General features: G+C 47.9%; 2 protein-coding genes and 2 long non-coding RNA genes across 6 annotated transcripts in view; 3 read left to right on the forward strand and 1 right to left on the reverse strand.

Annotated features, from left to right (window-relative positions):
- The window catches only part of LOC125133036 (uncharacterized), a 6,187-nt gene extending 2,012 nt beyond the window's left edge, over window positions 1-4,175 (forward strand). Inside the window, exons 2-4 of one of the 2 annotated variants that reach the window (XR_007136397.1) lie at window positions 482-638; window positions 2,706-2,840; window positions 3,273-4,175. This is a non-coding gene — a long non-coding RNA (uncharacterized LOC125133036). Of the gene's footprint in view, window positions 639-2,705; window positions 2,841-3,272 lie in introns of both variants that reach the window. The other variant, XR_007136396.1, reaches the window with a different exon arrangement.
- A 24,819-nt stretch (window positions 4,176-28,994) lies between these two features.
- USP29 (ubiquitin specific peptidase 29) lies at window positions 28,995-36,733 on the forward strand. Its single transcript, XM_047791407.1, has 3 exons — window positions 28,995-30,222; window positions 30,808-30,992; window positions 36,653-36,733. The coding sequence occupies exons 1-3, from the start codon at window positions 28,995-28,997 to the stop codon at window positions 36,731-36,733; spliced, it is 1,494 nt and encodes a 497-aa protein (XP_047647363.1).
- Window positions 36,734-51,250: 14,517 nt separating this feature from the next.
- Window positions 51,251-56,303, reverse strand: LOC125134548 (uncharacterized). Its single transcript, XR_007136682.1, has 4 exons — window positions 56,249-56,303; window positions 52,803-52,957; window positions 51,813-51,915; window positions 51,251-51,396 (listed from the first exon to the last, which is right to left on the reverse strand). It is a non-coding gene; the product is annotated as an uncharacterized LOC125134548 (long non-coding RNA).
- Window positions 56,304-66,589: 10,286 nt separating this feature from the next.
- Window positions 66,590-70,727, forward strand: part of LOC125132899 (zinc finger protein 264-like) — a 10,299-nt gene continuing 6,161 nt past the window's right edge. For both annotated transcript variants that reach the window (XM_047790738.1, XM_047790739.1), the window contains exons 1-2: window positions 66,590-66,965; window positions 68,817-68,943. In XM_047790738.1, coding sequence (XP_047646694.1) covers window positions 66,939-66,965; window positions 68,817-68,943 — 154 coding nt within the window. In that variant the 5' untranslated portion in view covers window positions 66,590-66,938. The remainder of the gene's footprint in view (window positions 66,966-68,816; window positions 68,944-70,727) is intronic.

A 70,727-nucleotide genomic window follows, 5' to 3' on the forward strand; every position in this document is an offset into this window, starting at 1 on the left:
GTGGCCCAGAAGGAAAAAAGAAGGGTTGTGGGACAAGGGGGGATATTGGTTCAAAGGTGGAAGCTTGTTTTACAGGAAGCGCAAGTGCTGGAGGTCCACGGTGCAGCGTGGCAGCCATGGTTAGTGCTACTCTGTAAATACACAAACTGTACACTTGACTTGCTAAGCGAGTGGGTTTGAAAGGTTCTCACACACACGGTGGTATCTGAGGTAAGGGATGTGTTAATAATTTGACTGGTACTCATTGCCCTAAGTATACACGTATCTAAACATCGCATTATGTAATACCTCTGTAAAGCTGGGGGAAAGAAGGTAATTTCAGGGGCTGGGACGACATGCATAAAAGAAAGCAGGATAGTGGGTGGAAGGTGAGGGTGGGAAACAGGAGAGACAAGTTCTTTTGCCTGCCTTGGTCTGGAGGGCAATCCAGGACTCTGCACTTTTAATGATTTCTCTCCCCCCTTTCCCCTTTCTGATGCAGGTGCATTCTGGAACATGGCTTTTAAAAATCCTGGCTACACCATGGCAGGCACAGTGCCAGGTGATCTACAAGAAGCATCTATCATAATCCACATCACACTCCAAGGATCCAGAGAGAATGTTTCCCCACTTTTAGAAGAGAACTCTGTCTCAGAAAGGTGAAATTACTTTCCCGTGATCCTATATTTTTATTCAACCCATCTCTCCCCAAAAATATCTAATGAGAACCAATTAGTATGGCAGCCTGGGATTGTAACCCACACACAGTCTGGAAAGTTCCATCCTCTGAGTGTCTCTCAGCCTCCTCCCCATCACCTCACCAGCTGCAGTTTCCATGGCAACAGAGCCTGCCTGAATCACTGAGACCCGGTGAATGAGATTAAGGACCAGGGCAGAGTAATGGATCCCAGAACTGTCGAGCTGGAAAAGGGTGAGGTCTGGGGGAGGGCACAGGCTTTCTGAACCCGGGAGTGGGATTTGGGTGTATGTTTAGATAACACCCCAAGTTTAAATGGGCCCACTTTAAAAGATGTCTTTGCCGAAGGGGTGGAGGAAGCTGCAGGCACAAGTCGAGATCACAAACGTCTGTTTCTCAGCAGCCACCAGCACCAATGACGTAAACAGCCTTTGTTTTAGCCAATAATCTGTTCTTTGTCTGACTCGTTCATTCAGCAAAATGTCTTTACAGAGTGATTACTGTTCAGCAGACGCTGTTTTAAGCATCTAAGACAGTTATGCTCTTGGAATTCCCTGGTGGCACAGCGGATTAAGTATCCAGCATTGTCGCTGCAGTGCACTGGGTCACTGCTGTGACTCAGGTTTGATCCCTGGCCTAGAAACTTCTGTGTACCACCAGCATGGCCCCCCCAAAAAAATCATAAAATAGATGTAGTCTTAATTCTCACGGGAGTTGGCATCCTATTTGAAATATAGTAAATGCAAATATATATTTAAATACAAGTACATATTTATTTATGTATAAGTAATAAACAATATATGTGAATATATAATAAAGAAGTACATATATATGACACACACATGTGTGTATATATGTTAAAATCTATGATAGGGACTTCCTGTTGTGGCACAGAGGAAAAGAATCTGACTAGTATCCGTAAGGATGTGGGTTCGATGCCTGGCCTGGCTCAGTGGGTTGGGGATCTGGTGTTGCCGTGAGCTGTGGTGTAGGTCACAGACACAGCTTGGATCTGGTGTTGCTGTGGCTGTGGTGTAGACCGACAGCTGTACCTCCAGTTTGACCCCTAGCCTGGGAACTTCCATATGCCGCAGGTGAGGCCCTAAAAAGCGAGAAAAAAAAATTTTAAAAACCCACAAAAAACAAACCTCGGATAGTATTACCTTCTCTGGAGAATAGACTCTTGGCATAAGGCCCAGAGAGTGAAGGGTCAGGGGCTACTTTGGGGGGGGGGGGTGCAGTGCATCAGGGGATTTACAAGGAGAGGTAGACCAGGTGTCTCCATTGGTGGATTGGTGGATTCTGTGCATGCATCTTCCTCCAAACCCCAAATCTGAACTATTCTCCTGTTATAATAATTTTAGACTCTAACCCTCTTGACATTAAAAAAAAAAAAAAAATCCCTAGTCTCTCCAGTACCTGAAGTTAAATCAAATGAGCTTCCGGTTTAGCTGAAGAGGACAGAACCCATGAAAGATGGAAGGAAAGGCTTCTTGTGCTGGAGGACAACACCCTCAGCTGATCCATGGCAGAGAGGATTTCCTCTGTGGCTTTTTGACTTTCCAGGATCTGCCCTCTTCCCAAATATCTACTTGCTATTTCAAGCAGCCACTAAAAAAAAATACATATGTATATATTTAAATTATACACACACACACACACACACTAGGGGCCAGAAATTTGCGTTTAATCCAGGGTAAACATGGTAGATAAAGTCTCTACTTTCATTGACGATTCACTGTCATGCAGAGATGCAGAAAGCAAATGACTAACAAATAAATGATCGAGGTTATTACAGACTCTCAAACTACAATGGAAATCTAATGCAAGACACAAACGCAGGCCACATGTGTCCTTTTAAATGTCCTGGCGGTAGCCACATTTACGAAGATAAAGAGACACAGGTAGAATTAATCTTAACAGTAGGTTTTATTGAACCCAACCCATGCAAATTGTTCCCATCCGAACCAATGCCACCAACGTGAAAAACACAATTCAGTGAAACACATCTCCATGGTTTTCTTTCTAGGGTTTTGGAATCTGCTGTGTAGTTACAGCATTTCTCAGTGGGGACTAGCCACTTTCCGGGCGCTCTGCCACAAATGCTCGCAGCTACCATATTGGAAACACAGGCCTAAAACCCGCTGCGAGGAAGCTGATCAGGGTAAGAGAGGGAAACGTCGACGGCTGGGAAGGTGACGAGACACTGCGCTTCAGGAGGTCTAGAGAGGAGCCCAGCGGCTTGCCTTTCACCAAGCCTCCGCCTGCCCAGGTGCTCACCTGCCTGGGTAGCCAGGCTGGGTGGACCCAGAGTCAGGCGCCCCCCCCCCCAACCCGGCCCCTCCATCCCGTGGGGGGATGACGATGCTCATCGGGAAAAGCAAAGTGAGGTTCCAGAGAGAGGAGACCTCCCCTCACCAAAGACCCCGTATTTCCACTCAAATGCAAAGAGCGCTTGCAGCTGTGTGCTGGCCTGCGGCTCTGCGCCCAGACCAGGGTTTTGCATCTGCACGTTGCGGGACATGCGGGCCTGGAAAATTCCGGCCTCCGAGCCTCCCGCTGTACTCTCCTCGCCCCTGCCTGTCTCCCACTCCAGCTGCGGTTTCCATGGCAACAGTCTCGTTACTGGCAGTCGAGTACCCTCGAGGGGACAGAGCAGCAGTCAGAAGAACCTGGACCGGGGGTGGCGTGACTGGGCCGAGAGTGGGGGCTGCAAGCCCCCCCCCCCCACAGAACCGGTCCCTCCAGCCTCGAGTGCTCATGAGAAGGTCTCCTCGAGTGTGGTCTCTGCAGACGGGGAGTGCTTTTATGTTTATAAAGAGAGAACCCTGCAGGCTGCCGCCGACTGAGAGAAAGGACAGCTGCTGCAGGTGCTGGGACACCCATCCTCTCCTCTGCCCACTCAGTCACGTCCCGTTCTTCCTTGGGCACAAGAGGACTGGGTGCCTGGGACATGGTGGGCACCTGAATAGAGCTGGGAGGCACCCCTTCCCACAAGGGCTGGGCCTCAAAAGCTTCAAGCGTCTCCCCCACCACCCCCGAAACCTCGAGTGCGAGAGTCCACTCAGCCTCGTTTGGAAGGACAGTGGTCACCTGTCCTCTGGTTCCCATTATCACCCAACTGTCCCACGGAGCTAACAATAGATGAAAGAATCAGCCGCCCCTCGGGACCCAAGTGGCAGGTCTTAGGAGATGGAGGGAGGCGGGGAAGCGGGTGCGCAAAGGAAAGCGTCTGTCCGGCGGTGCCTTCAGAACGGATGGCTGTTGGTTCTGAAACGCTGCGCTGATGCATCTCAGTTCAGACTCTCAGGACAGGTGCTCCCGGCGGCACCTTTGATGGCTGGGCAAAGTCTCAGGAAGTCGTGCCTCGGGAGGGGAAGCAGAGGGCCTGGGGACAGAGGGTAAACATCCACTTGAGCAAAGGTTTTGTTGGTTGGGTTTTTTTCCCCCCTGAAACTGTATAAACCATCCATGTTTTCTTCCAATGACAGTGGGCCTTTCTGCAGATTTTTTTTTTTTTTTTCAAAAGCATGGCCATGCTGGAGTTCCTGTCGTGGCTCAGTGGTTAACGAATCTGACTAGGAACTATGAGATTGAGGGTTCGATCCCTGGCCTTGCTCAGTGGGTTAGGGATCTGGCTTTGTCAGATGTAGTTGGTGTAGCTTGCACACGCGGCTCAGATCCCGCGTTGCTGAGGCTGTGACGTAGGCCGGTGGCTACAGCTCCGATTGGACCCCTAGCCTAGGAACCTCCATATGCCACAGGAGCAGCCCTAGAAATGGCGAAAAGACAAAAAATAGATAAAAAATAAATAAAAAAAAAAGCATGGCCATTCTGGCTCCAAAATATGGCCCTAAATAGATGATGGGCATTTAGAGAGCAGAGTTTGTGTAGAGGCTTCAGTGGGGAATCAATTTGACCTGCCGGCCCCGACAGAATTTATTTCACAATCCTAAGCAGAACGGACGACCAGTAAAGAATGCAGTTATCGTGACAAACATCCATGCAGGTAGATATTTTGAAATACCCGGTGCGTGGGCGAGTCATAGGGAGCCCGGGTCATTGAACCCCATGACTTCTGCCTGCTGGCGTCCCTCTGCTCGGTCAGACAAAAGCTGACATCTTTACCAAGTCCAGTTTTATCGTACCTTGTACCAAAGCTCTCAGAACAAACACAGAGTTCCCGTTGTGGCTCAGCGGGGTCAGGACCTTGTCTCTGTGAGGATGTGGGTTTGATCCCTGGCCTCACTCAGTGGGTTAAGGATCTGGCCTTGCCATGAGCTGCCGTGTAGTTTGCAGATGCAGCTTGTATCTGGTGTGGCTGTGGCTGTGGTGTAGGCCAGAGGCTACAGCTTCAATGTGCCCCTAGCCTGGGAACCTCCATACGCCGTGGGTTCGGCCCTAAAAAGCAGGCAAACAAGCAAATAGCAACCGCAACAAAAAACTCAATAGTCTTCAAGAGGGGACTGGCTAAATCCATCCTGCTGCATGCCTTCGATGGAGTTCTATGCCGCCACGCACAGTTCTGAGGAAATACTTTAGAAACTGAAAATACAAACCTCAGTGGCATGAAAGCAAGGTGTGTAAATGAATAGTGTCAGAGGTTGCGACCCTTGTGTAAAAAAGAGAAAGGGGAACACATTATATCTTTATGTTGTATGTTATATACAATATAAATATTATTTATAAATTTTACATCGCATACATAAAATAGAAAGGTATATGTGCAATATGAACATATGTAAATGGTATGTCTCTGCCCCACCGACTCTCCCTGTCATTCACGGGCGTGCTGGGTGGACAGGGGTGATGTCTTAGGCTGATGCTCTACACTGAGCATTTGTCGTCGTCCCCCAACCGGCCCCCCAAACTCCTGTGTTAAGACCTGACCCTTGTGTGATACTGTCAGGAGGCGGGGCCTCTGGGAGGCGAGGAGGTTGTGTACTTATAATGAAGGCCCCACACAGCTCTCTCGCTTCTGCCCTGCGAGGGTGTAGCAAGCAGGTAGACAGCAAGGAACCGGGCAGGGGCCCTCCCCAGACCCCAACACCGAGCTTTCCTTTTGCCCACAGTTACCAGTTCAGTGGGGGTTTTTGTTTTTGGCCCCACCCGCAGCATGTGGAAGTTCCCGGGCCAGAAATAGAACCTGCACCACAGCAGTGACAATGCTAAGTCCTTAACCCACTGGGCCACCAGGGAACTCCCTTGATTCAGTGTTGATTTATGGATTCTTTTTTTTTTTTTTTTCTTTTTTGGCCACCCCACGGCATATGGGGTTCCCAGGCCAGGGATCAGATCGGAGCTGCAGTTGTGACCTACCCAGCAGCTGTGGCAATGCTGGGCCAGGGATCAAACCTGCATCTCAGGGCTCCAGAAATGCCACTGATCTCGTTGCTCCATAGCAGGACTCCTGATTTATGGATTCTAACTTTATATGTTATCATTTGTTTCTATTAGAATTTATTTTTCCCTGAAACTGTTCCTGTTTTGATAGTGAGAATCCTCTCTAGCTGGCATCTGTGTGGTTGTGACAATTTTTTAAAGCTTTCCCTTACTTTCAGACACCAGATATTCCAGGCTCATTGTGTGTTTTTCTTTCGGCTCTGGAATCAGTCATTTCTCCAAGGAGCCCTGGCTCCCTTGGGTGGAGCGTGGTGTTCAGAAGCCAGGATGTGAGTGTTAGGTTTGCCTTCTTATACTTCATGTCTCAGAAGGGAGGTTTTATCCTGAGGGTGATATGGTCAGATTTATGTTCTAGAAAGGCCACGTCAGCCCTGAGGATGGAGAACAGGCTGCTAAGCACGGTGTTGCTTTGCTCTTGAAAGCCCTTCGGGGAGTTCCCTTCATGGCTCAGAGGATAACTAACCTGACTAGGAACGATGAGGATGCGGGTTCAATCCCTGGCCTCGCTCAGGGGGTTAAAGATCCCGAGTTACTGTGGCTATGGTGTAGGCCAGCAGCTGCAGCTCCTACTCAACTCCTAGCCCGGGAACTTCCATGTGCTGCGGGTGTGGCCCTAAAAAAAAATTCTTCAGCTGATTGGCTGAGGTCCAGCCACACTCTAGAGGGTAACTGGCTTTACCTTAAGCCAATTGATTTAAATATTAATCCCATCTACCATACAAAATATGTTTACAATATATAGAAATATATTATCTATAACATATCACATGGAACTATATATTTATTATATATTTTTTTTCCTTTTTATACCCACACCCACAGCACATGCAAGTCCCCAGGCTAGGAGTTGAATCAGAACACAGGAACTGAGCTGCATCTGTGACCCGTGCTGCGGCTTGTGGCGGTGCCATAGCCTTAACCTACGAGCGAAGCCAGGGATCGAACCCACATCCTCACAGACACTATGTTGAGTTCTCCACCCACTGAGCCACAATGGGAACTCCTATATTATATTATTATAACATAAATTATTACACTGATAAGTGTATACATTATTACAGTTGTATATAAGCATGTAAGTTATATTAAGTATATATAAGCATATATTTACATTATTACATATAAATATATAAGTACAAATTTACATTATAAGTATATAAGTATAAATTTACATCATTATACATATATATAAGTAAAAATTTACATTACTAAAATATACATTTCTCTTTTCTATTGCTTCTGTCTCTCTGGAGAATCCAGACTAATATGCGGGCCTCAGTTTACGGTCTAGAGGGAGAAATATGTCCAGAATATTTTTGAGAAGTCGGTGGACGGGGAGAAGATGAGGTCGATTCAGAGGGACTTGCGGATGGGTTGGATGCAGGGGTTCCAGGGAAGGAGAGAGAGAAGGAATTACCTCTGGGTTTTCACCGTGAGTGAACCTGGATCAGACAGGACGCACCAGTGTGGGCCGCCTCGGCACCCAAGGGGGCGAGGCGGAGGCGGTTCACTGGTTACCCAGGAGCATGTGTAGGTGGTGAGGCCAAGCCGGGGGCCGTGGAAATGGGGAAAGAATTGAAGGGATGTTGCTGAGAGACAGCGTGAAGAGAGTAAAAGCGTGGCTGTTCCCATCATGGCTCAGTGGTTAACAAACCCGACGAGGATCCCTGAGGACGCAGGTTCGGTCCCCGGCCCTGCTCAGTAGGTTAAGGATCTGTGGTGGCTGTGGCTGTGGCTGTGGCGGCAGCTGAAGCTCTGATTGGACCCCTCGCCTGGGAACCTCCACATGCTGCGGATGCAGCCCTATGCCAAAAGACAAAAAAAGAGAGTAAAAGCTTGGAGAGCCTGAGCTCAGGGCGAAAAAGCAGCCGGGCTGTTTACTGTCTCGCCAACGGCCAGAGGAGCCCTCAGCCTGCAAATCACCAGCGGAATTTTCCACTGAGCTAACGGCCAGGCCAAATTCCAAAAATGATACACATCCCCGAGTAATTAAGAACGGGGAAGGTTTCCGTTAAACGCGAGACAATGCGGGCAGTCTTTTGGAGACATCTGTTTAAAATCAGACGCGTGTTTGAATCCCCACCTGTTTCGCAAAGTATCCCTGGATTCAGCCCGCCAGCCGTTTTCCTCCAAATTTCGGAAACTGACGGCATTGGATTGTAGACTCGGCAGGCGTTATTTATTTGGAAGCGTTGATCGTGGTGTCTGGCACACAATACACACACAATACAATGCTTCTGGAATCAATTTCCCCAGTGTAGACAAAGGAATGAAACATTTCACATCGTCTAATTTGTACTCTCTTTTTGAAACTATAAACACCTATCTCATGTTTACCTAAATACACATCTATGTGTGCAGAGGCAGAGGCATATTCGTAAATAAATAGGGCTGAGGAGTTCCTTTCGTGGCCCACCAGTAACAACCCGACTATGATCCATGAGAACGCAGGTTTGATCCCTGGCCTCACTCGGTGGGTTAAGGAGCCAGCGTGGCTGTGAGCTGTGGTGTAGGTTGCAAACCCGGCTTGGATCCCATGTTGCCGTGGCTGTGGTGTAGGCCAGCAGCTGTAGTTCCGATTCCTAGCCTGGGAACTTCCACATGCTGCGGGCACGGTCCTGAAAAGACAATAAATAAGTAAGGTTGATAAACTTGAGTAAACGTTAACTTTCAGAGTTCCCTCCGTGGCTCAGCAGTTAACAAATCCGACTAGGATCTGTGAGGATGCTCGTTCGATCCCTGGCCTTGCTCCGTGGGTTAAGGATCCAGTGTTGCCATGAGCTGTGGTGTAGGTCCAAGACGTGGCCTGGATCCCGAGTTGCTGGGGCTGTGGTATAGGCCGGCAGTTGCAGCTCGGATTTGACCCCTAGCCTGGGAACCTCCGCATGCGGCCGGTATGGCCCTTAAAAAAAAAAAAAAAAAAAAAAAAAAACATTACCGTGAACGCACTGCTCGGGTTCTGCGTGCTAAATGCTCTATCGAGGTCCTCTTCTCTTCTCTTCTCCCAAAAAGCCCCCAAGGCAGGCCCGATTCTGGATTCCATTTTGCAGATAAGGAAACCAAGGCCTAGAGAGGCTAAGTCCTGAGCACCCTTAAACGCTCTGCTCAGACAGCTCACACCCCTCTTGTTGTGTCTCCACCTCCTGGCATTTCTTTTTCAATTTTTTAACAATGTACTTTATTGAAGTACAGTCGACATACACTGTTGTACCTGTTTCTGCTATACAGCCCAGTGACCCATTTTTTTTCTCATACTCTCTTCCATCCTGTTCCATCCCAGGAGACTGGATACAGTTCCCTGTGCTGTGCAGCAGGACCCCATTGCTTATCCACTCTAAATGCAATAGTTTGCATCTCCCAACCCCAAACTCCCCGTCCATCCACTGCCTCCCCCTCCCCCTTGGCAACCACAAGTCTGTTCTCCACGTCTGTGAGGCTGTCTCTGTTCTGTAGATAAGTTCGTTTGTGCCATATTTTAGGTTCCACACATAAGTGATATCATAGGGTGTTTGTCTTTCTCTCTCTGACTCACTTCACTTAGTATGAGAGTCTCTAGTTCCATCCTTGCTGCAGCAAATGGCATGGTTTCATTTTTACGGCTGAGTAATATTCCATTGTATATATACACACCACCTCTTCCCCGTTTTTGGTCACAGCAGTCAGCAGCTTGATGTGGGATCTCAGTTCCCAGATCAGGGGTTGAACCAGGTGCCACAGTGTTGACCGTGCCAAGTCCTGACCACCAGACCAGCAGGGAGCTCCCAGGAGTACTTACTGTTGTTTGATCACCTGGATGAGACAGTCTTTGTCAGATTTCTCTATGATATAAAGTTATTCTTTTTTCTCCCTTTCCATGTTTTACTCTTTGGAAGGAGATCACCAGGTGGCTCTAAAAAAGTAAAAGAGTTACAGGAGTTCCCTCCATGGCTCAGCGGGTTAAGAACCCAACTAGTATCCATGAGGATTCGGGTTTGATCCCTGGCCTCACTCAGGGGGTTAAGGAGTGGCTGTGAGCTGTGGTGTAGGTCGCAGATGCGGCTCAGACTCTGCATTGCTGTGGCTGTGGCCTAGGCCGGCAGCTGCAGCTCCGATTGGACCCCTAGTCTGGGAACCTCCATATGCCACAGGTGCAGCCCTAAGAAGACCAAAAAAACAAAAAACCAAAAACCAACGTCAGCCTCGACAGCACTCTCCCAGAGTATCACCCTGGGAAAAGGCCACTCAGTCACTGCGATGGAGCGAGACGGAGGGGCAGCCACTCTGTAATCACGTCTGAACACAGACAAGATGTGCCGGGCATAGTCTCAGCCACGAAAACGACCACACCGTCCTCTGCCCTGGCCGATGCTGCTTCTCACCCCATTACAACTTTAGCCTTGCTCTGTCGCCCCTCCAGCACCGAGAAACTGCCATGGAGTTACCCTCGCTTCCTGACACTATCCAGTCCAGAACACACCCAGCTTCCTTGAGCTCTCTTCAGTAGCCCTACCTCAGAGTTCCCATCATGGCTCAGCGGAAGTGAACCTGACTAGTATCCATGCAGATGAGGGTTTGATCCCTGGCCTCCCTCAGGGGGCCAGGGATCCAGTGTTGCCCTGAGCTGTGGTGTAGGTCACAGACACAGTTCAGATCTGGCCTTGCTGTGGCTGTGGTGTCGGCTGGTGGCTACAGCTCAGATTCAGCCCCTAGCCTGGGAACGTCCGTATGCCGTGACTGGGGCCCTAAAAAAGGAAAAAAGAAACAAAATCCCTTAACTCACATCCAGATCCTATAAGAGGTTTTTTTCCTAGCACCACCTTACACTGTCCTAGTGTGTCTTCTCCCTCGTTTTATCAATAAACCGGCGTGTTCACCTCTAGGGGTCTTCCCGGTGGCCTTGGCTTGGGGCTTTGAGCTTCCTCAACATTCAGCTCTAACAGCCCACAGGCTTCATCTGACCGTGTTTACTGCCCGCCTCCTCATTAGAACACAAGCTCCCTGAGGACAGTGACTGGCGGAGTAAGGGCTCCACACATCTTTTTTTTTTTTTTTGCAATCCTAACTTTATTTTTTAATTAATTTTAAAAATTAAAGTATCGTTGATTTACGACGTTGTGCCAATCCCCACTGCAGAGCAACGTCACTCAGGAATATATTTACACACACACACACCCACTCTTTTTCTCATGTCATCCCCCATTCTGTTCTGTCCCGAGAGCCTGGACAGAGGTCCCTGCGCGGCCAGCGGGACCTCATTGCTTATCCATCCTAAACGGCAGAGTTTGCATCGACCAACCCCCAACTCCCCGCCCACCCCGCTCCCTCCCTCCCTCCTCGAGAACTTTTTGAAGAAAGTTATCAGTGAAGACACTGAATGTCAGAGGCAGTGTCGTGCGGTGTTAAACCCACCCTTGGGAAGGGCCGTGTGGGTTCCACGTCCCACGGGCCCTGGGTGGAATTCGCTCCCCTGCCTCCCTTCTCTAAGGTCCTGTGCTTCCCCTCTGGAGACAGAGTTCCCTCTTTGAAAAAGAAAGGGCGAGGAGTTCCCGTTGTGGCTCAGTGGTTAACAAATCCGACGAGGAACCAGGAGGTTGTGGGTTCGATCCCTGGCCTTGCCTACTGGGTTAAGGATCCGGCGTTGCCGTGAACTGTGGTGTAGGTTGCAGACGCGGCTCGGATCCCGCGTTGCTGTGGCTCTGGCGTAGGCCGTGTGGCTACAGCTCCGATTCGACCCCTAGCCTGGGAACGTCCATATGCTTGCGGGAGCTGTCCCAAGAAATGTGCAAAAAGAACAAAAAAAAAAATAAAAAGAAAAAGAAAGAAAGAAAAGAAAGAAAAAAGAAAGAAAGAAAAAGAAAGAAAGAAAGAAGAAAGAACGAAGAAGAAGAGACATAATGACAAGAAAGAACGAACAATACAGAAGCAAGTCAAAGAAAAGAAAGAGAACGAAGAAAGAAATACAATAAAGACCTAACATGTCAAAGAATAAAGAAAGAAAGAAAGAAAGAAAGAAAAGGAAAGAAAAAAGAAGAAAGAAAAGAAAAAGAAAGGGAGAATTGAAATAAATCTGGAGCCACACTCTCCTCGGTTTGCAAGATCAGCCCCGAAGGTCTTTTCCCAGCGGAGGGAGCGCAGACGGTACCAGCAGCGCCCTCTATTGACGGTTGGCCTCAATCGCTGGAGAACGTTTGGCGCCAACTGGCATCGCCTTCACCGGAAGCGACTGCACCCAGGGGCTGAGAGGCGGGAGTTTTGCTCTTGCTTTGCCGGGTCCAGGCCGGTCCCTCGTCCCACCTCCGGTTCTTCGGGCCGGTGCAGGGTGGGATGGAGGCCCCCTTTCTCCCTCCGGGCCGTGACCGCCTGGCTCCCGTGCGGTGCGCCAGCCCCTCTGCCCCCTCTCTCACCGCCTTGGGCGGGGGCTCTCCCCGACGGCTCAGGATCCCAGCCATCTGCCCTCTTTCAAAATACGTTCTTGGCATTTCCATCCCTTCCAAGGATACGCGGAAGATTTGGACACCTGTGTTCACGTCGCCATTTATTCACAAAGCCGAACCACAGAAGTGGCCCAAGTGCCCATCGACTAAGGAATGAGTGAACAAAATGTGGTGTTTCCACACAATGGGGTATTATTCAGTCTTTATTCTTTTCGTTTGTTTGTTTGTTTTGGGGGTGGGCAGTTAGCTGAGCTCAGGGCACATGGAAGTTCCCGGGGCCAGGGAGCGAACCAGCAGCGCCACAGCAGGGACAGCTGCTAGATCCTTAACCCACTGAGCCATCAGAGAACTCCTATCCCATCTTTGAAGGGAAGGAAATTCTGGCATGTACAACATGTTCGCTAAGTGGAATAAACCTGCCACAAAAGGACAAATGCTACATGCTTCCGCTTATATGGGGTTTGGCGAGTAGTCAGATGCACACCCAAGACATTCAGCCCGGGCTTGACCGGTGCAGTCATAGTCAGACTCTGCCCCTTCAGCATCACCTGCACTGAGAATTCCTCCCATATTAACTGCTGGAAGCACATCTGCCTCTGCTAGTCTCTGTTTGAAGGATCAACACACATGTTCTATAAAGGGCCTGGAGGTTGTAAATTTTTTAGGCTTTGTGGCCCATAATTTGCCTCCTATTGTAACAGGAAAGCAGCCATAGACATTAATCGGTGTGGCTGCGTTCCAATAAAACTTTATTTATGAACATGGGGAAAAAAAAGAATACATTGCAGATTAGCTAAGCTCTCACACCTCTGGGGAGGCGGGTCAGCCAGGGGAGGGGAGAAGGGGACACGACAGGCTGTGTGCTGCCCAGTGGGAGCTCACACCAAAAGGGCAGGAAGACAGGTCATTAGCAGGTGAACCAATTTTCAAATCTCCTTTTGGGTGTGGACACGTGCTCTGAAGAAAGGGAAGCTGGGTGACACTTTAAAGAGTTAATATGAAAGAGTTCCCATCACGGCTTAGTGGCAGTGAACCCAACAAGGATCCATGAGGACACTGGGTTTGATCCCTGGCCTCACTCAGTGGGTTAAGGATTGGGTGTTGCTGTGAGCTGTGGGTAGGCCGGCAGCTGTAGCTTCTTTTGGAGGGGGGGGTGGTTAGGGCCACACTGGCAGCATATGGAAGTTCCCAGGCTAGGGGTCTAATCGGAGCTATTGCTGCTGGCCTACACCACAGCCACAGCAACACCAGATCCAAGCTGCGTCTGCAACCTACACCACAGCTCACGGCAACGCTGGATCCTTAACCCAATGAGCAAGGCCAGGGATCGAACCCACAACCTCATGGTTCCTTGTCAGATTTGTTTCCGCTGCACCACGATGGGGACTCCCTTTTTTTTTTTTTTTTTTTGGAGCTCGGATTCAACCCCTAGCCTGGGAACGTCCATATGCCATGGATACAGCCCTAAAACAGCAAAAAAAAAAAAAGTGCACATGAGGAGGGAGCTTTTTCTCCCTTTGCTTTCGGGGCCCCAGGAGTCTCTGTTTTGAACGACGGCAGCCTCCAGCCAAGTGCCCTGAGGTACGAGGTCTCTGGGCTCCACTTGGAGAAACACAGGCTAAAAGGAGTCAGATCTGGTGCCGAGCCGTTTATACGATGATTTGCTTTGTCCTCACGCCAACCTCATGATCAAGAACTGCTTATAAACTGTGTTCTTGAAGAGGAACCTGGGGCTTGAAGAAGCCAAGCCGCTGGCCCGTGTCTGTGTTCATCTGTTTGCAAGCCTTGTGTGGTTAGGCTGCGGTCTGGATCCCACGCAGGGTGCAAAATTCGGGAACTGTCCATCTCTGGGGCTCCTTGGGGCCCTTTCCCAACCCCGCCTTCGGGGAGGCCAGCCTTGGTTTCCACGGCATCAGCCTCTCGCCCCACACCAGGTAGGAGGGAGTATCAGTACCATGTGGAGGGTAGAGGGGTGGTCGGAGGCCCTCTGGGCTGTTGTAGCGAAATACCCACAGATCAGGCGGGTGATGAGTAACAGGCGTTTATTTCCTACAGTTCCAGAGGCTGGAAGCCCAAGATCAGGGCGCCGGCAGATTCAGCGTCTGGTGAGGCATCTGCTTCCCGGTTCATGAGTGGCTGTCTTCTCCCAGTGTCCTCACAGGAGGCAGGAGGGAGGGAGCTCTTCGGGGCCTCTTTTCCTTATGTATTTATTTATTTATTTAATTGATTGATTTTTAGGGCCACACCTGCGGCACATGGAGGCTAGAGGTCAAATCGGAGCTGCAGTCGCTGGCCTACACCACAGCCACAGCAACTCGGGATCCAAGCCACATCTGCAACCTACATCTCAGCTCATGGCAACGCTGGATCCTTAACCCACTGAGCAAAGCCAGGGATCGAACCCGCAACCTCATGGTTCCTAGTCAGATTCGTTAACCACTGAGCCACGACGGGAACTCCAGCCTTGCTCACTTTGTTTCTTGTGTGGTAGACACATCACCTGTGTCCAGCTGTGGAAACAGCATCTTCTCCAGTCCCGTGAAGGCTCGATGCTGAGTGTGCACAGATGGAGATGTTATCACTGTCGATGGAAATCATCCATAAGCCGTCTATGACACAAAGAATAACTAAAAAAAAACAGTCTATAACAGGAAGAGAAAAGAGTCTTAAGAGTCCTATTCGAGCCAACTGAGGACAAAGGCCAGAAAGACACAGATTCCAGGAGCGCCGGACTGCAGAAATGGGAAATAAAGGCAAAAACTGCAACATTCCCTAAGCTGTTTGTCAAGAATCATAACTGGAGCTGTCAAGAAGAACGCTGCTTGTGAAGCGTGGATTGGCTGGGGGGGTCTGAAAGGGTTGCATGGTTACAAGGGGAGCTCTGAGACCATAAGGCTGCAGCTGGCAGCTGCTTGCAGTTCTTGTTTGGAGACTGGCTGGTCTGAGTTAATCATGGATGAGCCAGAAGCCCTTCCCCAGACCGCTGTATCCGCACACTCCTCCCGCCCAGTACTGGCTTCCTCTCCGTCCTTAACTGTGTCCCCCGAAACTGTGCTTACGCTGCGCCCTGGTTTTTCGTCTTTTTAGTGCCTCACCCACGGCCTATGGAGGTTCCTAGGCTAGGGCTGGAATCAGAGCTGTAGCTGCCAGCCTATGTCACAGCCACAGCAACGCGGCATCTGAGCCACATCTGCGACCTACACCACAGCTCACAGCAAAGCCAGATCCTTAACCCACTGAGCGAGGCCAAGGATCAAACCCGCATCCTCATGGATATTTGGCAGGTTTGTTATCGCTAAGCCACAATGGGAACTCCCCCAATTTTGTTTTTAATTATAAATCTGAGACATGCTTAAAGATTAAGCAAAGGTTAAAAAGGTGAATGCCCACTGGCAGAGCTGATGAGCAGCCGCTGCGCCGCACAGGGCAGCTGTTATGGTCAGGGCCCCATTTGGAGGGGTTAATGCCCCACCGGGGGTTACATATGTTGAATATCTTCCTTGCCTACCAGGATCTGGCCCAAGTATGCACATCACAAGGATGAGGAAGGCAGGAGGGGGTGAGAGTAGGGGGGGGCTGTCCAGGAAAGTCTACTGTAGATGGGGTTTCTCAACCTGGGCACTGTTGACATTCGGGGATGGATGGTTCTTTCTGCTAAGACCATGTCCTGGTTCCCGCCTCCACCCCCCAACTCACACCTCTTGTGACAACCAGAATGTCTCCAGACATCCCCCAATGTCCATGAGGAGGCAGAATCGCCCCGGGTTGAGAACCACTGCTCTAAACCTGTGGACTCCTTGGAGTGGGGGTGGGGGTGAGGACGCTGTAAACAGAACGCTGAGCCCGGGGGCTAGAGATTCTGGTTCAGGAGGTCTAGGAATCTTCCCTTGAGAAGTCTCTGCTGCAGACAGTCAAGATTTCTTTCTTTTTCTTTTTTTTTTAATAAATATTTCTTGGGAGTTCCCATTGTGACTCAGCGGTTAACAAACCCGACTTGCATCCATGAGGACATAGGTTCGATCCCTGGCCTTGCTGGGTGCGTTAAGGATCTGGTGTTGCCATGAGCTGTGGTGTAGGTCAGAGACGTGGCTCGGATCCCAAGTTGCTGTGGCTGAGGTGTAGGCTGGAGGCTACAGCTCTGATTGGACCCCTAGCCAGGGAACCTCCATATGCTGCAGGTGCAGCCCCACAAAGTCAAAAAGACCAAAAAAAAGAAAGAAAAAAAGATGTATTGCATTGCACAGGGAAGTATTTAAATCATCAACGTATGGGGGCTGGTTAGGAACCCAGTGGGACGTTTGCATTTTGCCAAGTCTTTAATGTGTGTGCAGTTTGTGTAAGAAAAATAACTGAATTTCTGAGCACACAAACACCTGCGATTACTTCTTCTGAACTGGCCGCACCTGCGGCATGTGGACGTTCCTTGGCCGGAGCCCCCGGCTGCAGGGACAACGCCCTGTGGTTACGCTGTGGGGCCACGGGGGACTGTGTCTGAGGACCTGAGACCGTGAATTTCTGTGGCAGTTGCTATCTGTGAACACTAGGTGGCGGTAGAGGGCAAGTAATAAAGTGATCTTTTCCGTGTCTCCAGCAGAAAATTTCCCCTCTCCTTTGGGATTGCCTTTCGTTCTTTCTCTTTTTCTCTCTTGCTCTCTTTCTTCCTTCCTTCCTTTCTCTCTTTCTTTTCCTTTATCTTCCTTCCTTTCTTCTTTTCTTTTTTTTATGGCCGCACCCGCGGTAGATGGAGGTTCCCAGGCTAGGGGTCCAATCGGAGTTACAGCTGCTGGCTACACCACAGCCACAGCAACGTGGGATCCGAGCCAGATCTGCGACCTACACCACAGCTCCGGGCAACGTCTGATCATTAATCCACTGAGCGAGGCCACAGATGCAACCCACATCCCATGGATGTCAGTCGGGTTTTGCCCACGGTTAAACCAAGAAGCCCCACAAGTCAGACACTCTAGCACCACAATCACAGTTTCCACAATATACGACTCTGCCTAACAGTTTTCTTTTAAATACATGCACTCAGAAAAAAAAGAGGAAAAAAAAGTACATCAGAATATTTTTTTTGAAAAAGGAAACTAAGGGAGTTCCCATTGTGGCGCAGCAGAAACGAATCTGACGAGGAAGCATGAGGTTGCGGGTTCGATCCCTGGCCTCGCTCAGTGGGTTAAGGATCTGGCGTTGCCATGAGCTGTGGTGTAGGTCGAAGATCTGGCTCGGATCCCTAGTTGCTGTGGCTGTGGCGTAGGCCAGCGGCTACAGCTCTGATTCGACCCCCTAGCCTGGGAACCTCCATATGCCAAGGGTGTGGCCCTAGAAAAGGCAAAAAGACAAAAGAAAAAAAACAAGCTAGTAGTGAAACCAGAAGAAAAGCATTCTCAGAACTTAGTAAGGTGTGGGCTCTTCTGTCTTGGTGCAGAAAGAATTCAGCAAGAAAGAAAAGAATTTATTGGTATAGGATGTTTGTGAGTGGGAAAGGGGGTGCTGTGCTCCAAGAACTTAGTGGGCTACGGTTTTATCATCCGAGGAAGAATGGGGTGGGGAAGAAGAGCGCCTTCATCCTGCTTCTCAAGTAGGCATCCCGCCTCCACCATCAGCTCCTCCTCCACGTCGGCCAGGGGAGGTTTCCGTCTCTACGTCATCAGGCCAGGACTGTCGTGGGGCAACGGAAAGGTGCAGAAATGAGGTAAAATACACCAAAATACGGTGAATCATCTCAGGTTTCTGTATAAGGGCACCTTTCCCTATAGTTTTGTTTTCAGTGTGTACAGAAAAGCGGGTTCTAGGATTCACGAACTGACTAACCTCACTGGGCAGGATGTGGGCCTCATTCCACCATCGTTGTATTGTTTGGAGGCACGTCTCATGCTTCTCCTTCATGTTTTGTTATTGTTGGGTTTTTGTTGTTGTTGGCTTGCTTGCTTTTTAGGGCCGCACCCTCGGCATATGGGCCCATGGAAATTCCCAGGCTAGGGGTCCAATCAGAGCTGTAGCTGCCAACACCACAGCCACAGCAACATGAGATCCAAGCCACGCCTGCGACCTACACCATAGTTCATGGCAACACCAGGTCCTTAACCCACTGAGCAAGGCCAAGGATCGAACCTGCATCCTCATGGATACTAGTCGGAGTCATTTCCACTGTGCCACAATGGGAACACCAGTTCCATGGTTTTGCTGCTAAGCAAGCCAAATTTTGTTGTCAAGAAACTCTTCTTTCTTCCTTTCTTTGTTTCTTGGCTCTGTCCTCCGGCCTGTGGAACTTCCTGGGCCAGGGATCAAACCTGAGCCATAGCAATGACCCAAGCCACTGCAGGGACAACACTGGGTCCTCAACCCACCACACCACAGAAGAACTCCTTGATTAATCATTAAAGCACAGGGGTCTCTGATAGTTTTTTCCTACTTAAAATCCCCTAGTGGGATTAAGTATTTAACCACTTAGTCTCTTTATTCTGTCCCTCTCAATAGCAAAAGAGGGAGAAACTAAGAGCAGAGATAGAGAGACAGAGAAAGGGAGGGGCAAAGGGAGGGCCTCTGGTGTCTCTTTTAAGGACACAAATCCCATCAGATTAGCACCTCACCCTTATAATATCATTTAACCTTAATTACCTCCATAAAGGCCCCATCTTCAAAGGGCAGTCTCCCTGGGGCCTGGCGTTTCTTGTGTTTAACTTCAAGCAAAATCATGCCAGAACCCTTACACAGTGAATTACGTGTTCTTTTTATTGTAAAAGACTTTGCTTTTATATTTCCCTTATATTATAGTCAGAACATTATGTTGATGTTTTAATATTATGCCTTGAGAAAGGCAGTATTAACTAGGAGTTTCATCTCAGTGTGGTACATGCAGAGGTATAAAATATCTGCTACAAAAAGGCATAAAGGGGAGTTCCCAAGTTGGCTCAGTGGAAACAAATCTAACTGGTATCCATGAGGATGCAGGTTCCATCCCTGGCCTCTGACAGTGGGTTAAGGATCCAGCAATGCCATGAGCTGTGGTGTAGGTCACAGACTCGGCTCAGATCCAGCGTGGATGTGGCTGTGGCTGTGGCTGTGGCCAGCATCTACAGCTCCGATTAGACCCCTAGCCTGGGAACCTCCATATGCCACAGGTGTGGCCCTAAAAAGAAAAAATAATAATAATAACAATAATAAATTAATTAAAACGGTGACTTCCAAATGAACATTTTGGTGAATACAGGGAGATAGGAGACAGAAGTCAATGGTTAAGAAGAGAAAAGAAGGGAGTTCCTATTGTGGCTCGGTGGGTTAAGGACCCAACATATTCTCTGTGAGGATTCGAGTTCAATCCCCAGCCTCCCTCAGCGGATTGAGGATCCAGAATTGCTGAAAGCTGTGGTATAGGTCACAGATGTGGCTCAGATCTGGCATTGCTGGACTGTGGCATAAGCCAGCATCTGCAGCTCCAGTATGACCCCTAGCCTGGGAACTTACATATGCCACAGGTGCAGCCCTAAAAAGAAAAAAGAAAAAAAAGTATATATATATATATATATATATATATATATATATATATATATGTATATATATATAAAATAAAATGCTGTTCATTGGATTCCCAGTTCTTCCACTTGAACAACTTTGAGCATTTTCCCCCCCGACTCTTAAAAAAAAAAGTGAAAAACCAACAGGTAGTGCAGATTTCAGGAAAAGCCTTGTGAAATAGGCCAGAAACAGTGACTACCAATTAAAAGTATCTCAAAGGAAAAGGAGCCTAGTTAGAATGAAGGGCTGAAAATCTGGGGCTAGACCACTATGAGTTTGAATTTTGACTCTTCCTAGTTTTATGACTTTGGGCAAGTTCCTTTACCTCTCTGTGCCTCAGACTGCTGCCTGTAAATATTTGCACTTATCATATAGGTCTTACAAAAAATGATGGGCAACAGTAAATGATCTAAAAGCAAACTCATGAATTTCTGCCCCATCCCACCCTTGGACAGCAACGTCCTCCTGCGCCATCCCCAAAGAACAATCCTGCCCGCAGGCACTTTGATCACTCAGCAGTCTGTAGGGACAGCTTCCAGCCCAGGTGGCCAAGTAGGCCCGGCGCAGTACCACGCATGCGCAGTGTGGGGAGCGCCGCACAAATGTTTTCCCGGCAGGCTCTGCGGTAGCAGCCCCGGAAGGGGCGGGGGTTTGGGCTGTGTTTCCGGTGGTTCACAGGAAGTGGAGGTCGGGCTTTGAGGTGTGTCTTTGTTCCTTCCTGTGCAGAAAGAGAGTGTTGTCTCTGTCGGGAGGGGTCCGTCTGGAAAGATTTGGAATTAAAAATGGAGTGCAGTAGTGTACCGTGGTCGAACACAGCAACTGCAAGAACTGTAAAATGTTCTTTTTGAACCTATTCACATTCATTACACACGTTACATATACTGAGAAAATAGGACCTGTATCTCTATGCGTGTGTATGTAGACACACACAGCGCATTTGAACATGGAGTTTGTGTGTGTAAGCGTGACGATGTTCATCCATTCATCAATTTTTTTTTTTTTTTGGTCTTTTGAGGGTCGTACCTGTGGCATATGGAAGTTCCCAGGCTGGGGTCAAATCAGAACTGTAGCTGCTGGCATGCACCACAGCCACAGCAATGCAGGCTCTGAGCCACACCTGGGACCTACATCACAGCTCACGGCAATGCTGGATCCTTAACCCACTGAGGAAGGCCAGGAATCAAACCCATGTCCTCTTGGATACTAGTCGGATTCACTACTGCTGAGATACAAACAAATCTTTATTGACTGTCTACTCGGGTGAACAAGACAAGCTCTTAAATGGAGCACATACGCCAGTAGAAGAAAACAGACCATAAACACAGAAACAACTTTAAAATGTGTGTGTACTGTGCGCGTAAAAGGCAGATACTATGAAAGAATGCAAATCCAATTTTCCCGGCATAGCAAGTATGATTATTTAAAAATAAAAATTCATAGGAGTTTCTGCTGTAGTGCAGTGGGTTAATGATCTGGCCGTCTCTGTGCAGGCGCAGGTTCAATCCCTGGCCCAGCCCAGCACAGTGGGTTAAGGATCCGTTGTTCGTTACTACAGCTGTGACATGTGTCGCAGCTCCAACAGATTCAATCCCTGGTGCAGGAACTTCCATATGTGGTGGGGGCAGCTGAATAGGAGAAAAAAAAGTGTAAACTTACAGAAATCTGAAAGGGAAAGATATCATTACAAAGCAGGTTTCTACAGGAGTTCTCCTGTGGCACAGCAGGTTAAGGACCGGGTCTTGTCATTGCAATGGCGTGGGTCAATGTGGTGTGGGTTTGATCTCTGGCTTAGGAACTTCCACGTGCCATGGGTGTTTCTAAAAATAAAATAACAAGTTTCCATAAAAAAATGCACAGGTAGTAAACATTAATTAGAGAGAAAGTGGACAAAACATTAAAACCAGAAGAAAATGTTAATATCTACATTACTCTATTTGGTGATTGTTGCCATTATCATTAGATTCCTACATTTTACTTTCTAAAATATATATGTAAATGATTTTCTTACACAACATTTTATAAGATTTATCACTCAAAAATATATCTTCTGGAGTTCCCAGTGAGGCTCAGCAGGTTAAGAATCTGACTAGTATCCATGAAGATGCAAGTTCCATCCCTGGCCTTGCTCAGTGCATTAAGGATCTGGAGTTGCTGCAGAGTAGGTTGCCAATGTGGCTCAAGAATGTGGTGTTGCCGTGGCTGTTTTGTAGGCTCCAGGTGCAGCTCCAATTTGACACCCAGCTGGGAACCTTCCATATGCCGCAGGTGCGGCCCTAAGGAGAAAAAAATATATTTTTTTTAATATATATACACCACACACACACACACATATATCTTCTCTATCAGTACCTTTCTTATAATCTGAGGCACATGGAAGTTCCCAGGCCAAGGGTATAATCAGAGCCCTGTCTACAACCCACACTGAAGCTTGCAGTCACATTGGAGTCACAATTGTTCACCCGCATAGCCCAGGAGATCCGTATGGGGATGTATATGCCACAGAAAAGACATACACTAATACAGTCGAGTGTATTGTTAAATGATTAAAAATCCTACTGGGGGGAAGGTTTAATGAACAATTGGTATATTTACATAGTCATAAAGTATCTCCCCACAAATTATATATTAATTACCAAAGAAAAATAATAATTGTAGGGAGTTCCCATTGTGGCTCAGAGGTAATGAACCAGACTAGTAACCAAGAGGACATGGGTTCAATCCCTGGCCTTGATCAGTGGGCTAAGTATCCAGCATCCATGAGCTGTCGTATAGGTCCAGACATGGCTCAGATCCTGTGTCGCTGTGGCTGTGGCATAGGCCAGCAGCTGCAGCCACTGTTTAACCCCTAGCTGGGAACTGCCATATGCTGCAGGTGCAGCCCTAAAAAAAAAAAAAAAAAGGCAATAATAACAATAACTGTACAATAGAAATAACAGACACTACCTTGGGGGGATTTTTGTTTTTGTTTTGTTTTTTAAGGCTGCACCCACAGTATATGAAAGTTCTTGGGCCGGGGTTGCATCCAAGACACAGCTGTGACCTACACCACAGCTGCTGCCAGGCCAGATCCTTTAACCCACGGGGCTGGGCTGGGGATCAAACACACTTCGTCCACAACAACCCAAGCCATCGCAGTTGGATTCTTTTTGTTTGGTTGGTTGGTTCGTTGTTTTTTTTGCAGTTGGATTCTTAACCCACTTTGCCGCAGCGGGAACTCCCTAACAGACAATATCTTAAACTAGGTGATCACAAGGTCCCTAATGTCAATGAAAAATTAATCAGTAGTTGATCTAAAGGAGAAATAGAAAATTTTATTCACACCAACCTGAGCATTTTAGCCCAGGGGATAGTGTTTCAGAAAACTCTGCAGACTATTCTGCTCCTTAGGTCAAATGCACAATTATATACATTTCCATGACAAAGGCTCACATGGCAAAATGACGCACTGATCTTTTACATGAAGTGCATCAAAGATACATAGTGTAGGATTTCCCATAGTGGCTCAGTGGTTAACGAATCCAACTAGGAACCATGAGGGTGCGGGTTTGACCCCTGGCCTTGCTCAGTGGGTTAAGGATCCGGCATTGCTGTGAGCTGTGGTGTAGGTTGCAGACACAGCCCAGATCCCATATTGCTGTGGCTCTGGTGTAGGCCGGTGGCTACAGCTCTGATGAGACCTCTAGCCTTGGAACCTCCATATGCCTTGGGAAGCAGCCCTAGAAAAGGCAAAAAAGAAAAAAACACCAAAAAAAAAAGAAAAGAAAAGATGCATGTGTAGATAAGTACTACCAAGCAAGCAGCAGGTCACAACGACCCCTTACAGGAGTTATATTGTTGGCTCCAGAAAAAGGTACCATTGATCTTTATGGTCCTGTCTTGAGGGAGACTAGGTAATGTACAAGGCAGATGCACATTACACATTAGGGAGGGACCAGTTTAGCTAGGAAGTATGTTACTTTCTTGTCCTGCCTCAAAACAAAAAAGTGAATTCTGTCACTAATAAGGAATAGAATCTTCTACTTGAAAAATTCACTAATAAGGAATAGAATCTTCTACTTGAAAAACTTACTCTAAAGGATATTATTGAGAGAGTTCCCTTTGTGGCTCAGTGGTTAACAAACCTGACTAGGAACCATGAGAATGTGAGTTTGATCCCTAGCCTTGCTCAGTGGATTAAGGATCCGTCATTGCTGTGAGCTGTGGTGTATGTCACAGACCTGGCTCAGATCCCACGTTGCTGTGGCTGTGGCGTGGGCCAGCAGCTGTAGCTTCAATTCGGCCCCTAGCCTGGGAACTTCCACATTACAAGGGTACAGCCCTAAAAAATAATAATAATAAGGGGGGATATATTGGGACAGCCAGAAAAACTGGAATATGGAGAGTGGTAGAAATCGTATGAATGCTACATTTTTTGTATTTGGTAACTCTGCTGTGGTATGTAAGAGAATGTCCACATAATTAGGAAAATATACCCTGAAGAATTAACCATCAAGGAACATGGTGTCTGCAATTTGCGCTTAAGTGGTTCAAGATATATGTGAAGAGTTAGGAGTTCCTATCGTGGCTCAGAAGAAAAGAATCTGACTAGCATCCTTGAGGACACAGGTTCAATCCGGGTTCTCGCTCAGTGGGTTAAGGATCTGGTGTGGCCATGAGCTGTGGCGTAGGTCCCAGATGCAGCTCGGATCTGGCGTTGCTGGGCCTGTGGCATAGGCTGGCGGCTACAGCTCCGATTCAACCCCTAGCCTGTATATGCCCCTGGTGTGGCCCTAAAAAAAAACAAAAACAAAAAAAGAGTTAGAGGGAGTTCCCATTGTGGCTTAGTGATAATGAATACAACTAGTGTCCATGAGGACATTGGTTCCATCCCTGGCCCAGCTCAGTGGGTTAAAGATCTGGTGTTGCCTTTAGCTTTGGTGTAGTTCAAAGATGCAGCTCAGATCCTGTGTTGCAGTAGCTGTGGTTTAGGCTGGCAGCTGCAGCTCCAATTTGACCCCTGCCTGGAAATTTCTGTATTCCATGAATTCCATCCTAAAAAGACCCCCCACCAAATGAGAAAATTGACATGGCAAAATACACACAATTGGTGAATTTAGGTGAAGGGTTGTGAGAGTTCTTCTTTATTAATCTTGCAATTCTTTTTTTTTTTTTTTTTTAGGGCCGCACACGAAGCATATGGAGGTTCCCAGGCTAGGGGGTCGAATTGGAGCTGTAGCTGCCGGCCTGCACCCCAGTCACAGCAACCTGGGGTCCGAGCTACATCTGCGAACTACACCACAACTTAAGGCAAACCCACTGAGCAAGAGCAAAGCCAGGGATCGAAACTGCATCCCCTTGGATGCTAGTCAGAGGAAAAGAGGGAACTCTTTTTTGTTTTTGTTTTTGTTTTCTGCTACACCCATGACATGCAAAATTTCCCCAGGCTAGGGATTAAACCCTTGCTACGTAGTGACCTGAGTCACCGCAGTCACAATGCCAATCTTTAACCCTCTGAGCCACTAGGGAACTTCATCTTGCAATTCTTATGCACCTTTACCATGGTTTCAAAACAAATGAGTCAAATTAGAAATTGAAATAAACTATGACTACTAGCCCTCCTTTTCTAGACAAAAACATTGTAAACTCCCATTCTACAAGATAATTCACTCAAAGGGATTAAGTGGGTGGAGCCACCTAGAGCTGATAAAAGTCCAGCTTGATCTCTAGACGTGATCTTCAGAACCCTCCACGCCTTGCCCTGGACTGCTCTCCAACTGTAAGTTTCCTTCATTGCTGTTCGACGTTTCCTGGTTTGGGTATTGGAATGTGTTTGTACATGTGTGTTTTGGGGGGAGCATTTTGCTATAGTTCATGCTCTAAAGCTCTTGTCAGATACTGTGGTAATGGGAGTTTCATCTTCCGACTTTAGTGGGGATGAATCACAGATTAAGAGAGCCCCCGGAGTTCCCACTGTGGCTCAGCAGAAAAGAATGCAACTAGCTACCATGGGGTTGCGGTTCAATCCCTGGCTTCACTCAGTGGGTTAAGGATCTGGCATTGCTGTGGTGCAGGTTGCAGACATGGCTCAGATCCTGCGTTGCTGTGGCTGTGGTGTAGGCCAGCAGCTGCAGCTCTGATTGGACCCCTAGCCTGGGAACCTCCATATACTGCGGGTGTGTCTCTAAAAAACAAAACAAAAACAAAAAAAGAGCCCCTTGTGGCTCAGCGGTAACGAATCCAACTAGTAACCATGAGGATGTGGGTTCAATCCCTTGCCTTGCTCAGTGGGTGAAGGATCCAGCATTGCCGAAAGCTGCAACATAGACTGCAAAGGCAACACAGAGCGTAGATGGGACATAGATCTAGACTGCAGAAAGATCCCATATGCAGCTGGGATCAGGTGTTACTGTGGCCGTGGTGTAAGCCTGCAGCTGCAGCTGCAATTTGACCCCTAGCCCAGGAACACCTATCTGCCACAGGGGTGGCACAAACAGAAAAAAAAAAAAAATTTAAAGAATAAATACATAAAATATATATATACATTCTGATTCACTTTGCTGTACACCTGAAACTAAAACGTTGTAAGTTAATTGTACTTCATACAATTTATTTTAAATAAATAAACCTGAATAAAATTTACATAACTCCCTCTCTTCCGGTGACACAGTCCTAAATATCCCTAAATAAGGCATCCTCATGGCTTAGTATAGTCTACACAGCAAATGACAAATCCCAGATTCTTAACGTTCTAGGCCAAATAAAGTCAGAACAAGTCTTTAAATTAGAGACCCAAAAAACGTATGGCTTCTCAAACAATAAATATTTTTAGAAGGTTTGGTTGTGACAGAGTTTCAAGTCAATTAATCAGTATTAGGCTGCGGATTACATTAACCTGATCTGGGTGATTGGGGCAGGAAGTGCTAAGAAATGCTTTTGGAGATTGGATTCATTTACAGGACTTTGGAGGGGATGGGTTTAAAACAGTTTTTTTTTTTTTTTTTGGTCTTTTTGCCTTTCTAGGGCTGCTCCCGCGGCATATGGAGGTTCCCAGGCCAGGGGTCCAATCGGAGCTGTAGCCACCAGCCTAGGCCGGAGCCACAGCAACGCAGGATCCAAGCTGTGTCTGTGACCTACACCACAGCTCATGGCAACACCGGATCCTTAACCCACTGAGCAAGGCCAGGGATCGAACCTGCAACCTCATGGTTCCTAGTCAGATTCCTTAACCACTGCGCCACGACAAGAACTCCAAAACAGGTCATTTTTTTTTCTCAGGCCAGCCTGGTAAGCAAGACTTGCCCAGACATAACCAAGGACAGCTCTCCAAAGTGATAGGGTTTCTTTGGAATGAACTGTGGATGGACAAAGGACAGTTTTTAAAAAATTATTAAAGAATGGTTGATTTACAATATTGTGCCAATTTCTGCTGTACAGCAAAATGATTCAGTTATAACTGAATCATATATAATACTCTAATATTCTGCTCCATCATTGTCTAGCCCAGTAGATTGGATATAGATTCTTATTGTTGGTTATCTATTCTAAATGTCATCATTTGCATCTACCAACCCCAAACTCCCCATCCGTCCCTCCATCCCACTCCCCCCCAACTCTTTGGCAAGCACAACTCTGTTCTCCATGTCTGTGATCTGTTTCTGTTTGGTAGAGCGTTTCATTTGTGCCTTTTTTTCTTTTTCTTTTTGCATTGCTTTTTAGGGCCACACTGCACTCACCGCACCCGCAGCATAAGGAAGTTCCCAGGCTAGGGGGCGAATTGGAGCTGCAGCTGGCCACAGCAATGCCAGATCCAAGCCACGTCTGTGACCTACACCGTAGCTCACAGCAATGCCAGATCCTTAACCCATTGATCGAGGCCAGGGATTGAACATGCATCCTCATGGATCCTAGTCGGGTTCGTTAACCACTGAGCCATGATGGGAACTCCTAGTTGTCCACTTCTAAAACCATCCTCCCCTCCTCACGGCTCCCCTGGAAGAGCTCTTATTCTGTGTCTGTGTGTCTGAAGAACCGCCATATCTTCAGAAAATAAGTAGTTTCCCAAAAGTATCTTTTACCTACTAAGTCAACACTAAACAATTGCTATGTAGAGTTTTCCACCACCGAAAGTACATTTTACATTAAAATAGTGTATATGTGGGAGTTCTCATCGTGGCTCGGTGGAAACGAATCTGACTAGTATCCATGAGGATGCGGGTTTGATCCCCGGCCTGCTTATTAGGTTAAGGATCCAGCATTGCCATGAGCTGTGGTGCAGGTTGCAGACTCAGCTGAGATCCCAAGTTGCTGTGGCTGTGGTGTAGGCTGGCAGCTGCAGCTCCAGTTCAACCCCTAGCCTGGGAACTTCCATATGCCATGGGTGCTGCCCTAAAAAGAAAAAAAAAAGTGTATATGTGCACTTGTTTTCTCTAGGTTACACGAGTTTTATTTGTAAAGAAAGGATGCCTTTTCTAAAGATGCATGCTTTTGTCTGTATTTGCAGCAGGAAGACTGGGACAACTAAAGAGAGAGAAGCAGTTGTTGAAACAGTGGAAGGAGAGGAGGAAATTAGCCTGGCAGTCATTTGCAGCTGAAGAATGTATACAGGTTTTTCAGCTGAGTAATAATAGCACAAATGTCTTTAGACACCACGGAGAGAGACAAAGTTGTCTGAATTTAACTTTGCCAAACAGTCGCTCCTCGATGACTGACACTTGGTCCCACAGGGATGCTGGAGGCTTGAGGATGTTCCAATCCCAACCACCCAAGATACCCGACAGTGACTGGGCGGTTTTGGACAGAAGGAATACGCAGAAGGAAAGGGACAAAACTCCATTCCACTGTTTGTGACAAGCCAGATTATGGATCCTCTAATAGAAAAAGAAGATGAAATACCCTTCCCTCCAAAGATGACTTTGTTAATGTCAAAACCACCAACCCTTGTCAGGATGGGGCTATTAGAACATCAAGGTACAAAGAGGAAAAAAATGCCGTTGTCTGGTCTAGAGATGAATGAGGGCTCTGTGGAAGAAAACAACCCTGGGCCAAACAAGACATCGAAGACAGATTCCTCTGAGCACATAAGCAGCAACAGGAAGACACCATTGCATTTAAAAGATCCAACGAAGCAGAGAAACTCAAAACGTGGACCTTCAGGCAAGGCCACCTCTACTGAAAACCCTAACCTAGAGGAGCCGGTCCTCTCAATCCAGACTCTCTCTTCCAAAAGAAGTTTGGAATTTACATCAGAACAAATACATAGTCCTGATGTCTCAAGATGGAATGAACCCCAGGCGCCCCTTAACACTTACCCAGAACAGCTATGGCAAGGCTTCCCCAATGTGGGAAACACCTGCTACATGAATGCAATTTTACAGTCACTCTTTGCAATTCCATCGTTTACGGATGACTTACTCATGCAGGGTGTCCCATGGGAAAAAATCCCCTTCGATGCTCTTATCATGTGCGTGAGCCAGCTACTTGCTTTAAAAGATATTTGTGACATGGAGACCAAGGGAGAGCTGCTTGTAAATGTTAAACGTACCATTTCAGCAGTTGCAGAGACATTCTCTGGCAACATGCAGAACGATGCTTATGAGTTTTTAGGTTACTGTTTAGATCAGCTGAAAGAAGACATGGCAAAATTAAACACCGCCTTGGAGACTGAGAGAGAAACTCGGCTTGACAGCTCATCTCCGAAGACGTATGCTAATAAGGCTGCCCCTCAACAGGCATTCCTTTGTCCTGTGGTTGCTAACTTTGAGTTTGAATTGCAGCACTCCATTATTTGTCAAGCCTGTGGACAGATTGTTGTCAAGACAGAGCCAAATAATTATCTCTCCATCAACCTTCCCCAAGAAACAAAACTACCTTCTTTCTCTATTCAGAATTCTTTTGATCTTTTCTTCAGAGCAGAAGAACTCGAGTATAGCTGTAAGGCGTGCAAGCACAAGACTGCTGTTGGGATGCGCAAGTTCAGTAGACTTCCCAGAGTCCTAATTGTTCATCTGAAACGCTATAGCTTTGATGATGTTTGGTTGCTAGTGAAGGACAACCAGCAGGTTGATATTCCTAAATTTTTAAGCTTATCTTCTCATTGCAATGAGAGCACCAAACCACCTTTTCCCATTGCCCGTGACGTGCCTCCTGGGAACCCCCAAATCCTGAACCTCCCTCCGGAGGTGATTTCTGAGTTCAACAAATTGACACCTTCAGTGAAGTGGATCTCAGAAACCAGTGATTCCTTGGCAAGGACTGCTCAACCACAAAACGTCCAGAAGCTCTGTGAATGGTCAAGCCAAGAACAGCAGCAGACAATTCTGGAAAACAGTTCTAAACGGGATATAACAGAGTCAGGATGGGCAGACTCTGGAGATGGGAAAGTCCCTGAAAAGGAGCTGCCAACAGCTGGCTCAGGAATGGATCAAGGAGACACTTGTCTTATGATCTGTGAAGAGGAACGTGAACCCACCAGCAGCCCACACACGAGTCCTACAAAGATTTGTTCTCAAGTAGGCCCTGAAGATCCAGAACATGAGAAATATGAAGAAATCAATACATTGGTAGATTTAGATTTTGACAATGTCACTCAGTCTGCTGATGATTTTTGTAAGGCTAATGAAAACCGGATTCCAGAAAGATCTCAGGGCGTGGCTGAACAGCTCCAACAGTGCCATGTGGAGCTGGAACTCCATCAGCAGGAACCACCTCTGACCGTTAGGATCCTGGATTCCCAGGAACACACAGAAAAGAACTTCAAGAGTCAACAGGACCTGCATTCCCTCGGTGCATTGGGTTCTGATATGAACGCTGGAATTTTAGATCCAGAGGACACAGAAGCTGAAGCCAAGGCACTGAAAAGTAATGCTGAGGCTGGAGATCCGCTTCACACCTACCAGCTCGTCAGTGTCGTCAGCCATCTGGGGAGCTCCCCAGATTCGGGCCATTACATCAGCGATGTTTACGACTTTCAGAAGCAGGCCTGGTTCACGTTCAACGATCTGCAAGTATCAGAAATTGACGAGTCTGTGATGCGGGAAGCTAGGCTTCGCACTGGGTATATCGTCTTTTACATGCACAGGGATATCTTTCAGGCACTCTTGGGAAAGACAAGGAATTCCCAGTTACTTGCAATGTGGAAAGGGGAGATTCCTCAGGAAGAATAAGAAAAAGACAACTCTTGCTTGACTATTTGACCCAGTTCTGTTTTCTCCATGGAAGGGAAATTCTGAACTCTACCCAGAGATGAAAAGACAAGGAGAGGAGTTCGGCTCAATGTGTTAAGGATCCCGCATGGTCACTGCTGTGTCTCGATCACTGTGGTGAGGGATCCCTCCCTGGCGCCTGGAACTTCTGAATGCAAAGCATGCAGACAAAATACGAAAGAAAGAAGAAAAGAAATGTTAACATCTTGGGTCCCGTTTTGGACCAACAGAAACAAAAACTCTGGGGACATGACCCAGTAACTGCTGGAGATCTAATGCTCCAGAAAATTTGAGAACCTCTTCTTTAATGTAAAGAGTATCCTGGGAGTTCCCGTCGTGGCGCAGTGGTTAACGAATCCATCTAGGAACCATGGGGTTGCGGGTTTGATCGCTGTCCTTGCTCAGGGGATTAAGGATCCGGCGTTGCCGTGAGCTGTGGTGTACGTCTAAGATGCGGCTCGGATCCCACGTTGCTGCGGCTCTGGTGTAGGCCGGTGGCTACAGCTCCGATTCGACCCCTAGCCTGGGAACTTACATATGCTGCGGGAGCGGCCCAAGAAATGGCAAAAAGACCAAAAAAAAAAAAAAAAGAGTATCTTGGTATTTTTTGCTATTGTATATGTGAATTGCTTATTTTATATAAAGGATTTTAATTGTATGTTTTGTTCTTCTTTGTATTCACGCATGCCTTTCTTTTGTAAGCTTATTGCAATAAAAACCCAACCAATACATGTACCACTGACTGGCCTCTGTATGGGTTTGTGGCTGATTACTGGTCAAATTGGCTGTCCAGCAGTCAACTGTACTTTCGCATCCTTCCTGGAACTGCAGAGAAATAATTGATGGGCAACAAAGTATATTCAAAAATGATGTGAGGGTGATCCCAAAAGTTCCATGAACACTTTAAATGCTGCTTCTGTTATTAATATGAATAAGACTGTACGTCCTCATAAATATAAAACATAGCCTAGTGGCCTACTAAGTCCTCAGTGTCAGTGGGCCACCTGAGGAGGTGTGTGAAAGTTGGAATTTTTTGGTTCCAAGGGATAAGAAAATCCTGGTGATATATAAAATATGGGTCCAGCTTCCACAGAGTAGATAAGGGGAAAAAGGGGAAAGTTGGAGTTCCCACTGTGGCTCAGCATGTTAAGGAAATCGACATAGCGTCAGTGAGGATGCAGGTTCAATCCCTGGCCTCGATCAGTGGGTTAAGGATCCAGCACTGCCACAAGCTGCATCATATGTTGCAGATATCGCTCAGATCCTGACTGTGGTATAGAGAGCAGCTGCAGCGCCAATTTGACCCCTAGCCTGGGAACTTCCATCTGCCATGGGTACAGCCCTAAAAAGAAAAAAAAAAGGAGAAGTAATTGGAACTGTGTGTACTTTTTTTCTTTTTGGGCCATGCTTGGAGCATCCAGAAGTTCCCACCGGTGTTCCCTGGTGGCCTAGTGGTTAAGGATTCAGCATTGTCACTGCTGTGGTGAGGGTTTGATCCCTGGCCCAGGGAACTTCTGCATGCCAGTGTGGCCAAAAAACAAAAAAAGAAGTTATCCCAGGAATCAAACCCACACCACTGTAGTGACAATGCTGGATTTTTAACCCACTAGGAGTTCCTGTCATGGTGCAGCAGAAATATTTCTGACTAGGAACCATGAGGTTGCAGGTTAGATCCCTGGCCTTGCTCAGTGAGTTAAGGATCTAGCATTGCCATGAGCTGTGGTGTTGGTTGCAGGCGAGGCTCGGATCCTGAGTTGCTGTGGCTGTGGTGTAGGCTGGCTGCTGTAGCTCTGATTGGACCCCTAGCCTGGGAATTTCCGTATGCCGTGGGTACAGCACTAAAAAGCAAAAATATGTATGTAGGAGTTCCCGTCGTGGCGCAGTGGTTAACGAATCCAACTAGGAACCATGAGGTTGCGGGTTCGGTCCCTGCCCTTGCTCAGTGGGTTAACGATCCAGCGTTGCCCTGAGCTGTGGTGTAGGTTGTAGACGCGGCTTGGATCCCGCGTTGCTGTGGCTCTGGCGTAGGCCGGTGGCTGCAGCTCCGATTCGACCCCTAGCCTGGGAACCTCCATATGCCGCAGGAGCAGCCCAAGAAATAGCAACAACAACAACAAAAGACAAAAGACAAAAAGACAAAAAAAAATATGTATTATTTTTAGCACTTGGGGGGAAAGAAGAAAAGTATAAGAATGAAACAGAAGCAGGAGTTCCCGTCGCGGCTCAGTGGTTAACGAATCCGACTAGGAACCATGAGATTGTGGGTTCGATCCCTGGCCTTGCTCAGTGGGTTAAGGATCTGGCGTTGCCGTGAGCTGTGGTGTAGGTTGCAGACGCGGCTCGGATCCTGCATTGCTGTGGCTCTGGCGTAGGCCGGTGGCTACAGCTCCGATTCGACCCCTAGCCTGGGAACTTCCATATGCCACGGCAACAGCCCTAGAAAAGACAAAAAGACAAAAAAAAAAAAAGAAGAAACAGAAGCATATCTATAATTCCACTAGTACTTTCCATTCCTATTTTGGTGTATTTTCTTCCAATCCCCCACACATATAATTATATATATAAATGTGTTTACATATAATTTTCTGTCCAAAATAATATGCTTGTCAGCGTGCTGTATTACCGACTTTGCTCTCTACTTTCCCCGTGTGTCCTTGATCTCCAGGGTCATTACCACAGGGCAGGCAAAGTAATACAAGCAGTAATTCTAGAACTCTTTGCATTTACAGATGCTGCGAGAGGAAACGCCGTCATCTCCAAGGCCAGTCTCCCTCACACTACGATGACATCAACTAGAACTGGTGAGGCAAGGTGGGTCCACAGGTGTTAATTCGACTGCCGTGAGTTTAAAGAAACCACTTGAGGAGTTCCCGTCGTGGCACAGTGGTTAACGAATCCAACTAGGAACCATGAGGTTGCGGTTCAATCCCTGGCCTCCCTCAGTGGGTTAACGATCCGGCGTTGCCGTGAGCTGTGGTGTAGGTTGCAGACGTGGCTTGGATCCCTTGTTGCTGTGGCTCTGGTATAGGCCGGTGGCTGCAGCCCCGATTAGACCCCTAGCCTGGGAACATCCATATACCTCGGGAGCGGCCCTAGAAATGGCAAAAAGACAAAAAAAAAGAAAAAGAAAGAAACCACTTGAAACCACTGTGCTTTGTGGATACAACAGATCTGTGATAGCCAATGATTCCCTAGACGCTCAGATTTTATTATAACCCTTTTTATACATAATTTACTTTCCTCTCCTCATGTCCTCATCCATTGCTGCACAGCCCCTCCTAGCTTCCTTCCCATATCTTCCCTCTGCATTCACATTATTTGTTCCTTTGCCTTCTGTGCATTCCCTTTCTTTTCCCCACATCACTGTCTAACATAAAGAGAAAGCTCTGTATCCAAAAAAGAAGGTAGTGGAGTTCCCATTGTGGCTGAGTGGTAAGGAACCCATCTAGTATCCTTGAGGACTCAGGTTCAGTCCCTGGCCTCGCTCAGTGGGTGAAGGATCCAGCATTGCCATGAGCTGTGGTGTATGCCGCAGACGCAGTTTGGATCCCAAGTTGGTGTGGCTGTGGTGTAGGCCGGCAGCTGTAGCTCCAATTCAACCCCTAGCCTAGGAACTTCCATATGCCGTGGATGCAGCCCTAAAAAGACAAGAAAGAAAGAGAGGAAGAGAGAAAGAAAGAGAGGAAGGAAGGAAGGAAGGAGGAAAGAAAGAAAGAAAGAAAGAAAGAAAGAAAGAAAGAAAGAAAGAAAGAAAGAAAGAAAGAAAGAAAGAAAGAAAGAAGGAAAGAAAGAAAAAGAGAGAAAAAAGAAGAAAAGAAAAAAGATGAGCAATCATCTTGACTTTTTCTGCTGTACAGCGAAGTGAGTCATACACATACATTCCTTTCCATTATGATCTGTCCCGGGAGATGGGAGATAGTTCCCTGTGCTGTACGGGAGGACCTTGCTTACCCATCCTCCATGTACTAGTTTGCATCTGCTAACCCCACACTCCCAACCCTCCCTCCCCAACTCCCCCTCCCGCTTGGCAACCACAAGCCTGTTTTCTATGACTGTGAGTCTGTTCCTATGTTGTAGATAAGTTCATTTGTGTCATTTGTGACCCAGAAGACTCATGCTTCCCCATTTGGGAAGAGTGCGAGTGTGTTTCCATTTAGATGAGGGATGGGTGTGTTATCTGCAGCAGGAAGGTGTTGTTTCTGCCGTTGTTTGGAATTCATGGTTTGGAAGAGGTCCATCTTCAGGGGTAGACTGTTGAAGGGAGCGTGGGAGAGGTCAGATCTAACAAACACCCATTTCAGTCCTCTTCTAGCCTACCTTCCTGCACTGCAACGGCTGGATAGCTAAAAGCTTTATTTTTCCGGGCTACCTTATGTCCTAGAGTCCACATGTGGCCTTGCTTTTGGCAAGTATATGTGAGACTTGGAGTAAGATACTGCGAGGCAGGGAACAGCAAGGAACAGACGGCCCCCGAAAACAAGATGCTCAGAATGGCTGAAGCCAACCATCCTGGGTTTTTCTTTTTTCCTTCTTTTTTAATTTGGCCATGCCCATGGCATGCAGAAGTTCCCAGGCCAGGGATCAAACCCACACCACAGTATCGACCTGAGCTGCAGAAGGATCCTTAACCAGCTAGGTCACCAGGAAACTCCTATTCTGGGTTTTTCTCCCACTCACCAAGTAAGATAAATTATCTGCACTTTCTATTGGAAAACCAAGTGAAGCGGGGAGGCAGGGCTGAGATTTTACAAAGAGAAATGTCTATTTATCCCTCTTTCTTTCCCAATTTTGAAGACTTAGGTGTTATTATTGCTCCTGGGTTGCTAAATTTACTTGACAGAACATGTTCACAAATAAAGTGTATAATCAACCAGCATGTATTTTTTTTTTTTTTTGGCCATCCCACTGGCCACAGATCAAATCTGAGCTGGAACAACAACTTACACCACAGCAACAGTGGATCCTTAACCCACCGTGCCAGGCGGGGAATCAAACCTGCATCCCTGTGCTGCAGAGACACCATTGATTCCACCTCTACCCAGTATTCCGTGATACTCTATATGGGGAAAGAATCTGAAAGAAATGGCTGTGTGTACGTGGATCCCTGAATCACGTTGTTGTACAATCAACAATCACAACCGTTAAGTCAACTCTACTTCAATAAAACTTTAAACATTCTTTAAAAAGAAAAAAAAAAGGATCCAGCCTTGCTGTGGCTGGGGTGTAGGCCGGCAGCTATAGCTCCGATTTGACCCCTAGCCTGCAAACTTCCATATGCCATGGGTGCAGCCCTAAAAAGCAAAACAAACAAACAAACAAAATCAGCTTCCATGTGACTTTGGCCCACTCAGGCTAAAGAACTTAGTCATTTTTTTTTTTTAAAGGGAGTTGGCTTCCCCCACGTGGCCTCGCCCTCACGCTCGAGGGGATGCACCTGGACTGCGGCGACGCCTCGGCACTAGCGCTTCCACCAGGCACGGCTCCTGCCCAAGTTCCAGCCTCAGAATCACCTTCTGCTTCACGGCTTCCTCCCCTCCTACTGATGGAAAATACGGAGCTTGAGGCGGGTGAGTGTGAGTATGTGTGTGTTTGTGTGAGTGTTTGGTGTGCGTTGACCTCTGGTAAGCGGTGGATGGGGAAGGTGCAGCTACCAGGTGTCCCCAGGGGTAGTGAACCAATACACTTTTAGAAGTTTTTTGGGGGGCGCGGTTTCCAAAAGTCAGGGACCAGGGTGGAGGGAGAGGGGCCCCACCCTCAGGGTCCTTTCACAACCTGACACCCAGGGCTCCCGATGTTTGGAAGAGGTGCACCTCACCAGCCTCTGGTCCCCGTCCCAGTTCTGCCAGGAGCCCATCCAAAGCAAAAGGCACCTAACTGCCAAAGCTGGGAAGCCACGCCGGGCACGTGCAGCAGTGGCTCAGGCTCCAGGTTTCGGGCGGCCCTGCGGGAAGCCCTGCTCACCCACAGAGACCAGATTTCTGTAGTTCTCCAAGGTCACATCCTTGTAGAGGTTCCTCTGTTCGGAGCTCAGCTGCTGCCACTCCTCCTGGGTAAACGCCATGGTGACATCCTCCAAGGTCACTCTTCCCTGTAACAAGCGCCTCATCAGTAGAAAGACGGCCCCGAGTCCTGGGTTAGAAGAATGTGTTTGAACTGCAGGTGTTACTGTCAGTGCTGCGGTCTGGGAGAAAATCCATTGGACCTGAAACATCTGCCAGTGAGCCATAAGCCCAAGGGTTGCTCAGGATTCCGCCACCTTTCTCGACCATCCTGCCACCCGTCATCCAGTCACATCCACTTTACCTCCTAAACCTCTCTCAGACTTAACCAGTTGTTTCTCTCTGCCCCACGCTTCATTAACCCATGCTACCGTCTTCTACTCAGACGAAGGCAATAACATCCTAACTCTTCCAGCTGCATCTCAGTAGACCCTTCTTGTCTATTTTCCACAGTCGGCATGGAAACGGGATGGTGGTGGGCCCCCCGAAGTAGCTCTCCTTGCTCGGGAGAGAGTGGATCCTTCCTTTCCATGGATCCCAGCACCTGGCATCTCCCACAGATGCCGCTCAATGCCTGAGTCGCTCTGCAACCCCCCCGCCCCCCGTCTCTTTGCTCTGTGCGCTCACATCATCATTTTATTCCTGCCAAAGGGCTGGAAATCACACTCGTAAAGCCAGCTTGTTCGGCTGGGAACTGAAAATAATTTTCCCTCTTCTGGCACACATTCTTCTGGCACGTGTCCTCTTGGACAGGAAAAAAAAAAAAGTGCAGTGGCATCTATGTTCCAGGCTGCTGTTCTGGTAGCGATCAGGCTAGTCTTTAAAAACTGTGAAGAGGAGTTCCCGTCATGGCGCAGTGGTTAACGAATCCGACTAGGAACCATGAGGTTGCGGGTTCGGTCCCTGCCCTTGCTCAGTGGGTTAACGATCCGGCGTTGCCATGAGCTGTGGTGTAGGTCGCAGACATGGCTCGGATTCCGCGTTGCCGTGGCTCTGGTGTAGGCCAGTGGCTACAGCTCCGATTTGACCCCTAGCCTGGGACCCTCCATATGCTGCAGGAGCGGCCCAAAGAAATAGCAAAAAGACAAAAAAAAAAAAAAACTGAAGAAACTGTCACCTGCATATAACTCGTGTCTGTAATTTACGTTGATTCTGATTATTATCCGTTGATGATTCTTCAGCTTATTGTACAGATTCATGAAACCTACTATTTCAGATGCACACAGAACCCAATGAGAAACACATTTTCAAAACACCGATGAAGCTCTTTTAAGTAGGTTGAGGTGATACGTACATGATATTATCACATCTAGGGCTTAGCCCTGGGTCAGGTGTGTGAGGACAGTGGTCAAGAGATGCTTTCAGCAACCCAAATGTCCATCGGCAGAGGATTGGATTCGGAAGATATGGTATATATACACAATGGAATACTACTCAGCCATAAAAAAGAATGACATAATGCCATTTGCAGCAACATGGATGGAACTAGAGAATCTCATACTGAGTGAAATGAGCCAGAAAGACAAATACCATATGATATCACTTATAACTGGAATCTAATATCCAGCACAAATGAACATCTCCTCAGAAAAGAAAATCATGGACTTGGAGAAGAGACTTGTGGCTGCCTGATGGGAGGGGGAGGGAGTGGGAGGGATCGGGAGCTTGGGGTTATCAGACACAACTTAGAATAGATTTACAAGGAGATCCTGCTGAATAGCATTGAGAACTTTGTCTAGATACTCATGTTGCAACAGAACAAAGGGTGGGGGAAAAATGTAATTGTAATGTATACATGTAAGGATAACTTGACCCCCTTGCTGTACAGTGGGAAAATTAAAAAAAAAAAAAAAAAAAGAGATGCTTTCAGGAGTTCCCGTCGTGGCGCAGTGGTTAACGAATCCGACTAGGAACCATGAGGTTGCGGGTTCGGTCCCTGCCCTTGCTCAGTGGGTTAACGATCCGGCGTTGCCGTGAGCTGTGGTGTAGGTTGCAGACGCGGCTCGGATCCTGCATTGCTGTGGCTCTGGCGTAGGCCAGTGGCTACAGCTCCAATTCGACCCCTAGCCTGGGACCCTCCATATGCCGCGGGAGCGGCCCAAAGAAATAGCAAAAAGACCAAAAAAAAAAAAGAGAGAGAGAGAGAGAGAGAGATGCTTTCATTTTATTTGAAATGTTTCAGATTCCATTCCATTGGAAAGGAAAAATCAGAGTGTAGGATACTTTTGTCTCTCTCTTTTTTTTTTTTTGCCTCCCTTGGCATATGCAGTTTCCAGGCCAGGGATCAGATCCAAGCCACAGTTGCAGCAATGCTAGATCCTTAACCCATTGTGTCAGAGTTCAAACCTTCATCCCAGTGCTCTAGAGACTCCACCAGTCCCGTTGTGCCACAGTGGGAACTCCTACTTTTTAATAAAAATATATGAAGGAAGGTGGAAGAAAAATATGCCAAAATGTCAGCAGAGGTTAATTCTGAGCAATGAGAATATTGGTGACATATGTGTTTGGAATTTTTTAAAAAACTCACCTGGGGAGTTCCCTCCATGGCACAGCGGTTAATTAACGCAACTAGGACCCATGAGGATGCAGGTTCAATCCCTGGCCTCACTTAGTGGGTTAAGGATCCAGCATTGCCATGAGCTGTGGTGTCGTTTCCAGATGTGGTTCAGACCTGGCATTGCTGTGACTGTGGTGTAGGCTGAGGCTGGCAGCTGTAGCTCCCATTGGCCTCCTAGCCTGGGAATTTCCATATGCCGCAGGTGCGGCCCTAAAAAGAAAAAAAAAGCAAAAACTCACCTGGGATTCCCGCAGCTGTGCAACGGGATTGTCGGTGTCTTGGGAGCCCAGGGGTGCAGGTTCGATCCCCAGCCAGTGAATTGGGTTAAGGATCTGGCATTGCCAAAAGTTTGGCTTGGGTCTCAACGGAAGGTAAGATCTGATCCCTGGCCCAGGAACTCCATACGCTGTGGGGCCATCAAAAAAGAAAAAAAAAAAACCCACCTGGAAGTTGTTCATTTCTGCTCTTTTCAAGCCGAGGCAGTCTTGGAAAGGGAGATCTCTGAGAAAACGGAAAAGAGCCGTGAAAAAGCGGGTTTCTTTGGAGCTGCCTGGTCACCCCAGCGCAGAGAGCTGGACGTGGACACGTCAGAAAAGCGCTCGCTTGTCCCTAGGTGGTGCCTGTCTGAACAGGTGCTGATGTCGCTGTCCACGTCCTGACCCACTGGGTGGTCTACACACATCGAGGTCCCTTGACTCAGGAGCTCCCACCGAGGCTCAGGTGGTTAAGAACATTTTGTTGCCGTGAACTGGGGTATAGGTCGCAGATGCGGCTCGGATCTGGTATGGCTGTGGCTGTGGTGCAGGCCGGCAGCTGTAGCTCCAATTTGACCCCTAACCTGGGACCCTCCATATGCTGAGGGTGAGGCCCTAAAAAAGAATAAAAAGAAAAAAAAGAAAAAGAGTTAACACTATGTTCCTTGTATAATACAGCAACACAGAATTCTTTTCTCAAAGGACGGTTCAAAGACTTTTTCTTTGTTTCTTTTTAGGGCCACATGGGCAGCATATGGAAGTTCCCAGTCTAGGGGTCAAATCAGAGCTGTAGCAGCCGGCCTATCACAGCTCATGGCAATGCGGGATCCCCCACCCACTGAGCGAGGCCGAGGATCGAACCTGCATCCTCGTGGATGCTAGTCAGGTTCATTTCTGCCGGGCAACAGTAGGAACTCCCTCAAAGACTTGTTTTGTAACCTCACCTTTTCTTGCTCATGATTTACTCATCTTTCTGAGTTGCTACAGTAAACATTCTCCGAGGTTCACAGATTTTGGAGAAACCCGTTCAGCTTCCGCTCAATGGATATTTCTATCAGAGATAATGATTGCCTTTTGGTCTCTTTTTCAGTTTTTCTAATGCTCTTTCTTCCTTTTTGCTCCCTTTTTAGGTAGCTTTTTGATATTTTGAGGGATAATTGGTAGAAATAGCATATCGGTTATAAGGGGTTAGAAACAAGTAAGATGAAAATGCTACTTTTTTTTTTTTTTTGTCTTTTGTCCTTTTAGGGCCACACTCACAGCATATGGAGGTTCCCAGGCTAGGGGTCGAATTGGAGCTACAGCTGCCAGCCTCCGTCACAGCCACAGCCACAGCAACATGGGATCCTTAACCCAAGGAGCCAGGCCAGGGATCAAACCCACACTTCGTTTCGGGTTTCCACTATACCATGATGGGAACTCCAAAAATCAACTTTTTAAATGAAATTTCTCTGCAATTTACACTTTCAAAATTAAGCATTGACATAGTCCCGTTTTTATTTTATCTTATTTTATTTATTTATTTATTTATTTATTATCTTTTTGCCTTTTCTAGGGCCGTTTCCACGGCATATGGAGGTTCCCAGGCTAGGGGTCTAATCGGAGCTGTAGCCGCCGGCCTACACCACAGCCACAGCAAGGTGGGATCTGAGCCGCGTCTGCGACCTACACCACAGCTCACGGCAACGCCAGGGATCCTTAACCCACTGAACAAGGCCAGGGATCAAACCCGCAACTTCATGGTTCCTAGTCAGATTCGTTTCTGCTGCACCAGGGTGGGAACTCCCATAGCCCCTTTTTAAAACTAAAAATGGGGAGTTCCTGTCGTGGCGCAGCAGAAACGAATCTGACTAGTATCCATGAGGATATGTGTTCGTATATCACATGGCCTCACTCAGTGGATTAAGGATCCCACGTGGCCCTGAGCTGTGGTGTAGGTTGCAGACAAGGCTCTGATCCTGAGTTGCTGTGGCGTAGGCTGGCAGCTACAGCTCTGATTTGACCCCTAGACTGGGAACCTCCATATGCCACGGGTGCAGCCCTACAAAGACAAAAAAGAAAAAAGCTTGGGAGCATCCAAGATGTCCTTCAGGAGGTGAGTGGATAGACTGTGACATGTCCAGGAAATGGCATATTATTCAGCATTAAAAACAAATGCACTATCAAGCCATAGAAAGACATGGAGGAAAGTTAAACGCATATTACTTGGTGAAAAAACCCAATCTGAAAGGCTACATACTGTGTGATCCCAACTACATGGCATTCTGTAAAAAGCAATATTAGGACTATAAGAAGATTAGCTGCCAGAGGGCAGGAGGGAGGGAGAGAGAAATAGGCAGAGCACACAGGATCTTTAGGGCAGTGAAAATACTCTGTATGATATTGTATGGATGGGTATATGCCATTATTCAGTGGTCCAGACCCACAGAAGGTACAGCACCTAGAGTGAACCCTCAGGTAAACTGCAGAGTTTGGTTGATAATGATTGGTTAAGGTTTGTTGATTATGGGAGTGGGGGTTATACATGGGTGGGGGCAGGGAGTATATGGGAAATCTCTGTACCTTCCTCTCAATTTTACTGTATATTTTTTATTCCATTTTATTGTAAAACTAGAACTGCTCTTAAAAAAAAAAATGCTGAGTTCCCGTCGTGGCTCAGTGGTTAAACAAATCCGACTAGGAACCAGGAGGTTGTGGGTTCGATCCCTGCCCTTGCTCAGTGGGTTAAGGATCCCTGGCGTTGCCGTGAGCTGTGGTGTAGGTCACAGACATGGCTCGGATCCTACGTTGCTGTAGCTCTGGTGTAGGCCAGCGGCTACAGCTCTGATTAGACCCCTAGCCTGGGAACCTCCATATGCCGAGGAAGCTGCCCAAAGAAATAGCAAAAAGACAAAAAAAAAAAAAAATCCGAGGATTTCCCATTTTGGCTCAGTGGAAGCAAATCCTTGAGATGTGGGTTCAATCCCTGGCCTCGCTCCATGGGTTAAGGATCCCGTGTGGCTATAGCATAGGCCGGCAGCTGTAGTTCCAATTTGACCCCTAGCCTGGGAACCTCCATGTGCCACAAGTGTGGGCCTAAAAATGCAAAAATGAAACAAAACAAAATTATGGAAAACGATCTTGAGTCCAAAAGGCATCAACTGCCTGAATGGTGAATAACTGTAAAGCAGGAGTCATCACACGCAATGAAGCAGTAAAACCAAGCCAGGGGATTCCAGGAATCGAGATCCACTGTGGGGACGAGGGGAGCAGAGGCCCCAGAGCCAGGCTGAGAGCAAGCCTGGATAGCAAGGCGTCCACGGGGGCACCAAGGCCTCCAGGAAGACATACAAAACTCCTAGAAGCAGGGAGAGGGTGAGATGAATCACAAGAGTACAGATATGATGTTAGTACATGACGTAGAGATAAACTGAGAAGAAAAGAAACTGAAGTTCAGCTGCTCCTTGGAAATGAGCCTGTGACCAGACCCCGAAGCAAAGACGGGCTCAGCTCGAGCACAGAAAAGAAAGGTGAGGACGGAAAATGTGCTCAGAGCGAACCTGTGGGCCTGTGATGCTGAGGATTCGCAAGTACCTGGGAGAGTTCCTGCTGTGGCAGCCGCGGGTTAAGGATGTGCCTCGTCTCCGCGGAGAAGCTAGTTCAGTCCCCAGTGGGCAAGTGGGTTAAGGATCCTGCGTTGCCGCAGCAGTGGTGTAGGTCACGGGTCCAGCTCAGACTCAGACCCATATGCCGTGGGGGTGGCAGAAAGAAAGAAAGAAACAAAAGAAGGAGGGAGGGAGGGAGGAAGGAAGGATGAACTTGGGGTGTCCTGGGAGCACCACCCTCTTCTCTTTTCATTTGGCCATGCCTATGGCATGCAGAAGCTCCCTCACAGGGATCGAACTCGCACCACAGTAGCAACCCAAGAAACTGCAGTGACAATGCCGGACCCTTAACCCACTGCTCCACCAGGGAACTCCAAGCATGACTTTCTAACATGGAAATTTAAAACTCCAATGTGCAAATGTAAAACCTTTAACTTTGAAGGAAATGAACCACATACCTGCAGTGGGATCTGGTATAAATGGTCTAGTAGATGCCCAACGCCTGTGATGCTTCTTCTCGGTGGTGGGACTGGAAATGAAAGGACATGTGCACTGCAAAGCTGATGTAACCGTCAAATAGTTTGATAAGCCCCTACCCACCTCATTCCAACGTGTCATCCCATCAGGGGATAAGACAGCAGGCTCATATCTCATCAGGAGAAGACCCCACCTATTCTAATCCTTTCAGATCTCTCCAATACAACTGCATAGAACGTAATGGACTCCAATAAAAGGTGTGACTTTGGATTTTGTTTTTTAATCCAACCAGCTGATTTCCAATGGAAATTTTTAAAATCCTATGCAAGTAAAAATATTTCATCCTACAGAGTTCCCGTCGGGGTGCAGCGGACACCAATCCGACTAGGAACCATGGGGTTGCGGGTTTGATCCCTTGTCTCGCTCAGTGGGTTAAGGATCCGTGGGTTAAAGATCCGGCGTTGCCGTGAGCTGTGGTGTAGGTTGCAGACATGGCTCAGATCTGGCGTTGCTGTGGCTGTGGCTGGCAGCTGTAGCTCTGATTAGACCCCTAGTGTGGGGACCACCATATGCTGCAGGGTGCAACCCTAAAAAAAAAAAAAAAAAATCCTAAGTTGAAATAATAATGAAAACATCAATCTTTCTCCAAACGCCTGAAAACCCAATGACATAAAACAAGAAATTTTTACTTATAAGAAGTTGTCGTGGGTAAGACCATGATGGAAGATAATATAAAAAAGGGAATGTATATATAGGTATGACTCTGTCACTTTGCTGTACAGCAGAAATTGGCACAACATTGTAAATCAATGATACTTTAATTTTTTTTTTCCTTTTTTGACCACCCCGCAGCATATGGAGTTCCCAGGCCAGGGATCAAACCTGCATCCACATGGATACTAAATTGGGTTCATAATCCTCTAGCCACAGGAGGAACTCCCGACATTGATTTTCTCTTTTGTTTTTGTTTTGTTGTTGTTTTAATTTTTTGGTTTTTTGTTTTGTTTTGTTTTTGTTTTTCAATGTTTAAGAAAAGTCAGAAAACGGAAGAAATATTTTGTATTAAAGTCTGAGAAGCTTGGATGGAAAAATAAGTTAAAAATATCTTTTTGTCGTCATAAACTTTCTTTGCTTCCAGTCGCAAACAACTAGCAGACTAAAAACAGTTTACCGGAATTGCTTTAATCAGCGGACAACCCTGGTGGGAAATTGGGCTCACAGAGAAAGTGCCCTCTGCCCGACGGGGCCGTGCCCTCCCTAAGCAAGGGCTTTTCAGCGGTCCTGAAGCCCTCGGCAGGAGACCAACACGCCCGATGCGACCTGCCCGGTCTTGAATTTAAATCCTCGTTACGTAACCCCTGCCTACACCGACTTTCCCAAGCCGAGCCTCCAAGTGACTTCTGAAAGGTTCCTGCGGACTTGCTGGGATAGCCTGCAAGAGGCTTGATCTGAGGGATGGTTTTTGAATGACCTGACTTGAAAGAGGAGGGATGACCAGGCAAAGCAGAGGATTTTTAGTGCAGTTTTAACAAACGTGCAACTCTGGGCGGGGCGTCGAGGATGCGTGACGTCTGCGTGTGTGGGGGCTGGGGGTGCAGGGGGCTCGGCCCCTTCCTCTCAGGAAGCTAAAAGCTTTCCTTCTTTCTTTTTTGTCTTTTTGCCATTTCTAGGTCCGCTCCCACAGCATATGGAGGTTCCCAGGCTAGGGGTCTAATCGGAGCTGTAGCCACCAGCCTACACAACAGCCACAGCAAAGCCGGATCCGAGCCGCCTCTGCAACCTCCACCACAGCTCACGGCATCGCCAGATCCTTAACCCACTGAGCAAGGCCAGGGGTCGAACCCGCAACCTCATGGTTCCTAGTCGGATTCGTTAAGCAAAGAGCCACGACGGGAACTCCAAAAGCTTTCTTTCTTTAAAACTTTAAGTCTAGAGTTCCCATCGTGGCTCAGTGGTTAAGGAACTGCAGTAGGAACCATGAGGTTGTGGGTTCGATCCCTGGCCTTGCTCAGTGGGTTAAGGATCTGGCACTGCCATGAGCTGTGGTACAGGTCGCAGATGGGACTTGGATCCTGAATTGCTGTGGCTGTGGTGTACGCCAGCAGCTATAGCTCCCATTCGACCCCTGGGCTGGGAACCTCCATATACCATATGGGTCCAGCCCTAAAAAAAACAAACAAAAAAAAATTCGGATCAAAGCACCAGGGTCGCTGCAGAGGCGTGGGTTTGATTCCCAGCCCAGCCCAGTGGATTCAAGGACCCAGCCTTGGAAAAAAAGGACCTAGTTCTACCTGTCAGCCTGTATTGGGACGGGGGTGGGGCCGAGCAGATGATCAGAATTCTTTACATTTCTTCTCCTTACCAGGGGCAAAGGCAGGAATTTCTCTGAGAAAGCTGCTTTCTCACCCTTCAAAATTGTTAAGACATGGGTTGACTGTTGGTGTTAGCGGAGAAGGTTTCTTAGGGTTAGTTCTTTTGTTACCAGACCCGGGTGAAGTAGCAGAAGTAGATAAGAGGCCAGATGAGAAATTCAGGTTGAGGCTTTATTGGGCAGAGGGAGCAGAGAAAAAAGTAGCAGGGACCCTTGCCCGCTCTCTGAGGAGGGTAAGCTGGTTCCTTAAATGGTGTGAGGGTGGGGGGCAGATGGGGGGGAGTCTGCTCACCCCCTTGGTGCTGCTGTGTGCGCGGTTCAGGCACAGATCCCCGCTTTGGTCTGGGCACTTCCGAATTGGCTGTTAGTTTGTGGCCTTTTTGTATCTTATTGTTCATAGTCACCTGGACTGCAGCAGTTGGTTGTAGTTTGTATTTTGTGGCTGGAGGAGGTGTTGGTCCAGGTGCAAGACTCTGGTCCCCGGGTCCCCGCTTGTCAGTTTGAGAAACAAATGGTGGTCGAGCCTGTAGGCGTCCTCCCGTGATCTGTTTTGACAGTATCACTTCTTTCTTCGCATAATAAGAACAGGAATTTCGGCCTAGCGTAAATGGTGGAGACGGTGGTAGAACCGGGCTGGCCCACACGTAGAAGTATCACGGGCTGGGGCTGGTTTCCTTGGTGTGGGGACACGGGGCTTCTCTCCACCACGTGCTCACGGCCCCAGAGGCTCTGCACCCCTGTACTTCTGGGGTTGGGTGGGGGCTTTGAGGACATAAGCATCGTGGATTAAACCACTGCCCCAGGTGGTGGGTTCCACTTCCAGGCCCTCTCCCCTCCCCGGAGGTCAGAGAGGGAGCCCAGAAATGGGGTTAGCTCTCCAGGCCACTAGCTCCCACCCTGAGGTTCAGGTCAAAAACCAGACACTTGATTTTGTCCCTCTCCTCACAGGAGACTGCAAGGGCTTTAGAAGCTTTGTATCGGAAGTGAGGATGTGTGTTCCCGTCATGGCTCAGTGGTAACAAATCCGAGGAGTATCCCTGAGGACGCAGTGAAGGACGCAGTGAGACAAAAGGAGAAGAAAACGAGGATGAAGACTATTTGTTTCTTATTAAAAATCGTAGCGCCACACAGGGTTTTTTGCTTGTTTTGTTTTTTTGTTTTTTGGTTTGTTTGTTGTTTTTTTGTTTTTGTCTTTTAGGGCCGCTCCCGCGGCATATGGAGGTTCCCAGGCTAGGGGTCCAATCGGAGCTGTAGCCACCGGCCTGCGCCAGAGCCACAACCACGCGGGATCCGAGCCGCGTCTGCAACCTACACCACAGCTCACGGCAACGCCGGATCGTTAACCCACTGAGCAAGGGCAGGGACCAAACCTGCAACCTCATGGTTCCTCGTTGGATTTGTTAACCACTGCGCCATGAAGGGAACTCCCCCACACAAGGATTTTTGCTCACATCAGTCATGTTCCGATGACCCAAAAATGCTAAGTTTATTTTCATTGTCTTCCAGGATCTGTGGAACTGTGAATCCGGAGTCGGTCAGTAGTGCGGTACAGCGGTGCTTTGCGTCCGTCTCTGCCTCCTGAAGTCCTTTTGGCAAAGCCGAAGGTATGTTTAAAAGGGCGTGTCCCCAGGCTGAGGACATCAAATACACTGAATGTCTCTCTCTCCACCCTGTTCTGGCTGCAGAGAAGTGAAACAGTCACTAGGCAGTGCCTTCCTGTATACCTAGAGAGCAAAGGGAAAGAAACAGCAAAGAAGCCAGGAAATACACACACAAGCAGAGGTCAACAGGGAGTTCCTGTTGTGGCTCAGTGGGTTATGAACCTGACTGGGGATATGGGTTCAGTCCCTGGCCTCCCTCAGTGGGTTGGGGATCTGGCGTTGCCGTGAGCTGTGGTGTAGGCCGGCAGCTGCATCTCCGATTTGACCCCTAGCCTGGGAACTTCCAGATGCTGCACGTGCAGCCCTAAAAAAAAAAAAAAAAAAAAAAAAGGAGCAGAGGTCACCTCTCTCCTACCTTTCCAGTCAAATATGGAACTTCAGAGTTCCCGCTGTGGCACAATGGGATGGGCAACATCCTGGGAGGGCTGGGACATGGGTTCCATCCCCAGCCCAGCCCAGTGGGTTAAGGATCCCGCATGGCTGCATCTGGCCTGGGAACTCCACATTCTGCAAGGCGGACAAAAACAAACAAACAAAAAAAAACCATGGAACCTCCTACCTCCTGGGAAAGCCACACCTCAGCCAGCCCCGGGCAGGGCACACCCAAGAAATCACTCCGCCATTAATGCCATCATACCTGCACAAAAGCTTATTCAGCGTTCACGATGGGCCAGGCCCTGAGAAAACAGGAGCGAGCAAAGCTCACACGCTCATGGGCTTCTGGATTCCAGGGTAGAGCTTGCAAAGTGGGCAGTGAAATTGTTTGGGAGGACCACAGGCTTGGCAGAGGCTTTAGGGACTGTGACCCATCGCCCGACTCCGTGGAATGGAGGCATCGCCCACCCTCGCCGGAGGAAGCTGGGGCTGAGGGGCCCCGGGGAAGGCCTGGGCGCTCCGCGGACCCAACGGGAGACTGGGGTTGGTACCTTGCGTTGTCTCACTTTGGAGATCTTGGCCCTGGTCTTGACCTTCGTCTGAAGTTTCCTCGGGGTCTCCTTTTTTCTGGGTGTAGAGTCTAGATCTTCGATTCTGAAACCAAGTCTAAGTGGGCAGAACAAAAAGACGTCGTGAAAACAACCCACGCCATGGTAGCGTCACCGTTGCTTTTCTCATGGGGCAAAGGGGAAGGAGAGGTGGTTTCTTTTAGGCCTAATTCCAAAGTCATTAACATAGCATAGGACATCTAGGAACGTCTATCGCATCAAGGTAAAGCTCAAGATTCTTTTTATTTTGTAATTATTTTTTTTCTTGGAGTTCCCATCATGGCTCAGCAGTTAACAAACCTGACTAGGATCCATGAGGATGCAGGTTCAATCCCTGGCCTTGCTCAGTGGGTTAAGGATCCCGCATTGCCATGAGCTGTGGTGTAGGTTGCAGATGGGGCTTGGATCCCTTGTTGCTATGGCTGTGGTGTAGGCCAGCAGCTGTAGCTCTGATTGGACCCCTAGCCTGGGAACCTCCATGTGCCTCTGGTGCAGCCCTAAAAAGCATATAATAATATATAAAATAATTTTTTTTCTTTTTGTCTTCACCCATGGCATGTGGCAGTTCCTAGGCCAGGGATCCAACCTGTGCCATAGCAGTGACCCACGTCCTAGCAGTGACAATGCCAGGTCCTTAATCTGCTGAGCCACCAGGGAACTCCTCAAAAATTCTGAATCTTGTACCTGTTGCCTTTACATACAATCCAGTGACTGCTTTCCTGGCCGGAAAGTCCCCAGGATCCTCTAATTCTGTTAGTCTTTCCCTAAAGTTCTATGCCTGTTTTGCAGATCTTCCCTCTGCCTAGAATTCTCTTTTCATCTTTTCCTCTCAAAAAAAAAAGCCTAGTTTTATTTATTTATTTATTTATTGCTTTTTAGGGCTGCACCTGTAGCATATGGAATTTCCCAGACTAGGGGTCAAATTGGAGCTTCAGCTGCCAGCTTATACCACAGCCTATGCCACAGCCATGGCAACGCCAGACCCTTAACTCACTGAATAAGGCCGGGGATTGAACCCACATCCTCATGGATCCTAGTCGGGTTGTGTTACCACTGACCCACAACGGGAACCCCCCCAAAATGCCTACTTTTATTCTATGACCCAGGATATAGTAATGTCTTCCAGAAAGACCATTTTTCATGCCATGAGACATAATTAATTGCTACCCCTTGCTTGTGCCCATAAACACACTCATACACGCAACCCTTTGTTTCACAGCTACAATTTTTTGTTTTCAGAGGTTCCAAGTAGAATAAACACAGGTCTGGTTTCCAAAAACCAGGCTTTAGAAAAATCACACGGTAACATTCCTGACCTTTCACCTCCTTCCTGAGGGCACCTGCCACCCTACAGATGAATCAGTGCTTGTCGTGGAAGAGCTGCACATATGTAACCCCAGATTATCATTCCTCCTTCCAAACCCGAAATCCCATTTTTCATCTGTCCTGCTTCTATCTGTGAGGAGCGCCTGGCTGGAGGAGTCAGAAATTTCCCACTATGTATGAACCTACCAATATCTCGACTTTAAAGAAAAATATATTCAGCTTTTTTGTTTTTGGCAGCATGCAGACGTTCCTGAGCCAGGGACTGAACCTGCGTCACACCAGTGACCATGCCAGGTCCTTAACCTGTGAGGCCACAAGGGAACTCCTATTCAGCTTTGAATTCTGAGCAGCTAAGTCTGTTCAGAGCAGAAGGAATACAACACCGATTTCAACAGAAAAGAAAATGCAGCGAGGGAGTTCTGTGGTGGCCTGGCCGTTAAGGATTTGGTGTTGCCACTGCTGTGGTGTGGGTTCGATCCCTGGCACAGGAACTTCTGCATGCCATGAGCACAGCAAAAAAAAAAGAAAGAAAAAGAAGAAAGAAAGAAAGAAAGAAAGAAGAAAGAAAGAAAGAAAGAAAGAAAGAAAGGAAGGAAGGAAGGAAGGAAGGAAGGAAGGAAGGAAGGAAGGAAGGAAGGAAGGAAGGAAGGAAGGAAGGAAGGAAGGAAATGGGGTGAGAGAGTGGGCCAGGGAGGTAGCTGGGGGCAGAACCCCTACCAGAAGGAGAAGAGCTTCTCAACGGCCCCGGTGTGATGATGTGCCTGGCGTGATGATGAAGAGCTCAAGGCTGGTGTGGCTTCCCTGTCCTAGCTGACAGAACAGTTAAACCCCTGATCACTTGCCTGGATTGTTGACTCTGGAACCCCAATTTCTTCAGCAAGTTCCTCTCTGCAACTAATCCCAGGATAAGGGTTGTCCACAAATGCCTTGATGAGCGTTTGTAACTGGGAGGGTGAGTAGCTGGTCCGACATCGTCTGTCTCCTCTACCTGGAGCTGGTGCAAGATTGAGCGTAAAGGAACCTGCTGGAGGTCATTTTCCATGTGCAAACCAAGATCACAAACACATCCCACCATCTCCATCTAACTTTAGAACCTGTGGCCTCTCCTTGAGAGGACTCTGTCCCAGCCTCAAGGAGGAAGGTCAAAGGTTCTAAAAGAGACGAAGTATTTGGCTGAGTTGCTATCCTCCCGTGCAAATAAGGTAAGCTAGCCAAAGTCTCAGGATGACCCTGGACCTTGTGGGGAAGAATTTCCAGGGACCATGTTGAACACTTTGCTACTAGAAGACCCTGAACAGGAGGCCCTAGAGGAGAAAACATTCTTTTCCCGTGCAGTAGTAGTTGGCTCTACGACTCGGGTACCTGAGAGGCTCTGCTGGGGGACAGGACTGGAGCAAGCTATTTATTTACTTTGAATCTTCTCTGCTGGGTGAGCTTGGTCTTGGCTTGCGTCTGTGTTCTCCTCAGATCTTTTTGGGAATGGATGCCTAGCTCTTCGATTCTGAAACCACATCTAAAACAAAAGAAAATGAGCGAATTAAACATGTTGGTGTCACCCGCACCCCATAGCTGCCTTTCTTTAAGGGGAGAGATTCCTATGAGCCCTAAGATCAGGGTTATTACTTCTGTCACATTCAACTAAGTCTTAGATCAAGTCTTGGCATTGAGCATCTTCACCCTCTGGTCTCAACATGATTTGCTGTAACAGTTTAAGTTCATCAGTAGAGGCTACACGTATTACACAGTCTACATTGCACCCCAGCTCACTACTCCCTGGTCTCCAGAACTTCGTTCAAAGGGAAAGGTTAACTCTCTCAGCACCCACAATGCCTCTTGAATCAGGATCTTGCCTCCATCTGTGACCACCTAAGATCTACTTGGCTTTACACCCTGGAATAATAAGTCTATCCTCCAACCACCTCACACCATGCCACACACTTCCTCTTCTCAAGGGAGGTGGGGGTGCCTACACACATGTCTAACCCACTCCTGCAAGCTCCTTCACCCTCAGTACCCACATTTGTGAAGTGAGACTAAGCAACATCCTTGTGAGTTCATTCTGGGTGTCAGGCAAACCCTTTATCACACTGGCACAGAATATGTGCTCAATTAATGGTTCCCCCCTCCCTTTCTACTTTTTTAAGATACAGAAATTATAACTAAGCTGGATTTTTTTTTTTTTCGCTTCAGGGTAGGGTCACACCTGCAGCATATGGAGGTTCCCAGGCTAGGAGTCCAGTCAGAGCTACAGCTGCCAGCCTATGCCACGGCCACAGCAAGGCAGAATCTGAGCCACGCCTGTGACCTACACCACAGCTCACGGCAACGCCAGATACTTAACCCACTGAGGGAGGCCAAGGATGGAACCGGCAACCTCATGGTTCCTAGTCAATAACTTACCTGGATTCTAGACTCTTCAGTGTTGACTTTTAAAGCAAGTTGTCTCCTGGCAGCAGAACTTGGGTAAGGTGTTTGGTTGAAGGCATTGATGAGAATTTTCAACTGCTCCTCTGTGAATTTGGTGCGCCTGCGCCTACAACTTACTTCCATGGTCTCTGTGGGAAGATTAGGAGAGAAGCATTCAACAGGTCATTTTATATATTCCAACTTCATGTCCAAATTTGTCTCTCATTGCCTCTTTTCATTTTGAGGCTACCAGGTCTAGGAAATAACTCTCATACGGTTATAAAGCCCTTAAGCAAGCAAGGGTTATTCTTGAATTTCTTCAGCTGATCTGAATGCCACTACTAGACAGTCAAGGTCCTCTGTTTTCAAAAACATGAGAAACGCCAAAACTGACATTTTATTGCACAGTATCAAGAAATCACATCCATTAGATTTGACTCTACTGGGATATTGTCAAGCTTACAGTGGCTGGTCCTTATTTTCCGAAAGTCTAATTTTCCTAAGAAAACTTGGAATTTTCCACTTTTGTTCACCTCAAATATTTCCTCACAGGGTAAGTCATGTTAGAATGAACTAGAATATTTTCATCCAAATTTAATTGTTCAAAATGACAATTCTAGAGTATGTATTAGAAGCCAGACCTATATGCACCTAGTATAGGAGCACCCAAATCCATGAAACAATGCTAACAGACATAAAAGGAGAAATTGATGGGAAAACAATAACAGTAGGACACTTTAACACCCCACTCACATCACTGGATAGATCCTCTAGATAGAAAATCAATAAGGCAACAGAGATCCTAAATGACACAAGAGAAAAGTTAGACTTAATTGATATTTTCAAGATGTTGCATCTGAAAAAAATATATATATATGTACATTCTTTTTTTTTTTGGTCTTTTTGCCTTTTCTTGAGCCACTCCCTCAGCACATGGAGGTTCCCAGGCTAGAGGTCTAATGGGAGCTGTAGCCACTGGCCTACGCCAGAGCCACAGCAATGCAGGATCCGAGCCACGCCACAGCTCTCGTGGCAACACTGGATCCTCAACCCACTGAGCAAAGCCAGGGATCGAACCCGCAACCTCATGGTTCCTAGTCAGATTTGTCAACCACTATGCCACGACAGGAACTCTTGTACATTCTTTTTAAGTGCACATGGAACATTCTCTAGGATTGACCACGTACTGGAGAACAAAACTAACTTCAACCAACTTAAGAATATAGAAATTTTTTCAAGCATCTTCTCTCGCCACAATGACATAAAACTCGAAATCAACCACAGGAAAAGAAATGAGAAAAGAACTGACTACATGGAGACTAAACAACATCTACTAAAAAACCAATGGGTCAATGAGGAAATCAAAAAGGAAATTAGGAGTTCCCATCGTGGCACAGTGGTTAACGAATCCGACTAGGAACCATGAGGTTTCGGGTTTGGTCCCTGGCCTTGCTCAGTGGGTTAACGATCCGGCATTGCCGTGAGCTGTGGTGTAGGTTGCAGACGAGGCTCGGATCCTGCGTTGCTGTGGCTCTGGCGTAGGCCAGCGGCTACAGCTCCGATTCGACCCCTAGCCTGGGAACCTCCATATGCCGAGGAAGCTGCCCAAAGAAATAGCAAAAAGACAAAAAACAAACAAATCAAAAAGGAAATTAAAAAAATAGCTTGAGACAAACAATAATGAAAATACCGCCATACAACGTCTATGGGATGCTGTGAACGCAGTTCTGAGTGGCAAGTTTGCAGAAGCCAGACCCTGTTCTAGGCACTGTGAACAAAACAGGCAAGCGATGCCTGACCTCACAAAGAGTCAGAAGATTTTTTTTTAAGTGAAGTATCTAGTATGTCAGATGGTAAATATTTCCACAGCAAAAAAAAAAAAAAAAAGGAAGAAGGGAAAGAGAGAACACGTGAGAAAATGTGACTAGAAAAGGGAAAAGTTCATGTTTGCGAAGACATCCTTGAGAAGATGACTTGTTTGGAGACTTTGAAGTGATTAGAGGGGGAGCCAGCCACATTGACATTCAGGAGAAGAACAGGCAGGAACTAAGGACAGCAAACCACCTATTCAAGACACGGCAAGAAAGCTATGCAGTCTGGAGAAGAGGAAACAAAGCAGAAGCAGATGAATCCTAGACCTCCCAGGTGGGCAGATTGTAGAGGACCTCTTAGGACCATGTGCCATTGACTCAGTGTGGTGGGAAGTCACTGAGGAGTTTCGAGTAGATCAAAGACATTATCTAATAATCTAAGGTCACAGGGGCCCCAGGGTTGAGAATAGATGGAATTAGGGGCCAGGGTGGAAACAGAGAGATCCACAATTAGGAAGAAATTGCTATAATCCAAAGTGGGAACAGTCCAAGAAATGGTCAGAAGCTCCTTAAAATATTTGGATGTTAAAGCCCCAAGAACTTTCCACCTGGTTAGGTTACAGAGAGAAAGACAGAATCAAGGACATTCCCTAGGTCACTGGCATGAGCAACTTGCCTTTCTTGAATAAGGACACTAGTAGGAGGAAGAGTTTGGGTCTGAGAATTGGGAGTTCACTTTGGGATATGCTGAGTTTCAGATGACTGTTCCCGACAAGTAGGCAGCAGGCAGTTAGACAAAGAAAGCCGGAAGTTTAGGAGAAAAGTTCAGTCCGGAGAGAGAGCTCTGGGAACTTCTTTGACTCAAAAGACATTCTGGACATTCTGGTCTCAGGATTTTTTTTTTTCTTTGCCATGCCCATGGCATGTGGAACTTGCAGCGACAACACCTGATCCTTTGACTGCTAGGTCACCAAGGAATTCCTGGTCTCAGGACTTTTTTTTTTTTTTTTGTCTTTTGTTGTTGTTGTTATTGTTGTTGTTGTTGCTATTTCTTGGGCCGCTCCCACGGCATATGGAGGGTCCCAGGCTAGGGGTCCAATCGGAGCTGTAGCCACCGGCCTACACCAGTGCCACAGCAACTCGGGATCCGAGCCGCGTCTGCAACCTACACCACAGCTCACGGCAACGCCGGATCGTTAACCCACTGAGCAAGGGCAGGGACCGAACCCGCAACCTCATGGTTCCTAGTCGGATTCGTTAACCACTGTGCCACGACGGGAACTCCCTGATCTCAGGACTTTTTGATGCCTCCCCTAGTTTCTTGAAGTGTGTCTCTCCTCTTTCTCTTCTTTCCATCTATTCCTTCCCTTCATCTCCCTCCCGAAACAATTTGTATAGTTTAGTTCTTGAATGTCTGCATCTATCTGAAATTCCCAATGCTCGGGATGCACAGAAAAGAGCATGTGTTCATATCACAGGAGCAAATGGTTTTCCCTTACCCTAGCAGTTGTTGAAAAGTTTGCTAACTGGGATTCCCACAACTTTTAACACGCCCACTACGTTTTTCAGCCCAATTTCCCCCCTAACTCAAGGAAACCACGACTGCAGTCTGGTGCTCGAGGAACTTACTATTTGCAGAGTTGTCTTGGGCCATAACAGAAGACTGTTCCGAAGTCTGATTCTACCAGAGGACAAATAAACAGCACTGGGGAGGCCGGCTTTTTATAATCAGCTGGGTGACTCCTCCCACTCATCGAATCATTACTGACTGATGCTAAATATTTACCTTCACTAATTGCATTATTGCTGAGGCACATACACCCACTCTAATCTAGGAAGGATTTGATAAGATTCTTTTTCATCCCTTGATAGAGATTTATCATTTACACCAACCTCTACCCTTGAATAAGAGAATTTTTGAGTACTATTGCATTCACATGTCTTTTCCCCAGGGCTTATTGTATACATATGTATTCTTTTCGAAATTGCTTTTTCCTGCTCTTCATTTGTCTTTTGAAGTGTTGGCCTCTTCTTATTAAAGTAAAAATTAGTGTGAGGATTAGGGTCAGACAAATGAGGCTCTCATTTCCAGGGAGCAATATTTAAGGGGGGGGTGTGCGCTAAAAATTAATATTGGAATGCAGAACTTTAAAAAAGTTAATAGCACAAAGCCCTGTTTACCAAATATAAAAATTGTCAATAAAAACAGGGCCCTATCCTGCACTGGCGGGAGCTGTGCACGTGAGGGCATATTTCAGTGAATAAAAGGGTCTCCTTTCCAAGTTCTCAAGGTCCCAAGGGAAGTTGGCAAGTCCTTTTTTTTTTTTTTTTTTGACAAGTTCTTTTCATTGTTTATAGCTGTTCCCACAGGATAAGAAGGGACATTTTATTTATTACCCTTATGTGTTTGCAGGGTTCAGGAGGAGCCAAGGTGTCAGCCCAGGACTGTAGGCAGTGGCAGCGCAGGGGTGGTGAAAACGTGAAAACACTCGAGAGAGGAAAGCACGGCCATTAGTGGTTATAGAAAGAAGCTGGGCCCCTCAGAGAGCCCCCCCCCACCCCTACCCCAAGCCATCTGGCAAGTGGAGGAAACCACTTACAAAGAGCTTAACTGGGGGAGTTCCCATTGCGGCACAGCAGAAACGAATCCGACTAGGAACTATGAGATTGCAAGTTCGACCCCTGGCCTCGCTCAGTGAGTTAAGGATCTGGCGTTGCTGTGGCTATGGTGTAGGTCACAGATGCGGCTCGGATCCTGCCTTGCTGTGGCTGTGGTGTAGGTTGGCAGCTACAGCTCCGATGAGACCCCTAGCCTGGGAACCTCCCTCTGCCACAGGTGTGGCCCTAAAAAGCAAAAAAAAAAAAAGGCTAACTGATCTTCTTGAGAGCTGTAAGCTGAGAGCTGCTTCTCTGTCCCCATTTTGAAAACTGTTGTTGAAGTAGAGCTGATTTACAAGCTGTGATCATCTCTGCTGCACAGCAGGGTGATTCAGTTACACACACACACATCCTTTCTTTTTCCGATTCTTTTCCTGCGTAGATGATCACAGAATATTGATAGGGTGGAGTTCCCCGTGCTGTACAGCAGGTCCCCATTTGGCCGTCACTCAATACACCACGGCGAGCGTGTGCCCATCTCAAATCCCCAGTTTGCCCCTCCCCCACCCCACCCGTCTTCTTTGGTGACCAGAGGTTTGTTTAAAAAGTCTATGAGTCTGTTTCAGTTCTGCAATAAGTTCATTTGTATCTTTTTTTTTTTAGATTCCACATGTAAGTGATATCATATGACTGTTTGTTTTTCCCTGTCTAACTTCACTTGTATAATAATCTCTAGGTCCCATCCATGTTGCTGTAAATGGCATTGTTTTATTCCTTTTTATGGCTGAGTAATATTCCATTGTATATACATATTCAGCACATCTTTTTTTTTTTTTTTTTGTCTTTTTGCCGCTCCGGCGGCATATGGAGATTCCCAGGCTAGGGGTCCAATCGGAGCTGTAGCCACCGGCCTACACCAGTGCCACAGCAACTCGGGATCCGAGCCGAGTCTGCAACCTACACCACAGCTCACGGCAACGCCGGATCGTTAACCCACTGAGAAAGGGTGGGGATCGAACCCGCAACCTCATGGTTCCTAGTCGGATTCATTAACCACTGCGCCACGAGGGGAACTCCATCTTTTTTTTTTTTTTTAACCACATCTTTATACAGCATACATATGGGTCTTGTTTTTGTATCCATTCAGCCAATGTCTTTGAGTTGGAGCATTTAGTCCATTTATATTTAAGGTAATTATTATTATTTTTTTTTTTGCCTTTTCTAGGGCCACTTCCCACGGCATGTGGAGGTTCCCAGGCTAGGAGTCTAATCAGAGCTGTAGACCCCCGCCTACACCACAGCCACAGCAACGCAGGATCCGAGCCACGTCTGCAACCTACACCACAGCCCACGGCAATGCCGGATCCTTAACCCACTGAGCAAGGGCAGGGACCGAACCTGCAACCTCATGGTTCCTAGTCGGATTCGATAACCACTGCGCCACGACAGAAACTCCTCCTTTTCTCTAAAGTGAGGCACTGGCTGGGAAGAATGGGATGGGAACATGTGCAAAGACATGATGAAAATACGAACATTGAAGAGTTCCCACTGTGGCTCAGTGGGTTAAGAAACCAACTAGTATCCATGAGGATGAAGGCTCGATCCCTGGCCTCACTTGGAGGGTTAAAGATCCGGTGTTGAAGTGAGCTGCCGTGTAGGTCGCAGAGGCAGTTCAGGCCTGGTGTTGCTGTGGCTGTGGTATAAGCTGGCAGCTGTAGCTCTGATTCCACCCCTAACCTTGTAACTGCCATAGGCCCCAGATGCAGCAGTAAAAAGAAAAAAAAAAAAGAAAGAAAGAAAGAAAAATAAAATGGGAACGAGTCTGATCAGTGTTCTCTGCACTTGGTAAAGCTCTCTTCTCCCCGAGTGAAAGCCCGAATAGCAGTGGCTGCTCTGACCCGAAGTGGTATCATTTCTGCCTCTGGGGTAGTTTACACTGCAGGGCCTGAGGAGTAGCAATTGCCTTCCCTGAAGCAGTTGCTAAGCAAGACAATGCTGACTGCCAGCCTACTCTGCAGCCATAGCAGTGTGGGACCCGAGCTGTGCCTGCGACCTACACCACAGCTCCCGGCAACGCCAGATCCCTAACCCACTGAGCAAGGCCAGGAATCGAACCTACGTCCTCATGGATCCTAGTCAGGTTCGTTACCCGCTGTGGCTCCAAGACAATGCTGATTCTACTCAGGACTGCCCCTTCCACTAACCTTCTTTGTTTGTTTTTTTCCTCTTTTTAGGGCCTCACCTGCATATAGAAGTTCCCAGTCTAGGGGTTAAATCTGAGCTGCAGCTGCTGGTCTACACCACAGCCACAGCAAGGCAGGATCCTTAAGCCACCGAGCAAGGACAGGGATCAAACCTGCCTCATGGATACTAGCTGGGTTCTTAACTGGCTGAGCCACGAGGGGAACTCCCTTTCTTTGCTCTTGACCTATAACTAGACTCTCGTCCCAGCAAGCCCCTGTGGACAAAGAATATCACCTGCCATTTCAGTAAACAAAGGATGTTGTGGCCATAAAGCCGTCAGCCACTGAGGCCACCGTAGATGGTGCACCCTCAGAGGATTCAGGATGGAGAAAAACAGGATACTGGCCCCAAATAGTTAAGATGCATCCTTATCAAAAGAATAACTTCAATAAGCCCAGCTGCTTGTATTTTCCCAGACATAGAAAAACACTAAATTCATTAGCTCGAGGTGTCTGGCGTTCTTTAGTTAGTGGTAATCTTCTGAGGTTCAACTACCTGTTTAAAAAAAAAAATACTCCTACACTTCCTGGCTCATCTGTTACCTCTTTGGAACAGTCCCTCAGAGCTATCTTTTGTTTTGTTTTGTTTTGTTTTTTGCTATTTCTTGGGCCGCTCCTGTGGCACATGGAGGTTCCCAGGCTAGGGGTCCAATCGGAGCTGCAGCCCCCGGCCTACACCAGAGCCATAGCAACGCAGCATCTGAGCTGTGTCTGCGACCTATACCACAGCTCACGGCAACGCCAGATCCTTAACCCACTGAGCAAGGGCAGGGACCGAACCTGCAACCTCATGGTTCCTAGTCGGATTCGTTAACCACTGCGCCATGACGGGAACTCCCCTCAGAGCTATCTTAGACGGTGTATCCTGGGCCTAAGTTCTTAATAAATCTGCGGAATAGAACATAATTCTCAAATTTTTTTCTTGTGCTTTTTTTTTTCGGTTAACATTTTTGGCTACCAACAAAGGGATGCAGAGCAGACCTCTCTCCTGGTTCTGAGATGGACCTCCGGGTGTTGGATGATAAGTCTAAGTTTTACTGAGTGCTGTAAAACTCCTCTCTGGAGGAGTGGCTTATCCTTGAAATTTAGTGTCCAAAAAAGATAACTGGTTTATTTACAGGTGAAAGACTGGGAAGGTTTTTGCTCAATGCAGACCCTGAGCAGATTATCCTCAGTTGAAAGGCTAGATTTAAACGTTTCAAACAGGAGTTCCTGCTGTGGTGCAACAGCATTGGTGGTGTCTTGGGAACACTGGGATGCAGGATCAATCCCCGCTCCTGGCACAGTGGATGAAGGATCTGGCCCTGCCACAGCTGCAGCTTAGGTTGAAACAGCAGCTCAGATCTGATCTCTGGCCTGGGAACTCCACATGGCTTGGGGCTGCCAAAAATGAAAAAAGAAAAGAATCTGAAGAAGTGTATATCTATAAATCTGAATCACTTTACTGTACATCTAAAACTAATACTTGGAGTTTCCGTCGGTGCAGCGGAAGTGAATCCAACTAAGAACCATGAGGTTGCGGGTTCGATCCCTGGCCTCACCCAATGGGTTAAGGATCCAGTGTTGCCATGAGCTGTGGTGTAGGTCGCAAATGCGGCTCGGGTCCCGCATTGCTGTGGCTCTGGTGTAGGCCAGCGTCTACAGCTCTGATTCGACCCCTAGCCTGGGAACCTCCATATGCCACGAGTGCGGCCCCAGAAAAGACAAAAAGACCAAAAAATAAAATCAATTATGGAGTTCCCACCATGACACAGTGGGTTAAGAATCTGACTACAGTGACTTGGGTTACTGTGGAATTTCGATTTTGATCCCCAGCCTGGCACCATAGGTTAAAGGACCTAGCATTGCGGCAGCTGCAGCGTAGGTCACAGCTGTGGCTCAGATTCAATCCCTGGCCCAGGAACTTCCATATGCAACTGGTGCAGCCATAAAAAAAAAATAATCAGTTGCTTTGTGCCTCATTCTAAGCCATACATTTATGATAACTTTCCCAGGCTAGGGTTCCAATCGGATGCATAGGCCAGCAGCAACAGCTCTGATTGGAACCCTAGCCTGGGAACCTTCAAGTCCTGCGGGAGCGGCCCCAGAAAAGGCAAAAAGACAAAAAAATAAAAATAAAAATAAAAGTTATCATAAATGTATGGCTTAGAACGAGGCAAACCAATTATTTCACATTTTTAGTGGATCAGGAAATTGGTCATGGCTTAACGGAATTGTCTTCTTCAAGAGATTACAAGGCTGCGCTCAAGTTGCCAGTCAGGACTGAAGTCTCAACAGAGACTTGACTGAGGAACAAGACACTTAAAGGGAGTTCCCTGGTGGCCTAGTGATTAAGGATTCAGCATTAACACTGCTGTGGCTGGGGTTCAATCCCTGGCCCAGGATCTTCTGCATGCTGTGGGTGTGGCCCAAAAAAAGACACTTCGAAATTCATTCATTATTTCTAGAGTTTGTTTTCTTTCTTTTTTTTTTGTTTTTTTGTTTGTTTGTTTGTTTGTTTGTTTAGAGCTGAACCCACAGTATATGAAGGTTCCCAGGCTAGGGGTCAAATCAGAGCTGTAGCTGCCAGCCTACGCCACAGTCACAGCAGCATAGGATCCGGACCACATCTGCAACCTACACCACAGCTCACGGCAACACCCAGATTGAGGTCAGGGATCGAACCTGCATCCTCATGGATGCTAGTCAGATTTGTTTCTGCTGAGCCACGACAGTAATTCCTAGAATTTATTTTCTTGTCGTTGTAGGACTGAAGACTTTAGTTTCTTGTTGTCTATTGGTGAAAGTCACTCTCAGCTCCTAGAAACTGCCTGCAGTTTGGTATGTGAGCCTGCCGACAAGGCTGCTTGCTTCATTAGGCCTGCAGGAGAGAGAATCCAGCAAGATAGGCCTTCCCCATACACAGAATCATGTACATTCCATCACGTTGGGCATATTCCGTGCGTCTAGAATCAAGTTATAGGTCTTTGCCCACAATCAAGGAGGGAGACCACACGCCTTCAAAAACAAGAATCAGGGATTACGAGGCCCACACTGGTCATCCTAGAGTCATTTTGCCACACATTTCAAGAGGCTCACCCAGGCTGTTGCAAGAACAGATTGTAATAGAGCGAGGAGGTAGAAAAAATGTCCACCTCGCCTCACTCTGTCATGCCTCACCATACACACACACACACACACACATGCACACATACACACACACACATATGTATGTAAATTATTTCAAAATTACGAAAAATTTTCAACAATAGCACAAAGAAACTTTGTACACCCTTAATATAGATGTATCAACTAACATTGTCATAGCTGCTTAATCATTCTGCTTCTCTCCCTCCCATTATCCATAAATTTATATTTTTCAGGACAATTTGAGAGCTTCACTGTTCTTGTCTCTTTCTTCCTAAATATTTGTTTGTATTCTGTGAAAACAAAGACATTGTCTTACACAACCAGAGGGCAATTTCCAATATCAGGAACTTTAACATTAGATCAATAGATACATATGGCTATTGATTACATATTGCATTCATCACCTGTAATCCATTATGAGAATGGGGCAACGCCAGATTTAATCTGGTCAGGCAGAAGCAAGTCTTTTCTACCGTCTCCATTTGGAGATCAAGTATGGTTTTAGGTGATGTTTATGGGTGCCAAGGTGACAAGGAATGGAATGTAATGGCTTGTTTTGTATGTAAACTGGGCTAGGCTATGATACCCAGTTATGGATCAAACAGTAATCTAATTGCCATGAAGGTATTTTGTAGATGTGCTTAAAGTCTACAATGAGTTGATTTTAAGAAAAGGATGTTATTTTGATGAAGTGGATGGGCCTTATCCAATTAGTCGAGAGATCTTTTTTTTAGGGCCCACACCCTCCTAGCATATAGAGGTTCCTAGGCTAAGGGTCAAATCCAAGCTCTAGCCACTGGCCTACACCACAGCCACCGCAATGCAGGATCCAAGCCATGTCCGAGACCTACACCACAGCTTGCAGCAACTGGATCCTTAACCCACTGAGCGGGGCCATGGATTGAACCTGCCTCCACATGGATGCTAGTCAGATTCATTTCCACTGAGCCAGGATGGGAACTCCAGTTGAGAGAACTTAAGAGAAAAAATAAGGTTTCCCTGGGAGTTCCTGTCACGGTGCAGTGGTTAACGAATCCGACTAGGAACCATGAGGTTTTGAGTTCGATCTGGCGTTGCTGTGAGCTGTGGTGTACATTTCAGACGTGGCTCAGATCTCTAGTTGCTGTGACTGTGGTGTAGGCCGACAGCTACAGCTCCAATTCGACCCCTAGCCTGGGAACCTCCATATGCCACAGGATGCGGTCCTAGAAAAGGCAAAAAGACAAAAAAAAAAGTTTCCCTGAGGAAAAAAATCAGCCTCAAGACTGCAGCATTAGTTCTGGCTGCAGAGTTTTGAGGCTGCCCTCTACCATATGGATTTTGGACTTGCCAGGCTCCACAACAGTATGAACCAATTCCCTGAAGTAAATCTCTTACATATATATAACAGACACACACATAAATATTTATAAAATATGTACATAATACTAGTTCTCTGCAAAACTCTGACTCATACACTCTTCATTCCTTGTCACTATACTTCTCTATCATCTTAAAAAACTAAATCCCTTAAGGGTATTTTCTGCAGTCTCTGATTCCATTACTCAATCTGTATGCACCTGAAAATCATGAAAAATGTATTTTATTCTTTTAGATCCACAGTTATGAAAAAAACCATCAGTGGTGACTTCTAAGATTGCTTAATATGCCTCTGGGTGAACATTAGAAGTCCAAATGTAAGTTTATGGGTTCCCTCTCATCAACCATTTAATAAGATCAGATTGGTCCAAGAAAAAGAACAGCATGCTCTGTTCATTTTCTTCTGCAACCTATCTCATCGTACTTGAAATAACAGTGTAAGCTAACAACTCTCAAGTTTATATATCTGGGCTCAAACTCTCTCTGTGTTCAGTCCTAGGTTGAAACGCCTAAATTACACACACTTTGAGGTCTTATAAACATTTCAGGGAGTTCCCATTGGGCTCAGCAGTAGTGAACCCAACTAGCATCCATGAGGTTGCAGGTTCAATCCCTGGCCTTGCTCAGGGGTTAAGGATCTGGTGTTGCTGTGAGCTGTGGTGTAGGTCACAGACATGTCTAGATCCAGCATTGCTATGGCTGCAATGTAGGCTTACAGCTGTAGCTCCAATGTGACCCCTAATCTCAGAACTTCCATGTGCCACAGGTGTGGCCCTACACAAAAAGAAAAAAAATTGACCCATGCTTAAAACTGGAGGAGTTTTGTTTTTGTTTTTGTTTTGCTTTTGCTTTTCTGGGCCACACCTGTGGCACATGGAAGTTCCCATGCTAGAGATCGAATCTAGCTGTAGCTGCCAGCCTACACCATAGCCACAGCAACACGGGATCCAAGCCATTTCTTCAACCTATACCACAGCTCATGGCAATACTGGATCATTAACCCACCAAGTGAGGCCAGTGATCAAACCCATATCCTCATGGATACTAGTTAGATTTGTTCCCACTGCACCACAATGGGAACTCCCAAAACTGGAGTCTTGATTTTTCCCTCCAAGTCTCCTTCGCATGTAGCTTCCCCAACCCAGAGTATGGCAAATCCATTCTTTATGTGATCTAGGCCAACTACATAGGAAGAAGGCTCTTGGCCGAAGAAGGCTCTTGGCCAAAGAAGGCCCAGTAGATTGTGGTAGACAAGTGCGTAATGTACCAAGATGGGAATTCCAGTGTCCTGGTCAGGATTTTTACGATATTTTTTTTTTAATCTGTTCCCCCAGAACATTATTAAACCAAACTTGGGTTCACTCACCCAATGCACGGCAAAGCCAACCTACTGACACAAGGTTATGGTGAAAGAAATTATAGTGTTTATTGCAGGGCACCAAGAACAGAGAATGGGCAGCTCATGCTCAAAAGACTTGAACTCCCTGATGGCATGAGGCAAGGGTTTTTTAAAGACAGGGGAGAGGGTCCTAGGATGTGTGACCACCTTGTGGACAATTTTCTGATTGGTTGGTGATCAGGAGCAGGGTGATATTTCAGGAATCTCATAATCAATCTTCCGATAACAACCAGTCTACCATTTATGTGTTTGAGGTCAGCAGTTTCCACCTGGTGGGTGTAAAAACAACTTAAGAATGTGCATCAGAGGTTGTTAACGGTTTTCCTCAAGGATGACTAGTGTCTTTTGATGCCATCACACAGTTTGACTTTTTGCTTATTTGCATTATCTCCTTCCTGCTTAACTGCCCCTTCTTACTTCCCATTTCTGACCCTTGAATGATTAATTATTTGAGCACACTCTTTGGAACTCAGGGAAGTGTAAGGCAATCAATGTTTTTTCCACATTAAGTATCGGGGTACACAGAAGGGCTTGTAGGAGGGGCCCCCCCACCCCCAGGGTCCTGCCAGGTATTAAGAAGAGGGGGAAGAGGATGTCACCACGTGAGCTGTGAGTCCAGGTCCCAGTCCTGCACCTTTATACTTGCACCCACCCTGGGCCACTGTCCCACAGTTCACGGATTTTTCTTTTTTTCTTTTTTTTTTTCCCTGTCTTTTAAGGGCCGCAACCGCGGCATATGGAAGTTCCCAGTCTAGGGGTTGAATCAGAGCTGCAGCTACCGGCTACCGGCACCACAGCCATAGCCACAGCAATGCCGGATCCTTAACTCACTGAGCGAGGCCAGGGATCGAACCAGAATCCTCAGAGATACTGGTCGATTCATTACCACTGAGCCTAGACGGGAACTCCCTGTCCCAAATTTCAAGCTTCGGTTTCCCCAGGGCAGAGAGAGCATGGACACTCTCGCCCCCACCCCTTAGTCCTCCCGGGTTGAGTCCACTGTAAAGAAACACGTCTGGGCCGGTGCTCAGCTCCTTGTGTGTGCCTTTTCTCCCCGTAGACCCCCCCCCGCCCCCGCCCGCCCGGTTAAGCCGGACTCGCTTGCTTGGTTCTAGGAGAGACTACACTACCCAGAAGCTGTGCGTGGTGCGTCTGACGTAAACGCTGGCCAATGATGGCCCGGCGTAAGGGTGTTTCCTGCGGCGCACGTACGTGGGCGGGACTTCCGGTTTTTCCACCGCGGGCGCCATTTGTCTCCGCGGTTCGTTGTGGGGTGCACCTGAGGTGCTCAGAGCTGGGTGAGCGTGGCTCCTCAGGCTTTTCGTTGGGACCGAGTAGGGAAGGGATGGGAGTGCCCTCCGTCCCTTTGATCTGGCCGTGACTCACTAGACGGGCGCGCGTCCTGGTCTTCCGCGGGGCCGCTGCTTCTCGGGGCCCCCGGCACCCGCCGAAGGCGGCGCCCGGAACTGGGGCGCTTTTTCTCGGGGCGGTAGCCAGCCGAGGCCACCCGGCCTTGGCAGGCGGAGGGAAGGGTCAGCAGGCTGCCTGGGCACTCGCCTCTGCGAGCCTGGCTGGAACGCAGGGCCCCATCATGGCGGCGCCGACCCAGCAGCCACAGGTGAGTGGAGGATGCCTGGGATGCTTCCCTTCCAGGGCGGAGATGATTCCGGAAGAAAGGCATCCCCTGGGTTTGTCTTTGGCACGTGGAGCTGGTTGGCACTTAATGTGTCCCGGGTCCTAAAAGGTGTCGGGTTCCTGGCAGATACTCAGTAAGTCTAGAAAGAATGAGTGATGGGTCCTCCGGGGGTTCCCATCGTACTTAGTAAGTCCCAACCCCCACCTTGTTCATCCATCTGGTGGTCTTCGGTGTTGGAGGGAGGGGGAGACAGGGTTTTCCAGGCAGAGGTAAGTACATGGGCGAAGGTAAGGAATGTTAGTTGTTAAAGGAGGCCCAGGAGGGCTGTGGAGTTGCCATGGTTGCTTCCAGATGCTGAACCGTGTGTTGCGAGGGCGAGATCCTCTGGTCTCCTGCCGAGTGTTCCAGTCACTCTCAGCCAGAACAGACGTCGTGGCCAGTCCCAAGCTCTTATTCTCGTGTCCAAAGCCAGTGTTATTCTTAACCATTTATGCTTCCTGGTCCGGGAGTATTACTGGCTTGCTGGCATAGGCGTACATGTTCTCATCGCTCTGGAAGAAAGAGGCTAATGGTTTATTGTGGATCTCCCTGGGAGTCTGGGAGATCTCCCCCCACTGGCAGGGTGTGGGGAGCTGGTCCAGGCGCTGCCATTACCCAAGTAGTAACACCTCTTCAGGTGACTCTCTCTCGAGCCCAGTAAATAGGGCTCTGCTTCTTTGCTCATGTTCAGAGAAATACTTTCAGGCATGATGAAACAGCAGAAGTTGGTGTAAATGCTTCACCGCCTTGTTAATAGGTATTCAGCTTGATGATGGAGAGGGTCAGGTTACTTTATCAGACCCTTATTAGAGTAACCTGTGTTAAGATTTTGCCTCTGGGGGAGTTTCCGTCGTGACTCAGTGGTAACGAACCCTACTAGGATCCATGAGGATGAGGGTTGGACCCCTGGCCTTGCTCAGTGGGTTATGGATCCAGCGTTGCCGTGAGCTGTGGTGTAGGTCACAGGTGAGGCTCAGATCCTCCTTTGCTGTGGCTGTGGTGTAGGCCGGCAGCTGTAGCTCCAATTTGACCCCCAGGCTGGGGACTTGCATATGTTTCTGGTATGCCCCCTGCCCACCCCCAAAAAAATTGCCTCTGGTTTGTAAGACAATACTCTGGGTGAATTGGTGGAGCTGCTTCAGGTCATTGACTGGCACAGAGGTAATGAGATGCTTATTACATCAAGTGCTTTGGGGAATTAATGAAAATCCCAAAGCACAGCAAACATTGGTTAATTTATGTTTAAACCTCACAGCTGTTATTGGTGCAGTGGAAACTTGTATTGATCCAGAAACCAAGGCTCAGGGAGATGATGTCTCCAAACCTGGCAAGTCTCAGGTTTCAAGAGTTTGGGTACAAACCACAGGAATCTCACTAAAGAACTAGGGACTTTTAATTTTTTTAATCATGACATGAAGTTCTCAGCATGGGGCAGGCAGGTAGCAGGACCAGGGAGGCTTAGGTACTGCTGGTGTTAACATTATCATTGCTGTTATCATTATGTACTGATTCCTCAGATGTCCTAAAGCCCTTCCTGTTTGCATCTCCCAGGCGCCACCTCTTTTCCATTGTCTTAGGTGACTTGCCAATGGCTCGCACACAGGCGACTGCTCTCTTACACTGCTGTACAATGTCCAGAACATTGTCCACTTCCACTTCAGCCCAGCCTAGAGTTTGGCCCACAGGAAGTGCTTGGTGATTAGGCTCTTAAGCTCTGCACCATTACCAGCCATGCAGAACCAAGTTCTAATCCCATCCAACCCCAAGGCCAACACTGCTACTTCTATTTGACAGGTATCTGTGACCTTCGATGATGTAGCTGTGACTTTTACCCAGGAGGAGTGGGCACAGCTGGACCCAGCTCAAAGGACCCTATACCAAGAGGTGATGCTGGAAAACTTGAGGCTCCTGGTGTCTCTGGGTAAGACCTCACCACTCTGTCACACAGGGGACCTGTTGCTTTGTCAGAGGCCCCTGCTGGCTCCATGCCTGGCTGATCAAGAATCTGACCCTCTCCTCCTTGCAGCTTCAGTTGCTTTTGAGATTCATCTCTCCTGCCTGCAATCCCTTTGTCTCTTGGGAAAAGAAACAGTTCTGCTTGGCACCCAGAAAGTGGTGGAAGGAAACGGGTGTGATCTGCAGAACTCAGGGAGGATTTCCAGTTGGGCTGTGTGAGGGCCTGGCAAAGGAACAGGGAGCCAACAGAGAAATTCCCTGGCTTCTTGTCTTGGCTTCTCCCTCTGACTCTGCTCATAACCCTGTCTTTTGCGCCTCAGCACATTTAAGACAGGAGTGGCCACCCTGGTCCCTGCTCTCTGGGGCCCCAGGTGCCTTGTTGCTACTTCTTGGCATAGGTACCCTGTTTCTCTTCTTCCCCTGTTGGGGGACTCCTTGGGGGCGTCCTCGAGGCAGGAGTGGCCGCTCGAGTCCCTAGTTCCCTGAGCCTCTCCCCCAGGGCCCCGCACAGACTGGCCTCCGTGTGAGGTTATTTCACCTTCCAGAGGGGGAGCTGACTGGAGGAGACCCGCTGGCTCCAGGGTCCCGCCCGACCCAGCCAGCAGGGCTGTGAGTGCCAGGCTGTCCTCCGGGACGAGGGCGAGGCAGGCGGGCTCCCAGGAGGCCTTTGCCTTCAGGGCCAGTGGGTGTTGTTCTCCACGCCGGGCTCTCGGCTCTGGGGCTTCTCTGTTCTCGTGCGCCTCCATGCTTGTCTCTTGTGCCCTGAGTCCCGGCCGAGATCCTCTGCTGCCACAGGAGAGAGTAGTGCCGCGCAGCCTCTGGTGGTGGGTTTGTCCCCCAGGGGACGTCGGGCCGCGGCTGCAGCCTCGTCTGAGTGTCAGGCCTGGGGTGTGGGTGGGGCCGGCTTCTAGGGCTGGAGTCCCGGGGTGCCACTCCGCACCCCAGGATGGCCGGGACGGCCCCGCTCAGCAGAGGGCTCCCCAGCCCCCAGTGGCAGGGGTGCCAGGCCTGCAAAACAGCAGCTTGAGGAGGGCTGTCCGTCCAGGGCTCAGGGGAAGCCATGCCCGCGTTCAGAGAACTGGGGTTATGGTCTGTGTCAAGGAGTGGAGGTGGCACAAAACTAGGAAACGTTTTGCATCGCTAGGTAGTTTACAACCAACTTTTGAAAGTACAACAGTCAACTCTCTGGCGCTGCCGACCTCTTCACTCCTGTTCCCGTGCTCGCCCGGAGCCCCCTGTGCTCCAGACTCTTGCTGTTTCCTTGTGCAGACCTGACATACTTGCCTCAGGCCTCTGCGGGGGCTGTTCTCTGCCTGGCAGGTGTTCTTGGGCATTTTGTCTTTTCCCGGCCCCGCGCCCCCCCCCCCCCCCCCCCCCCCCGGCTCAGCACTGTCACCCCCAGGCCTCATGGAACCTCCCCATCCCTCTCACTTGATCTCATGAACCTATTCATAACCTTAGCCAGTTGTTCTCAAGCAGAGATGCTGCTGCTCGCAGAGGAAGCTCAGCAACATCTGGGGCTGGTTTTGGTTGTGACAGCCACTCGGGTGTGGCTGCTGTTAACCACCTGGAGTGGGTGGAGGGCCTGGAATGCACTAAACACCCTTAGGAGTCACAGGCCAGCTTCCTCCCCATCCTCCCAACGAGATTATCTTGACTGAACAGTCCTGCTCCGTGAAGAAACCGTGTTTCAGAGGGTGCAGGGACACGTCTTCAGCTGGCATTGCCAGGCACCCTCGTGTAACCGGT

Source organism: Phacochoerus africanus, chromosome 8 (genome assembly GCF_016906955.1).
Source record: "Phacochoerus africanus isolate WHEZ1 chromosome 8, ROS_Pafr_v1, whole genome shotgun sequence".
Taxonomy (NCBI): Eukaryota; Metazoa; Chordata; class Mammalia; order Artiodactyla; family Suidae; genus Phacochoerus; species Phacochoerus africanus.

Excerpts from the sequence above, each read along its gene's own strand:
- USP29 (XM_047791407.1), top strand. The coding sequence starts at position 28,995 with ATGAATGAGGGCTCTGTGGAAGAAAACAACCCTGGGCCAAACAAGACA. Across the intron at positions 30,223-30,807 it reads GAAGTGGATCTCAGAAACCA|ATCCAGAGGACACAGAAGCT; the intron begins GTGATTCCTTGG and ends CTGGAATTTTAG. Across the intron at positions 30,993-36,652 it reads TCACGTTCAACGATCTGCAA|CGCTTCCACCAGGCACGGCT; the intron begins GTATCAGAAATT and ends CCTCGGCACTAG.